We start from the raw sequence: 72,089 nt of genomic DNA, 5'->3' as shown, positions 1-72,089 counted from the left end.
ATGGAAAGCTGGGTAAAGAATCCTCCAGTCGAACATCAAATTATTTTCCATAAGGTAAAGTTGATTAATTGGACTTTTATCCAACAATCAGAATTGTAAATCTGTGCCGTGTGAAAGACCTCCTTAAGAGGACCCAAAAGACAAGCTACCAACTTGGAGGAAATAGGTCCAAATCACATAGCTAATAAAGGACTCCTGTCTGAAGCATGGAAACTCAGTGTTTGACCCCCAAGTAAGCATGCAATCTAGTAAGCAAAAGGAAATAGAAGGAAAAAAAAAAAAAGTAAAAGGCCTGCCACCTTTACCAAAGAGTAGACAGAAGGAAATCACATAAAAAGTTGCCATTGGGGCAATTCAAATGAAAACTGCAGTGAGCTCTCACTGCACACCTATCACAGTGATTCAAACCAAATGCGCCAGAGAGGGAGAGAGAGACCCCACCACCAAATGCAAGGCAGGATGTGGAATGACTGGATCACTCCCGCATCACAGTTGGGAATGGAAAATGATAGAGCTGACTCTTGAAAACAGTTAACAGTTTCTTTTCCTTTTCAAAGCCGTGAGTTACATTCCCGTTAAGATGCAGGATAATATCAATTTCAGGTGTCCAATATAGTGGCTCAACCCTTCCACACAGATTCTTTGAGAACTAGACTTGCTACCGCCATAGGAGCAGGTCATGGCACTATGGCATTTATCTTAGAGAAATCCAAACTTAACGTTTGCTCCAAAGCCTGGACAGGAATGTATCTGTGTCCTTACGAAAGCAGTGGGGCTGCCAAGGGGGTGGAAGGGACTGGAGTGGTTGGATATTGACACTTGACAGGGCTGCTGTAAGTGATAAACTCCTCTTGCTTCCTTGAAGGCCCCTTCCCCTTAATGGTGGTCCTGAGGACGAGGAGAACAGGAATGGCAACGATTTCAATCACTTTCAACCTGCCAAGCATTAGAACACCATCTCTTCTACACTAGTTCACTCTCGTCTTAATCCTCAGTGTCCCAAAGCAGACAGGTGGGGTCTGGTCCAAGAGGGGTTGCAGGCAGTGTCCCTTCCACAGGCCATCTCCCCTCTTGCCCAGAAGCCCAATGACCAGGGCCCAGGCTTTCAACTCATCTAATTTCTGTGCCTTCTCTAGGGACACCAGGGAACTTCTGGGCTCTTTCTCTGCCTTCAAGGAGGCTCTGCGACGCTGGGACTAGTGCTCTCAGCCGACTTGGACCACACGGCCAGGTGTCTCCTCCTGCATGGGCCACCTATTGGCTCGGGTGGCTCAGGTGAGGGCATGTCCTCTCAGAGGGATACATGGAGAACAGAATAGAGGTCCTCTTTCTTGCATTGTTGACCCTAATCTCTCAGTGGTTTCTACCATCGCTTGACTTCCCTGGAATTTCAAGCCCAGGAGAGGGGGGTGGGTCAGCAGCCAAAACTGTGGCTTCACCCTTGTGTCTTTTTTGAATGTTTTCCGCAAACCAGAGGGCTTCCGACAACACCAATTGATAACCGCATATGGTTTCCGTGGGCCAGGCATCCAGGTGCATCTAGCCAGGGACCTGTGTCTCAGGATCTCTCCCAAGGCTGCAGTCAAGATGTCATGTGGGTCTTCAGTCATCTCCAGGCTTGCTGGCGGGAAATCTGCTTGTGTGCTCACTCGGGTGGCTCCTAGCAGCCAGAGGTCCTCCATTGCGGTGAGCAAGAAATATTCATTCCTTGCCACATGGGCCTCTCCGTCATACAGCCCACAAGGAGCAGGCGGCTTCCCTCGAACCCAATGGTGAGGGAGCGAGAGCAAGCCCAAGAGGAGACCAGTGTCTTTGTCTACGAGCCTCAGAAGTGACATGCTATCTCGTGGGCCATATTCGGTCCTTTCGAAGTGAGGCAGGAGTTCCTGACTCGAATCCAGTGGTAGAGTATGGAACACAAAACGATGTGTACCCAAGAAGGGAATCGTTGGAGACCCTGAAAGGCTGCCCTCCATGCTTTGGTGGGACTTTACCTCAGCTAGCCATCACCATAATCCTTGCATCCAAACTAGAACGTGACCTATGAGAAAATTTTGTCAAGCCCTTCTGGGATCCTTACAGCAGCTTGCCTAGAAGTTCCTTGCACAAGGGAAGGGTGCCTGTGTGGCTTAGTCAGGTCAACGTCTGACTCTTGGTTTCGGCTCTGGGCGTGGTCCCATGGTCTGTGAAATCCAGCCCAGCGTCTGGTCGTGCACTGGAGTGGGAAGGCTGCCTAGGAATCTCTCTCTCCCTGCCCCTCCCCCGCTTGCATGTGTGTGTGCCTTCGCTCTTTCTCTCTCTCAGTCATCGTAGTGGTAGGAGTGGTAGTTATTTTCACATCAGTGGGTAATTAGACAACCTTGGCTTGGAATGGGAGCTCTGAAATTCACTAGCTGTGTGATCTTGGGGCAAGTTGTGTCCCCTCTCTGAACCTCAGTAGTATATGACACACGGGGTTATTGGGACAATTAAGTGATCAGTAAAGGACACTTAAAACCCTTCGTTGCTTGGCATAGAATCCCTTCATACAATGAATTCTCAGTAGCAGTAGTATCAGCAATTTGATGGTTTTATTTTTTTGGTCCTTAACATTGAAAAATGCTCTGTCACATGGCTATAGGGAATAGGTAGCATCAGTTCAATAATGGGGTGGATCTCCAGTAAAAGGAGCAATGGGTGTGGCTTAAGGGGTAAGGAAGCACAGGAGCTTTTGTGCTCTGGTTGTGAGTGTTGGTGGCTGCTGGGAAAGGGAATCAGACCTGCAGGGGACCCGAGAACTTGGAGTCTGGCCAGTGCACCCTTGCTCCCTTCTTGGGCTTCTGGGGTTTCAGGGGAGCCTGTGGCCCTTGAGGGTATTTGGAGGCTGTGCCCAGAAGAGCAGGAGCTGGAGCAGGAGCAGGAGCAGGAGCAGGAGCAGGAGGCCTCCCGGAGACAGGCTGGACCTTGGGCCCAGAGTTGGCCAGCTTCTGCCTGAGGCAATGGTTTTCTTCCTTGAGCCTTTGGAACTCCCTCTCTGCCCACAGAACAGCCTTCTGGCTCTCCTCACTTCTGCTCTCCACCAGGAGGCGCTCTCGGTCATGCAAGGAGGAGATTCTCTGCCATTCTCGGTGCAGGTCGTCGGCCATCTTCTTGTAGAGGCCTAAGTTCCAGTGGGCAGCCTCCACCTTCCTGCGCACCTTGGCAAGTTCGTTCTTCACTTGCAGGCAGCGTGCCTTCTCCTCCATCATCTTCCTCTCCAGGTGTTTGAGGTGCTCTTCGCACAGCTTAGGCTCTGCCTCGAGCTTCAGGTGCAGCTTCTGAATCTCACTTTCCAGGAGGCTGTTTCGCTGGTGAAAAGATACTTGCTCAGCTTGGTGGATTGTTGTGTTTCCTGGGAGCTCTTCATTCCCCTGACGTGCCTTCTTCAGTGCCCTGGATGGCTTTCCTTTCTTCAGGGGGCTCCCACGGGGCACGTGATCAGTGGAGGAGGAGCCAGTCTGCACCTGCCTCCTTGAGCCCCCACCTTCCAGATGATCTCTAAGGAGCTCTAGCAGATGCATCACCGTCAGTAGGATCTGGCTGAGGGTGTGGTGTTGGCTCTGGCCCTCAGCGGGGGCCTGCCACGGCACACCTCCGTCAGGAAGCTCTGGCCTGCCTGCCTCCCCTGCCTCTTCCTGCACTCTCAGCCCACAGCTGCCAATGTCCTGAGACAGAGGGTCTGCACTTGCCCGCAGATCAGGGCTGTCCTTGAAGTCTTCTGGCATATTCCTCGCAGGGGGTTCTCCATCGCCCTGGGCTGCTCCACAGATGGGATTTTCATCGGTGAGCTGGTGAGGGCTCTTCTTCAACAGCCTTTGCCGAACTCCCTTCAGCAGTTGCGTAGCGTCTTCCACAGAAAAGTACCCGACATCTTGATTCAGGGCAGCCAGAGCAAGGATCTGTAGCGGGAGAGGACTGGCCTTGTGCTCAGATGATGCGACGGCTCCACGGGCTGGTGCATCCGGGTCGGTCTTCTCCATGTCTTTTCCAGATACTTCATTCTGGGCCCAGTGCCCCTTTCTTCCTCTTAAGCGGAGTCCACACTTCACTGTAATGAACACCACCAACACAGTGCACACGAGGATCTCCCAGCCAAACCCAGAGTCTCGTGGCCCATGTGGCAAACGTTCGATTATCACCAACCCAGAAGCCCACAGCTGCTCCCGGAGAGCCCACAGCGGCTCCAGAACTGTGTGGGGAGACATTGTAATGGCCACCAGCTGGCTTCAGAGAGCCTGGGGGCTTTGTCTCTGATCACCAGTGTCCTCTCGGCCACTAGAAACTGCTTGGAACCCCTACGAGGGTTCCGTCTCCAATGCAAACCAGTGCCTGGCAACAGGAGCTGAAGGGAGTAGGGGTGGGGGAGGTGCACCCGAGTCTCCAACGCAAATCAGTGCCTGGCAACAGGAGCTAACAGTCGTTGGGCAGCGGAGGAGAATCTCTATATTGTGTACCTGAAAAAAATGCAACCCTATGTAGCATTGTCTTGGAATTAAACTTTTAAAACTTATAAAAAAAAGTTAAAATGAAACTAGATATCAAAGGGAGAAAGATAACAAAATCTAAACACGTAGAAAGTAACTTTCTAGATTATCGGAGACAAAAGATAAAATTTCAGTGCACTGAACCGAAGGAAAATAAAAATACAACGTATTAAAATTTGTGGGACACAGCTAAATCAACAGAGAGCTAAATTTATAGCACTCAATGCATACATTAGAAAGGAGGAGGAGCATCTGGGGGGCTCAGTCAGTTAGTCCAACTCTTGATTTTGACTCGGGTCATGGTCAACCTTGGGATAGTGAGGCTGAACCTGCATTGTGCTGGTGCTGGGCATGGTGGCTGCTTAATCATCTCTCTCTCTTTCTGCACCCCTTCCCTGTCTCTGTCTCTGTGTCTATCTCTCTCTCTCTCTCTCTCTCTCTCTAAAAAGAAAAGGAGTCTCAAAACTATTATCTCTCTACTTTAGAACCTAGAAAAAGAGGAGAAACTAAAACTAAAGAAGAAAACCAGAAGAATCCTTCTACCCAATTTCAAGATATTCGTCTACAGTAATCAAAAGTGCGTGGTGTTGGTGAAGAGCTAGACCAATGGAACAGAATAAAGATCGATAAGTGGACCAGAATCAAGGACCCAGAAAGAGAACTACACCCATATGTCGAATGGGGCCTTGACAAAGGTAAAAAGCCGTTCAGTGGAGGAGTGACAGCGTTTTGAATAAATGGTGCTAGAGCAAGTGGACATGCATAGGCAAAGAAGAAGGAGAAGCAGAAGAGGGAGCGGGAGAGGGGAGGAGGAGGTGGAGGACAAGGAGGCCGGGGACCACAATCTAAGTATCAAACCCTATACAAAACTTAACTCAGGGTGCCTGGGTGAGTCAGCCTGTGAGGCAGCCAGCTCTTGATTTCGGCTCTTGTCAAGCTCTCAGCGTCCCGGGACAAAGTCGGGCTCCAAGCTCACTGGCGAGGCTGCTTGAGGATGCTCTTTTCCCTTCTCACTGCAGGCCCCTGCCCGCTCATGCACATGTTCACTCTCCCAGAAAGAAAAAAAAAAAGAATATTTTAAAAAGTAGCTCAAAATTATTCACTGCCTTACATGGAAAATGATAAATCTTATAGGGAAGATGTGGGGAAAAATTTCCAGAATGGAAAGCTGGGTAAAGAATCCTCCAGTCGAACATCAAATTATTTTCCATAAGGTAAAGTTGATTAATTGGACTTTTATCCAACAATCAGAATTGTAAATCTGTGCCGTGTGAAAGACCTCCTTAAGAGGACCCAAAAGACAAGCTACCAACTTGGAGGAAATAGGTCCAAATCACATAGCTAATAAAGGACTCCTGTCTGAAGCATGGAAACTCAGTGTTTGACCCCCAAGTAAGCATGCAATCTAGTAAGCAAAAGGAAATAGAAGGAAAAAAAAAAAAAGTAAAAGGCCTGCCACCTTTACCAAAGAGTAGACAGAAGGAAATCACATAAAAAGTTGCCATTGGGGCAATTCAAATGAAAACTGCAGTGAGCTCTCACTGCACACCTATCACAGTGATTCAAACCAAATGCGCCAGAGAGGGAGAGAGAGACCCCACCACCAAATGCAAGGCAGGATGTGGAATGACTGGATCACTCCCGCATCACAGTTGGGAATGGAAAATGATAGAGCTGACTCTTGAAAACAGTTAACAGTTTCTTTTCCTTTTCAAAGCCGTGAGTTACATTCCCGTTAAGATGCAGTATAATATCAATTTCAGGTGTCCAATATAGTGGCTCAACCCTTCCACACAGATTCTTTGAGAACTAGACTTGCTACCGCCATAGGAGCAGGTCATGGCACTATGGCATTTATCTTAGAGAAATCCAAACTTAACGTTTGCTCCAAAGCCTGGACAGGAATGTATCTGTGTCCTTACGAAAGCAGTGGGGCTGCCAAGGGGGTGGAAGGGACTGGAGTGGTTGGATATTGACACTTGACAGGGCTGCTGTAAGTGATAAACTCCTCTTGCTTCCTTGAAGGCCCCTTCCCCTTAATGGTGGTCCTGAGGACGAGGAGAACAGGAATGGCAACGATTTCAATCACTTTCAACCTGCCAAGCATTAGAACACCATCTCTTCTACACTAGTTCACTCTCGTCTTAATCCTCAGTGTCCCAAAGCAGACAGGTGGGGTCTGGTCCAAGAGGGGTTGCAGGCAGTGTCCCTTCCACAGGCCATCTCCCCTCTTGCCCAGAAGCCCAATGACCAGGGCCCAGGCTTTCAACTCATCTAATTTCTGTGCCTTCTCTAGGGACACCAGGGAACTTCTGGGCTCTTTCTCTGCCTTCAAGGAGGCTCTGCGACGCTGGGACTAGTGCTCTCAGCCGACTTGGACCACACGGCCAGGTGTCTCCTCCTGCATGGGCCACCTATTGGCTCGGGTGGCTCAGGTCAGGGCATGTCCTCTCAGAGGGATACATGGAGAACAGAATAGAGGTCCTCTTTCTTGCATTGTTGACCCTAATCTCTCAGTGGTTTCTACCATCGCTTGACTTCCCTGGAATTTCAAGCCCAGGAGAGGGGGGTGGGTCAGCAGCCAAAACTGTGGCTTCACCCTTGTGTCTTTTTTGAATGTTTTCCGCAAACCAGAGGGCTTCCGACAACACCAATTGATAACCGCATATGGTTTCCGTGGGCCAGGCATCCAGGTGCATCTAGCCAGGGACCTGTGTCTCAGGATCTCTCCCAAGGCTGCAGTCAAGATGTCATGTGGGTCTTCAGTCATCTCCAGGCTTGCTGGCGGGAAATCTGCTTGTGTGCTCACTCGGGTGGCTCCTAGCAGCCAGAGGTCCTCCATTGCGGTGAGCAAGAAATATTCATTCCTTGCCACATGGGCCTCTCCGTCATACAGCCCACAAGGAGCAGGCGGCTTCCCTCGAACCCAATGGTGAGGGAGCGAGAGCAAGCCCAAGAGGAGACCAGTGTCTTTGTCTACGAGCCTCAGAAGTGACATGCTATCTCGTGGGCCATATTCGGTCCTTTCGAAGTGAGGCAGGAGTTCCTGACTCGAATCCAGTGGTAGAGTATGGAACACAAAACGATGTGTACCCAAGAAGGGAATCGTTGGAGACCCTGAAAGGCTGCCCTCCATGCTTTGGTGGGACTTTACCTCAGCTAGCCATCACCATAATCCTTGCATCCAAACTAGAACGTGACCTATGAGAAAATTTTGTCAAGCCCTTCTGGGATCCTTACAGCAGCTTGCCTAGAAGTTCCTTGCACAAGGGAAGGGTGCCTGTGTGGCTTAGTCAGGTCAACGTCTGACTCTTGGTTTCGGCTCTGGGCGTGGTCCCATGGTCTGTGAAATCCAGCCCAGCGTCTGGTCGTGCACTTGAGTGGGAAGGCTGTCTAGGAATCTCTCTCTCCCTGCCCCTCCCCCGCTTGCATGTGTGTGTGCCTTCGCTCTTTCTCTCTCTCAGTCATCGTAGTGGTAGGAGTGGTAGTTATTTTCACATCAGTGGGTAATTAGACAACCTTGGCTTGGAATGGGAGCTCTGAAATTCACTAGCTGTGTGATCTTGGGGCAAGTTGTGTCCCCTCTCTGAACCTCAGTAGTATATGACACACGGGGTTATTGGGACAATTAAGTGATCAGTAAAGGACACTTAAAACCCTTCGTTGCTTGGCATAGAATCCCTTCATACAATGAATTCTCAGTAGCAGTAGTATCAGCAATTTGATGGTTTTATTTTTTTGGTCCTTAACATTGAAAAATGCTCTGTCACATGGCTATAGGGAATAGGTAGCATCAGTTCAATAATGGGGTGGATCTCCAGTAAAAGGAGCAATGGGTGTGGCTTAAGGGGTAAGGAAGCACAGGAGCTTTTGTGCTCTGGTTGTGAGTGTTGGTGGCTGCTGGGAAAGGGAATCAGACCTGCAGGGGACCCGAGAACTTGGAGTCTGGCCAGTGCACCCTTGCTCCCTTCTTGGGCTTCTGGGGTTTCAGGGGAGCCTGTGGCCCTTGAGGGTATTTGGAGGCTGTGCCCAGAAGAGCAGGAGCTGGAGCAGGAGCAGGAGCAGGAGGCCTCCCGGAGACAGGCTGGACCTTGGGCCCAGAGTTGGCCAGCTTCTGCCTGAGGCAATGGTTTTCTTCCTTGAGCCTTTGGAACTCCCTCTCTGCCCACAGAACAGCCTTCTGGCTCTCCTCACTTCTGCTCTCCACCAGGAGGCGCTCTCGGTCATGCAAGGAGGAGATTCTCTGCCATTCTCGGTGCAGGTCGTCGGCCATCTTCTTGTAGAGGCCTAAGTTCCAGTGGGCAGCCTCCACCTTCCTGCGCACCTTGGCAAGTTCGTTCTTCACTTGCAGGCAGCGTGCCTTCTCCTCCATCATCTTCCTCTCCAGGTGTTTGAGGTGCTCTTCGCACAGCTTAGGCTCTGCCTCGAGCTTCAGGTGCAGCTTCTGAATCTCACTTTCCAGGAGGCTGTTTCGCTGGTGAAAAGATACTTGCTCAGCTTGGTGGATTGTTGTGTTTCCTGGGAGCTCTTCCTTCCCCTGACGTGCCTTCTTCAGTGCCCAGGACGGCTTTCCATTTTTCAGGGGGCTCCCACCTGTTGGCACCTGATCAGTGGAGGAGGAGCCAGTCTCCACCTGCCTCCTTGAGCCCCCACCTTCCAGATGATCTCTAAGGAGCTCTAGCAGATGCATCACCGTCAGTAGGATCTGGCTGAGGGTGTGGTGTTGGCTCTGGCCCTCAGCGGGGGCCTGCCACGGCACACCTCCGTCAGGAAGCTCTGGCCTGCCTGCCTCCCCTGCCTCTTCCTGCACTCTCAGCCCACAGCTGCCAATGTCCTGAGAAAGAGGGTCTGCACTTCCCCGCAGATCAGGGCTGTCCTTGAAGTCTTCTGGCATATTCCTCGCAGGGGGTTCTCCATCGCCCTGGGCTGCTCCACAGATGGGATTTTTACCGGTGAGCTGGTGAGGGCTCTTCTTCAACAGCCTTTGCCGAACTCCCTTCAGCAGTTGCGTAGCGTCTTCCACAGAAAAGTACCCGACATCTTGATTCAGGGCAGCCAGAGCAAGGATCTGTAGCGGGAGAGGACTGGCCTTGTGCTCAGATGATGCGACGGCTCCACGGGCTGGTGCATCCGGGTCGGCCTTCTCCATGTCTTTTCCAGATACTTCATTCTGGGCACAGTTCCCCTTTATTCCTCTTAAGCGGAGTCTACACTTTATTGTAATGAACACCACCAACACAGTGTACACGAGGATCTCCCAGTCAAACCCAGAGACTCGTGGCCCATGTGGCAAACGTTCATATATCACCAACCCAGAAGCCCACAGCTGCTCCCAGAGAGCCCACAGCGGCTGCAGAATTGTGTGGGGAGACATTGTAATAGCCACAAGCTGGCTCCAGAGAGCCTGGGGGCTTTGTCTCTGATCACCAGTGTCCTCTCGGCCACTAGAAACTGCTTGGAACCCCTACGAGGGTTCCGTCTCCAATGCAAACCAGTGCCTGGCAACAGGAGCTGAAGGGAGTAGGGGTGGGGGAGGTGCACCCGAGTCTCCAATGCAAATCAGTGCCTGGCAACAGGAGCTAACAGTCTTTGGGGCAGGGGAGGTGAATCTCTATATTGTGTACCTGATAAAAATGCAACCCTATATATCAATGTCTTGGAATTTAATCTTTTATAACTTATAAAAAAAGTTAAAAATGAAACTGATATCAAATGGCGAAAGATAACAAAATCCAAACACTTAGAAAATAACTTTCTAGTTTATCAAAGAAAAAAGATAAAATCTCAATGCACTGAACCAAAGGAAAATGAAAATACGACGTATTAAAATTTGTGGGACACAGCTAAATCAGCAGAGAGCAAAATTTATATCATTCAATGCATACATTAGAAAGGAGGAGGAGCATCTGGGTGGCACATTCAGTTAGTCCACCACTTGATTTTGACTCGGGTCATGGTCAACCTCGGGATTGAGAGACTGAACCTGCATTGTGCTGGTGCTGGGCATGGAGGCTGCTTAATCATCTCTCTCTCTTTCTGCACTCCTTCCCTGTTTCTGTCTCTGTCTCTGTCTCTGTGTCTGTCTCTCTCTCTATCTCTCTAAAAACAAAAGGAGTCTCAAAACTAGAAGTTCTCTACTTTAGAACCTAGAAAAAGAGGAGAAAATAAAACTAAAGAATGAAACCAAAAGAATCCTTCTATGCAATTTCAAGATATACGGCTACAGTAATCAAAAGTGCTTGGCGTTGGTGAAGGGCTAGACTAATAGAACAGAATAAAGATCGATAAGTGGAACAGAATCAAGGACCCAGAAAGAGAACTACACCCATATGTCCAATGGGGCCTTGACAAAGGTAAAGGGCAGTTCAGTGGGGAGTGACAGCATTTTGAATAAATGGTGCTAGAGCAAGTGGACATGCATAGGCAAAGAAGAAGAAGCAGAGGAGTGAGCGGGAGAGGGGAGGAGGAGGTGGAGGACTAGGAGGCCAGGGACCACAATCTAAGTATCAAGCCCTATACAAAACTTAACTCAGGGGGCCTGGGTGAGTCAGCCTGTGAGGCAGCCAGCTCTTGATTTCAGCTCTTGTCAAGATCTCAGGGTCCCGGAACAAGGTCTGGCTCCAAGCTCACTGGCGAGGCTGCTTAAGGATGCCCTTTTCCCTTCTCCCTCCACGCCCCTTCCCCTGCATGCACATGTTCACTCTCCCAGAAAGAACAAATATATATATATTTCAAAAAGTAGCTCAAAATTAATCACTGCCTTACATTGAAAATGAAAAATCTTATAGGCAAAATGTGGGGAAAATTTCCGGAATGGAAAGCTAGATAAAGAATCCTCCAGATGAACATCAAATTATTTTCCATAAAGGTCAGGTTGATTATTGGACATTATCCAACAATCAGAATTGTACATCTGTACCGTGTGAAAGACCTCCTTAAGAAGACCCATATGACAACCTACCAACATGGAGAAAATAGGTGCAAATCACATAGCAGATAAAGGACTCATGTCTGAAGCATGAGTACTCAGAATTTGACCCCCAAATAAGCATGCAATCTAGTTAGCAAAAGGAAATAGATGAAAAAAAAAAATAGGGGCGCCTGGGTGGCTCAGTGGGTTAAAGCCGCTGCCTTCGGCTCGGGTCATGATCCCAGCGTCCTGGGATCGAGCCCCACATCGGGCTCTCTGCTCAGCAGGGAGCCTGCTTCCTCCTCTCTCTCTGCCTGCCTCTCTGCTTACTTGTGGTCTCTGTCTGTCAAATAAATAAATAAAATCTTTAAAAAAAAAAAAAAAAAAAAAAAAGCAAATGGCCCACACCCTTTACCAAAGAGTATACAGCTGGAAATCACATAAATAGTTGCCATTGGGGCAATTCAAATGAAAACTCCAGTGCGTTCTCTCTGCACACCTCTTACAGTGAATCAAAGTAAAGGCGCCAGAGAGGGAAAGAGAGACTCCACTACCAAATGCAAAGCAGGATGTGGAATGACTGGATCACTCCCGCAGAGCAGTTGGGAATGGAAAATGATAGAGCTGACTCTTGAAAACAGTTAACAGTTTCTTTTCCTTTTCAAAGCATTGGGTTAAATTCCCATTAACATGCAAAGTAATAAAAATTCAGGTTTCTGATATATTGGCTCAACCCTTCCACACAGATTCTTTGAAAACTAGACCGCGACCGCCATATGAGCATGTCATGGCACTATGGCATTTATCTTAGAAAAATCAAAACTTACGTTTGCTCCAAAGCCTGTACAGGAATGTATCTGTGTCCTTATGAAAGCAGTGGGGCTGCCAAGGGGGTGGAAGGGACTGGAGTGGTTGGATATTGACACTTGACAGGGCTGTAAGTGATAAACTCTTCTTGCTTCTTTGAAGGCCCCTTCCCCCTAATGGTGGTCCTGAGGACGAGGAGAAAAGGGATGCCAACGATTTCAATAACTTGAAACCTGCCAAGCATTAGAACACCATCTCTCCTACACTAGTTCACTCTCGTCTTAATCCTCAGTGTCCCAAAGCAGACAGGTGGGGTCTGGTCCAAGACGGGTTGCCAGGCAGTGTCCCTTCCACAGGCCATCTCCCCTCTTGCCCAGAAGCCCAATGACCAGATCCCAGGCCTTCAACTCATCTAATTTCTGTGCCTTCTCTAGGGACACCAGGGCACTTTTGGGCTCTTTCTCTGCCTTCAAGGAGGCTCTGCGACGCTGGGTCTAGTGCTCTCAGTCGACTTGGCTACACAGCCAGTTGTCTCCACCTGCATGTGCCACCTATTGGCTTGAGTGGATCAGGTGAGGGCATGTCCTCTCAGATACATGGAGAACAGAATAGAGGTCCTCTTTCTTACATTGTTTACCCTAATCTCTCAGTGGTTTCTACCATCGCTTGACTTCCCTGGAATTTCAAGCGCAGGAGAGGGGGGTGGGTCAGCAGCCAAAACTGTGGCTTCACCCTTGTGTCTTTTTTGAATGTTTTCCGCAAACCAGAGGGCTTCCAAAACCACGAATTGATAACCGCATATGGTTTCTGTCGGCCAGGCATCCAGGTGCATCTAGCCAGGGACCTGTGTCTCAGGATTTCTCACAAGGCTGCAGTCAAGATGTCATCTGGGTCTTCAGTCATCTCCAGGCTGGTTGGGGTGAATCTGCTTGTGAGCTCACTCGGGTGGCTCTTAGCAGCCAGTGGTCCTCCATTGCGGTGAGCAAGAAAAATTCATTCCTTGCCACATGGGCCTCTCCATAATACAGCCCACAAGGAGCTGGTGGCTACCCTCGAAACCGATGGTGATGGAGCGAGAGCTAGTGCAAGAGGAGACCAGTGTCTTTGTATACGAGCCTCAGAAGTAACATCCTGTCTCTTGGGCCATATTCTGTCCTTTCGAAGTGAGGCAGGAGTCCTGACTCTAATCCAGTGGTAGAGTATGAATACAAAACGATGTGTACCCAAGAAGGGAATCGTTGGAGACCCTGAAAGGCTGCCTTCCATGCTTCAGTGGGAGTTTACCTCAGCTAGCCATCACCATATTCTTTGCATCCAAACAAGAACATGAACTATGAGAAAATTTGGTCAAGCCCTTCTGGGATCCTTACAGCACCTTGCCTAGAAGTTCCTTGCACCGGGGTGCCTGTGTGGCTTAGTCATGTCAATGTCTGACTCTTGATTTCAGTTCAGGGCGTGGTCCCATGGTCTGTGAAACCCAGCCCAGTGTCTGGATCTGCACTTGAGTGGGAAGGCTGTCTAGGAATCTCTCTCTCTTCCCCTCCCCCATTGCATGGGCGTGTGTCTTCGCCCTTCATCTCTTCAAAAATTAAGAAGCAGAAGTAGTAGTAGTGCTAGTAGTGCTAATTATTTTCACATCAGTGGATAACTAGACAACCTTTGTTTGGAATGGGAGCTCTGATATTCACTAGCTGTGTGATCTTGGGGCACGTTGTGTCCCCTCTCTGAACCACAGTAGTATATGACACACTCGGTAATTGAGACATATAAGTGATCAGTAAAAGACACTTAAAACCCTTCATTGCTTGGCATAGAATCCCTTCATAAAATCAATTCTCAGTAGCAGGAGTATCAGCAATTTGATATTTTTATTTTTTGGGAGCTTAACATTGAAAAATGCTCTCTCACACGGCTATAGGGAATAGGTAGCATCAGTTCAATAATGGGGTGGATCTCCAGTAAAAGGAGCAATGGGTATGGCTTAAGGGGTAAGGAAGCACAGGAGCTTTTGTGCTCTGGTTCTGAGTGTTGGTGGCTGCTAGAGAAGGGAATCAGACCTGCAGGGGACCCAAGATCTTGGAGTCTGGCCAGTGCACCCTTGCTACCTTCTAGGGTTTCTGGGGTTTCAGGGGAGCCTGGAGCCCTTGAGGGTATTTGGAGGCTGTTCCCAGAAGAGCAGGAGCAGGAGCAGGAGCAGGAGGCACCCTGGAGACAGGCTGGACCTTGGGCCCAGAGTTGGCCAGCTTCTGCCTGAGGCAATGGTTTCCTTCCTTGAGCCTTTGGAACTCCCTCTCTGCCCACAGAACAAACAGCCTTCTGGCTCTCCTCCCTTCTGTTCTCCCCCAGGAGGCTCTCTCGATCATGCAAGGAGGAGATTCTCTGCCATTCTCAGTGCAGGAGGTCGGCTATCTTCTTGTAGAAGCCTAATTTCCAGTGGGCAGCATCCACCTTCCTGCGCACCTTGGCAAGTTTGTTCTTCACTTGCAGGCAGCGTGCCATCTCCTCCGTCATCTTCCTCTCCAGGTGTTTGAGGTGCTCTTCGCACAGCTTAGGCTCTGCCTTGAGCTTCAGGTGCAGCTTCTGAATCTCACTTTCCAGGAGGCTGTTTCGCTGGTGAAAAGATACTTGCTCAGCTTGTTGGATTGTTGTGTTTCCTGGGAGCTCTTCATTCCCTTGACGTGCCTTCTTCAGTGCCCTGAATTGTTGGGAGCCAGGACAGGAGGCCTACTGTAAGAGCTGTAAGGGACTGAATATGATTGGCTGTTCATTTAGGTCCACTCACGCGGGAGGTGCATGAGCACTGCATTCTGATTGGTTAACACTGCCTGCATAAAAACCCATGCGCCTGGGGTTAGAGGAGAAGGAAGAAAAAGCGATTAATAAAAAAGGTTCGCCACTACGTGAGTCTCCGAGTCGTTCTTGCTGGCGAGAGCGACAAGTGGTGCTGAGACCCGGGAATCTCATCGTGAGAGATGCACGGAGTCGGCGACAATCAGGTAAAGAGTGCCCCTATTTCTGTCTAGTGACAGGGAAAGTTCCTCAAGACTAGGACGAGCCTAGAAAGCCTTCCGGTATGGGAAACAAGATGGCCACATATAAAATGCTGGGGCCGCTTTCTGATATCCTTAAAGCAATTGGTACTCCTTTAAAAAATAAAACAGCTCGTTTGTTTTTGAGAGAAGTGGGAAAAACGGCTCCCTGGTTTTTGGAGGAAGGGATATTAAACATCCCTCAGTGGGAGCATTTAGAAAAGACCTTAGACGCGATCCGCGCACTACGCCGGGAACCCTGGCCTTTGGTCTTTAGTGAAAGTTTGTTTGCAATCCCCGCGAGAGCCCATACGCCAGGCGGTGCAACTGGGAGGGGAGATCTTAGAACAAGTGAAAGAGGAATCTTGTAAAGGCTCCTTGAAGGACACTAGCTCTGAGAGTGAAAGCTCAAACGGACACTCAGACAGTGAGGGATCTAGCTCGAGCGATGATGAAAGGGGCAGAGGAGGGAAATCTCCCAAAAGCCAAAAGGTGAGCAAGATGCAAAAGGAGCTTGCAAAAAAGGAGGAAAAGCTAAAGAAGGCTATGGCGCAGCTCAAAATGCAGGGGAAGTTATGGTGCAGCTGAAATTAAAAGCAGAAGAAGGAGCTATGGCGCAGTTACAAACAAAGACGGAAGTGGTAGATAACTTAGATCCTATGCCCACGGGCCCAGCCCCAACAGCGCCACCTTACGAGGGGCCTCCTCCGTATAAACCTTGCTGCACCAAGGCCTGCTATTGTGCGAGCTGCACCGCACGAGTGGCTGCCATAGTAGCCTCTCAGCAGTTTGGGTGGGAACAGGATTCTCATTCAGTCCTCAAATCCCCACTTACTCTAACTCCACCTTTTTTGGCTATAATTATACCTACCAAGACCCGGCGCACGGCGCGTCAGCTCACCTTCTAGATAGGTGGCTGCTCTGCAACGCTGCACAGGCATGTACAGGCTTGGAAAGCCTTCACTTTATTAATGGGTCTACATGGCGTAACTGTACGTACAACTATCACGTAGGCTCTCGATTTGAAACAAATGTTACTTGCAATTGTACCTCAGCTAAGCACATAAGTTACTCACCAACGCCCGTCTGTGTTAGAGCTCCCTTTCTCTTCATAGTTTTTAATGCTTCTACTATTAACAAGTCATCTAGTCTCTCTTGTGAGTCCCAGAATTGTCTGCTATCAGAATGTTGGAACGCCACTCGGCAGTAATAGCCAAGATACCGACGTATATGCCGATGCCAGTACAGGTGAACCCCGACAACCTGCCAGTGCTGCTTCGACATAAACGAGACTTTGGAATAACAGCAGCCATTATTGCAGCTATCGCAGCATCCGCCGCCGCTGCTACTGCTGCCGCGGTAGCCTTGACAACCTTGGTACAGACAGCCGCCACACTCAATAACATCACAGGAATGGTGGCTGAGGCTTTGGCCATGCAAGAACAAATCAATGGACATCTACACGTGGGAATTTTGATTGTAAACCAAAGGGTTGATCTTGTACAGGAACAACTTGATATCCTAGAGTCAATTGTGTCAACAGGATGTATACATAATATGGCGGGACTTTGTGTTACTCCCGTAGCTTACAATAACTTGTCAGTAGCGGCCAATCTGTCTCGACAATTGGGAAGAATGCTTAATGGTACCTGGAACCGTCAATTTCAAAATTTAACTAGGCAATTACGAGCTCAAATTATATCCATAAATTCTACCAAAGTAACTATTGCACCTGTTAGTGAGTGGAAAAAAATGTTACAGCAATCTGTTTCGTTCCTCAAACAGTGGGCCGGACTTGGTGCCATGGCTGTTCTCTTAATCACAGCTAACGTACTAATGTTACATTAGGTGTGTGGCCGTGTCCATCGCAATCAACGACAATAACACCTCAAGGTTCAAGCCATGATGGCTCTTGAAGCTGGTACCTCCCCCCAGATATGGCTAAGTATGCTAGATCGGTAGTCAAAGATGGGTAAGACTGATCCCAAACCATAGCAACCTAAGACAGGGGCTCTTCGACCAGGGAGAGTACCCGATGACGGGTAAGCATGTGTGCTGAGGATCGGCAACCTAAGACAGGCACGATCTCAGCCATTATAAATAAATAAAAAAGGGGGAGATGTCGGGAGCCAGTACAGGAGGCCTACTATAAGAGCTGTAAGGGACTGAATATGATTGGCTGTTCATTTAGGTCCACTCACGCGGGAAGTGCATGAGCACTGCATTCTGATTGGTTAACACTGCCTGCATAAAAACCCATGCGCCCGGGGTTAGAGGAGAAGGAAGAAAAAAGCGATTAATAAAAAAGGTTCGCCACTATGTGAGTCTCCGAGTCGTTCTTGCTGGCAAGAGCGACACTGGATGGCTTTCCTTTTTTCAGGGGGCTCCCACCTGGGGGCACATGATCAGTGGAGAAGGAGCCAGTCTCCACCTGCCTCCTTGAGCCCCCACCTTCCAGATGATCTCTAAGGAGCTCTAGCAGATGCATCAACATCAGTAGGATCAGGCTGAGGGTGTGGTGTTGGCTCTGGCACTCAGCAGGGGCCTGCCACGGCACACATCCGTCAGGAAGTTCTGGCCTGCCTGCTTCCCTTGCCTCTTCCTGCACTCTGTGTCCACAGCTGCCAATGTCCTGAGCCAGAGCGTCTGCACTTCCCTGCAGGTCAGGGCTGTCCTTGAAGTCTTCTGGCATATTCCTCACAGGGGGTTCTCCATCATCCTGCTCCACAGATGGGATTTTCATTGGTGAGCTGCTGAGGGCTCTTCTTCAACAGCATTTGCCGAACTCCCTTCAGCAGTTGTGGAGCGTCTTCCACGGAAAAGTACCCGACATCTTGATTCAGGGCAGCCAGAGCAAGGATCTGTAGCGGGAGAGGACTGGCCTTGTGCTTAGATGATGCGACGGCTCCCCTGGCTGTTGCATCCGGGTCGGCCTTCTCCATGTCTTTTCCAGATACTTCATTCTGGGCACAGTTCCCCTTTATTCCTCTTAAGCGGAGTCCATACTTTATTGTAATGAACACCACCAACACAGTGTACATGAGGATCTCCCAGCCAAACCCAGAGACTCGTGGCCCATGTGGCAAACGTTCATATATCACCAACCCAAAAACCCACAGCTGCTCCCGGAAAGCCCACAGCGGCTCCAGAATTGTGTGGGGAGACCTTGTAATAGCCACAGGCTGGCGCCAGAGAGCCTGGTGGCTTTGTCTCTGATCACCAGTGTCCTCTCGGCCACTAGAAACTGCTTGGAACCCCTACGAGGGTTCCGTCTCCAATGCAAACCAGTGCCTGGCAACAGGAACTGAAGGGAGTAGGGGTGGGTAAGGTGCACCCGAGTATCCAACACAAATCAGTGCCTGGCAACAGGAGCTAACAGTCTTTGGGGCAGGGGAGGTGAATCTCTATATTGTGTACCTGATAAAAATGCAACCCTATATATCAATGTCTTGGAATTTATCTTTTATAACTTATAAAAAAAGTTAAAAATGAAACTGATATCAAATGGCGAAAGATAACAAAATCCAAACACTTAGAAAATAACTTTCTAGTTTATCAAAGAAAAAAGATAAAATCTCAATGCACTGAACCAAAGGAAAATGAAAATACGACGTATTAAAATTTGTGGGACACAGCTAAATCAGCAGAGAGCAAAATTTATATCATTCAATGCATACATTAGAAAGGAGGAGGAGCATCTGGGTGGCACATTCAGTTAGTCCACCACTTGATTTTGACTCGGGTCATGGTCAACCTCGGGATTGAGAGACTGAACCTGCATTGTGCTGGTGCTGGGCATGGAGGCTGCTTAATCATCTCTCTCTCTTTCTGCACTCCTTCCCTGTTTCTGTCTCTGTCTCTGTCTCTGTGTCTGTCTCTCTCTCTACCTCTATCTAAAAACAAAAGGAGTCTCAAAACTAGAAGTTCTCTACTTTAGAACCTAGAAAAAGAGGAGAAAATAAAACTAAAGAATGAAACCAAAAGAATCCTTCTATGCAATTTCAAGATATACGGTTACAGTAATCAAAAGTGTGTGGTGTTGGTGAAGGGCTAGACCAATAGAACAGAATAAAGATCGATAAGTGGAACAGAATCAAGGACCAGAAAGAGAACTACACAGATATGTCCAATGGGGCCTTGACAAAGATAAAGGGCAGTTCAATGGGGAGTGACAGCATTTTGAATAAATGGTGCTAGAGCAAGTGGACATGCATAGGCAAAGAAGAAGAAGGAGAAGCAGAGGAGTGAGCGGGAGATGGGAGGAGGAGGTGGAGGACTAGGAGGCCGGGGACCACAATCTAAGTATCAAGCCCTATACAAAACTTAACTCAGGGTGCCTGGGTGAGTCAGCCTGTGAAGCAGCCAGCTCTTTATTTCAGCTCTTGTCAAGCTCTCAGGGTCCCGGAACAAGGTCTGGCTCCAAGCTCACTGGCGAGGCTGCTTAAGGATGCTCTTTTCCCTTCTCCCTCCACGCCCCTTCCCCTGCATGCACATGTTCACTCTCCCAGAAAGAACAAAAAATATATATATTTCAAAAAGTAGCTCAAAATTAATCACTGCCTTACATTGAAAATGAAAAATCTTATAGGCAAAATGTGGGGAAAATTTCCGGAATGGAAAGCTAGATAAAGAATCCTCCAAATGAACATCAAATTATTTTCCATAAAGGTCAGGTTGATTATTGGACATTATCCAACAATCAGAATTGTACATCTGTACCGTGTGAAAGACCCCCTTAAGAAGACCCATATGACAACCTACCAACTTGGAGAAAATAGGTGCAAATCACATAGCAGATAAAGGACTCCTGTCTGAAGCATGGAAACTCAGAATTTGACCCCCAAATAAGCATGCAATCTAGTTAGCAAAAGGAAATAGATGAAAAAAAAAAAAAAAAAAGCAAATGGCCCACACCCTTTACCAAAGAGTATACAGCTGGAAATCACATAAATAGTTGCCATTGGGGCAATTCAAATGAAAACTCCAGTGCGCTCTCTCTGCACACCTCTTACAGTGAATCAAAGTAAATGCGCCAGAGAGGGAGAGAGAGACTCCACTACCAAATGCAAGGGAGGATGTGGAATGACTGGATTACTCCCGCAGAGCAGTTGGGAATGGAAAATGATAGAGCTGACTCTTGAAAACAGTTAACAGTTTCTCTTCCTTTTCAAAGCATTGGGTTAAATTCCCATTAACATGCAAAGTAATACAAATTTCGGGTTTCTGATATATTGGCTCAACCCTTCCACACAGATTCTTTGAATACTAGACTTGCGACCGCCATATGAGCATGTCATGGCACTATGGCATTTATCTTAGAAAAATCAAAACTTATGTTTGCTCCAAAGCCTGTACAGGAATGTATCTGTGTCCTTATGAAAGCAGTGGGGCTGCCAAGGGGGTGGAAGGGACTGGAGTGGTTGGATATTGACACTTGACAGGGCTGTAAGTGATAAACTCTTCTTGCTTCTTTGAAGGCCCCTTCCCCCTAATGGTGGTCCTGAGGACGAGGAGAAAAGGAATGCCAACGATTTCAATAACTTGAAACCTGCCAAGCATTAGAACACCATCTCTCCTACACTAGTTCACTCTCGTCTTAATCCTCAGTGTCCCAAAGCAGACAGGTGGGGTCTGGTCCAAGACGGGTCCCAGGCAGTGTCCCTTCCACAGGCCATCTCCCCTCTTGCCCAGAAGCCCAATGACCAGATCCCAGGCCTTCAACTCATCTAATTTCTGTGCCTTCTCTAGGGATACCAGGGCACTTTTGGGCTCTTTCTCTGCCTTCAAGGAGGCTCTGCGACGCTGGGTCTAGTGCTCTCAGTCGACTTGGCCACACAGCCAGTTGTCTCCACCTGCATGTGCCACCTATTGGCTTGAGTGGATCAGGTGAGGGCATGTCCTCTCAGATACATGGAGAACAGAATAGAGGTCCTCTTTCTTACATTGTTTACCCTAATCTCTCAGTGGTTTCTACCATCGCTTGACTTCCCTGGAATTTCAACCCCAGGAGAGGGGGGGTGGGTCAGCAGCCAAAACTGTGGCTTCACCCTTGTGTCTTTTTTGAATGTTTTCCACAAACCAGAGGGCTTCCAAAACCACGAATTGATAACCGCATATGGTTTCTGTCGGCCAGGCATCCAGGTGCATCTAGCCAGGGACCTGTGTCTCAGGATCTCTCACAAGGCTGCAGTCAAGATGTCATCTGGGTCTTCAGTCATCTCCAGGCTGGTTGGGGGAGAATCTGCTTGTGAGCTCACTCGGGTGGCTCTTAGCAGACAGCGGTCCTCCATTGCGGTGAGCAAGAAAAATTCATTCCTTGCCACATGGGCCTCTCCATAATACAGCCCACAAGGAGCTGGTGGCTTCCCTCGAAACCGATGGTGAGGGAGCGAGAGCTAGTGCAAGAGAAGACCAGTGTCTTTGTATACGAGCCTCAGAAGTGACATCCTGTCTCTTGGGCCACATTCTGTCCTTTCGAAGTGAGGCAGGCGTCCTGACTCTAATCCAGTGGTAGAGTATGAAACACAAAATGATGTGTACCCAAGAAGGGAATCGTTGGATACCCTGAAAGGCTGCCTTCCATGCTTCGGTGGGAGTTTACCTCAGCTAGCCATCACCATATTCTTTGCATCCAAACTAGAACGTGAACTATGAGAAAATTTTGTCATGCCCGTCTGGGATCCTTACGGCACCTTGCCTAGAAGTTCCTTGCACCGGGGTGCCTGTGTGGCTTAGTCATTTCAATGTCTGACTCTTGATTTCAGTTCAGGGCATGGTCCCATGGTCTGTGAAAACCAGCCCAGTGTCTGGTTCTGCACTTGAGTGGGAAGGCTGTCTAGGAATATCCTTCTCCCTGCCCCTCATCCACTTGCATGTGCGTGTGTCTTCGCCCTTCATCTCTTCAAAAATTAAGAAGTAGAAGTAGTAATAGTGCTAGTAGTGCTAATTATTTTCACATCAGTGGATAATTAGACAACCTTTGTTTGGAGTGGGAGCTCTGATATTCACTAGCTGTGTGATCTTGGGGCAAGTTGTGTCCCCTCTCTGAACCTCTGTATTATATGACGCACTCGGTTATTAGACATATAAGTGATCAGTAAAAGACACTTAAAACCCTTCATTTCTTGGCATAGAATCCCTTCATAAAATCAATTCTCAGTGGCAGTTGTATCAGCAATTTGATATTTTTATTTTTTTGGAGCTTAACATTGAAAAATACTCTCTCACATGGCTATAGGGGATGGCAGCATCAGTTCAATAATGCTGTGGATCTCCAGTAAAAGGAACAATGAGATGGCTTAAGGTGTAAGTAATTACAGGAGCCTTTGTGCCCTGGTTGTGAGTGTTGATGGCTGCTGGGAAAGGGAGACAGACCTGCAGGGGACCTGAGAACTTTGTGTCTGTCCTGTGCACCCTTGCTCCCTTCTTGGGCTTCTGGGGTTTCAGGGGAGCCTGTGGTCCTTGAGGGTATTTGGAGGCTGTTCCAGAAGAGCATGAGCGGGAGCAGGAGGCCACCCAGAGACAGGCTGGACCTTGGGCCCAGAGTTGGCCAGCTTCTGCCTGAGGCAATGGTTCTTCCTTGAGACTTTGGAACTCCCTCTCTGCCAACAGAACAGCATTCTGTGTCTCCTCACTTCTGTTCTCCATCAGGAGGCACTCTTGGTCATGCAAGGAGGAGATGCTCTGCCAGTCTCTGTGTAGGTCATCGGCCATCTTCTTGTAGAGGCCTAAATTCCAGTGGGCAGCATCCACTTTCCTGATCACCTTGGCAAGTTTGTTCTTCACTTACAGGCAGTGTGCCTTCTCCTCCATCATCTTCTTTTCCAGTTGATTGAGGTGCTCTTCACATAGCTTCAGCTCTGCCCCAAGCTTCAGGCACAATTTCTGAATCTCACTATGCAGGAGGGTGTTTCACAGGTGAAAAGATACTTGCTCAGCTTAGTGGATTGTTGTGTTCCTGGGAGCTCTTCATTCCCCTGACGTGCCTTCTTCAGTGCCCGGATGGCTTTCCTTTTTACAGGGGGCTCCCATGTGAGGGCACATGATCAGTGGATGAGGAGGCAGTCTCCACCTGCCTCTTGAGCCCCCACCTTCCAGATGATCTCTAAGGAGCGCTAGCAGATGCATCACCGTCAGTAGGATCTGGCTGAGGGTGTGGTGTTGGCCCTGGCCCTCAGCGGGGGCCTTCCACGGCACACCTCCTTGAGTAATCTCTGGCTTGTCTGCTTCCCCTGCCTCTTCCTGCACTCTCTGTCCACAGTTGCCAGTGTCCTGAACCAGCAGGTCTGGACTTCCCTGAAGATCAGGGTGTCCTTGAATCTCTGGCATTTTCCTTGCAGGGGGTTCTTTATTGTCCTGGAGTGCTCCATAGATGGGATTTTCATCAGTCACCTGTTGAGGGCTCTTTTTCAAAAGCCTTTGCCAAACTCCCTTCAGCAGTTGTGTAGCATCTTCCATGGAAACATACCTGACATTTTGATTCGGGGCAGCCAGAGCAAGAATCTTTAGGGGGAGAGGACTGGCCTTCTGCTCAGGTGATGTGTCAGCTCCACAGGCTTGTGCATCCATGTCGGTGTTCTCCATGTATTTTCCAGATACTTCATTCTGGGCACAATGCCCATTTCTTCCTCTTAATCTGAGTCCACACTTTACTGTAATGAACAATACCACTGCAGTGCAAACCAAGATCTCCCAGCCAAACCCAGAGACTTGTGGCCCATATGGCAAACGTTCGTATATCACCAACCCAGAAGCCCACAGCTGCTCCAGCACAGCCCACAGCTGCGCCAGAACTGTGTGTGGAGACATTGTAATGGCCACCAGCTAGCTCTAGATAGCCTTGTGGCTTTGTCTCTAATCATCAGTGTCCTCTCGGCCACTAGAAACTGCTTGGAACCCCTACGGGGGTTCCGTCTCCAATGCAAACCAGTGCCTGGCAACAGGAGCTGAGGGAGTAGGGGTGGGGGAGGTGCACCTGAGTCTCCAAAGCAAAGCAGTTCAATAGAGAAGTGACAAGTCATTTTTTATTATTATTATATGCTGGTATCACTAAATAACATTGACATTTTTTACATAATATTACCTGGCTTTAATATAATTCCATAGTTTTTTTTATTGACCTGAGAGATATACCTCAGTGGCAGACATTGGATCGCTGTTTACCAAATTCGTTTAGCTTTTATTTTGCCTGGGCATGAACCTACACTACATTTATAAATTTCTCTTGAAATAGTGTGGTCATGGAACTGAATTGCATAAGGACATGCACACAAAAGTAAGGCACAACGTGGAGTGTACAGACCCATTTAAACAAAGAAACCAAAAACTCCAACACTCCTTCAAAATGACCTTTAAGAGCCCTGCACTGAAGGAGGGTGAGACTCTCCCTGGACTAAAACCGTGGTGCCTCCAACATCCTCCACCAGTGACTGGTTTTACCTGAGAGATAAAATACCTTCTAGAATGGAAGCCACTGTACTGAGGTTTAAATTTGTTAGAGCAACTAATGTTAACCAATACTATTTTCCTTCTCAATGTTCTCAGCAAAAAGTTAATTATCTCATCCTGGTGGATTTCTACCTTTCTGAAAAGAAATATGTCAACAGCTGAATTGCTTGATAGGTTTAAACTATTAGGCCATAAGAAATAAAGGCCACAACATGATAATTTTACACTAGGTAGCATAATATCTTACACACAGAATGAAGGAAAGAGTCAGTAAGGAAAGGAATAAACAGATAGTTCATAAATAGATTTTCCCTTCTTTGCTCTACTGTAAGACATAGTTCCTGGAAGTATGTAACCTAAATGAGAAAGTAATCACCTGATTTCTGAAGGTCTATGATTGTATGTAGAACCTCTCTATAGTCCACCTACTTGAGCTTTAGTAGACTGCAGAACAAAACACAACATATTCCTTTCTTGACCCAAATATACATTTGGGCTTGGGGTTAGAAGAAAGGAAAGAGAAGCATGCAAGAGGAAAGTCATCTAAATCAACATTTTTTCATTTTTACTTATAAGTTTTTGGATGATGTGTTTTAGGACATTAGATGCTATGTGGTGTGTTTTCACAGTGCTAAAGAATCAAGAACAAAATCACCTACAATTTATCACTATTATCATCTATTTACTAACAATATAATTACTCATTTATTCATTCACTGAGCAAATATTTATTGAGCACCTACATGTGAGGGGCACTCCAGGTATCCTGTTCCTATAGTACATCTATTTTGATGGGGGCCCAGAATCAATATGGGAAGTAAAGAGAGGAATAATAATAAACAAATAAAATAGCATGATAATTTTAGAGAGTGCTAAGTTCATGAAGAAAATTTTAAAAATTAAAAACACAGCTTATTGTAATAGAATGAGATTCTAAAAGAGTGTCACTGAAGACATGAGTCATGAACACTGCAACTCTTGTCATTTCATTCACTGCTATCCCTCCAGCACTTAGAAAGGGCCCTGGTATGTACTATGAATTAATAAATAATAGTTGAATGAGAATTGTAGGGTAAAGATCCTAAATGCAGAGTCATCCCAGAGTGTTTAAGGAACAGACAGAAAACTACAGGGGCCACAGTGTAATGAGCTGGGTACAACATGGTTTGCCAACTCACAGAGGAAGTCAGGGGCCCTATTATGTGGGGCTTTGTGGGCCATGGTAAGAGATCTGGATCACAGTAAGTAAGTAAGAGGTTCCACACTTTTCTTTGAGTGTAATGGGATGCCAGTAGATGATTATAAGCAGGAGAATGCTTTGATCTTACATTTGTTTTAAAAGGTCTCCAGCTGTTTCCTGGAGGCTGTGTCATAGGGATGGTGGACAAAAGCAGGAGCAAGGAAAGAGAAGTTGTAACTGGGAAGAAGGTGGGGATCTTGGAATAGACAGAGATCTATTTTGGTGGAATAATTCAGAGGGCACCCAGAATGGTGAGGAAAACCTGGGAGAATCCAGTTCAGTTTCATCCCACTCTAATTAAAAAAAAAAAAAAAAAAAAAAAAAAGAAAGAAAGAAAGAAAGAAAAAAAGAAAAAAGAAAAAAAGAAAAGAACATTGAAGTAGCTTAGCCAAATGCCTATGTTTATTCATAATTTTCTCTTTTTCTCCTCTCCCACATTTTGCATTAGAAATTCTTCAAGCTTTACTTCTCAGTCCCATTATCACTGCTTTCTTCTTTCTTTGTTACTGATCTCCTCAGGAAACTGGTGCTCACTTGAAATGATTCCCATGATTGTATACAGTGAGTTTTACACATACATTTTCAACCTCTTGCTGGGTGTTCCCCTGTGGATGTCTTATAACGAACCTAACAAAAACCCTTTATCCTCTCCCACCCTGCTCCTTCTCCTGAATAGTCATCCCTGTCAACCAGACAGAAATCTCACAGTAACTTAATCTTACTCTTCACTCCTCATCTCCCACATCCAACAGTTTTCAAACAGGCTGCTTCAGCTATACCAAAGTCTCCCAAATGGGCCACTGTCATCACGCCCTAGAACATAGCCACCATCCTCCTACTACAGAGAAAGATGGAGGCTTCCTGATGGACGGGGCTCCCCTACAGTGTCTCCAATGTCTCCACCTCACATTCCACATTGCTGCACCTAAGCATTCTGAAAGCCATGTTCTGGCCACTTTTCTGCTTAAAAGTGTCCATCATCTCCTCATCTCCTTCAGAATAAACCCAACATATTACAGCTAGAGAGTTAAGATCCTGTGGGATCAGATGTGCCTACCTCTCCCACCGAACCCTTCCTATCCAGTATATTCATCTGTGAAGTAGACTGTCTTGCCTTGTGAGAGTTTGTGCTAGCTAGTTCCTAAGAGGCCACCATGAGCTCACTCCCACTCTCATGCCTCAGGGAAGGACATCCTTCTTCCCTTCTTACCTGTCAGAGTTCTACTCATTCTACAATGCCTTACATGAGGCCCTTTCCCTCATAATGCAGCCCCAAATACTCCAATTAGAACTTTCCATGTCTTCCTCCACTATCCCAGGGAAATACTTACCTTCATTTCTAATTTTTGCCTGTTTCATAGCCATTCACATTACAATTAGAAAATATATCACCATAAACCCATACTCCAGAAAATTCCCAGAATTGCAGTTCTATATATATTAGGTACTTGAAATGTTAAAAATACATAAGCATCCTGGGATGCCTGGGTGGCTCAGTTGGTTAAGCAGCTGCCTTCAGCTCAGGTCATCATCCCAGCGTCATGGGATCGAGTTCCACATCGGGCTCCTTGTTCCGCAGGGAGCCTGCTTCTCCCTCTGACTCTACCTGCCACTCTGTCTGCCTGTGCTTGCTCTCACTCGCTCTCTCTCTGACAAATAAATAAATGAAATCTTTAAAAAAAATACATAAGCATCCTATAATGTAGACATTTACTATATAAGCCAGATTGATTAACAGAATCAAGATGCTTCCAACTGGTGGCCAAAGAGAATGAATAACTTAGTAATTAACAAAATAATTACCATGGTGGATGATTCCATTTTCTCATAATGCTTGTCCTAAGTGTACACCTTCCTCAGGCCTGTAATGTCTCCAATTTCCAAAAGCCATGACACAAATTCACTGCAATAGAAATTCAGTGAAATAGTTAAAGAGTATTCCCACCCCTGCCTCCCCAAAAAGTCTATTTCTACCATGCTTCCATCAGGCAGCCTTGGAAGGAGCCTCAGATGTAAAAAAACATTTGCAGTGCATTTAAGCTTGCATTTTTTCACATATGGAAAGCCCCAAATTATTTAAATTTTACTCTATCCTACAAAACCCATATCCATTCATTCATGCTTACCTAAACCCTAGTATATAATACCTATTCAACTTACTGAAACCTCTAATAAACAAAAAGGGAAATTTTTAGAGTAGTTTTACCTGGAAAGAGAATACAACATGATCCTAAAGATAGCAAACAGACAAAATAAACATAATAATAATGACTTAATATAAAAGATAGACTGGAATATGGCTTTCCAGGCACAGAAAACCAGTGTGTTTGAACTCTAAGAATGCAAACCCAAAAAAACTGCACACCCTATATGGTAGATGTAATTCTCAATGTGTTCTCTTACCCCACTATCAAGAATCCCATCCCTTGGTTTTGTAACTCAGTCCTAATATAGGTAGTTATATGAATGGATTTTGTATACAAAACTAAAATTCCAAGTCAGTTGACCTCAAAGTATGTAAATTATTCAAGCGAGCTTGACCCAGTCAGTTGAACACTTTGAAGCAGAGTTTTCTCAGGCTGGTGGCGCAAGAGTAAGAGAAAAATTAAAAGCACAAGAAAGATTCAGTGAGCCACTGCTGCCTTTGAAGATAGAGGGGCCATGTACCAAGGAACACAGACAGCTTCTGAGAGTGGTCCTGGCCAACAGCCAGCACAGAAGTAGGACTTATTCTTACAATCACTGGGACTGAATTCTGTCAACAGCTGAATGTGCTATAAGTGAATTTTTTCTCAGACCCTTAAGATAAGGCCAGCCACAGCTAAGCCCTTGATTTTAGCCTTGATTTTGACCTTGTGAGACCCTAAGCAGACAGCCCAGCATTGCTCACATCAACTTCTTTCTGACGTATAGAATTATAAGCTAATGAATAGGTGTTGTTTCAAGGCACTAGGTGTATTGTTATTTATTCTTCAGCAATATAAAATTAATACACACCAATAGTTTTACTACACTGTTTTCAAATTTTAAAGTTATTTAGTGGGCACATGGGTGGCTCAACTGGTTGTTTTTGGCTCAGGCCATGATCTTGGGGTCCTGGGATCAGTAACACCTCCAGCTCTCTGCTCGGCAGGGAGTCTGCTTCTCCCTCTCCCTCTGCCCCTCCCGAGGCTTGTACTTTCTCTCTCTCTCCTCTCAGATAATAAATAAAACATTTAAAAACAAATAAATAAATAAATAAATAAGGTTTTTAATAAATTCATTCTTGTATTTAAATGTCATCTGGGGGTGGGGGTGGAGGGACCTGAGTGGCTTAGTCGCTTAAGCATCTACCTTTGGCTCAGGTCATGTTCCTGGAGTCTGGGAATTGAGCCTCACATTGGGTTCCCTGCTCTTTGGGACATCAGTTTCTCCCTTTGACCCTCCTACTTGTTGTGCTCTCTCTCTCTCTGATTCTCCCTTTCTCTCAAATAAGTAAATAAAATCTTTAAGAAAGAATAAACTGTCATCCAAAAGGAATATTCCAGCACAAAACCACCCATCAGGACTGCCTACCACATCCTTCTGCTGTGGCTGTGAAAGGCCAGAGAGCATGCACAAACCACATCTTTTACGACTTTAGGGTGGAGAGAGGAGCCCCACAGCACAGATAAGTAGGATGATATTTTATAACACAGGGTAGCACCAGCTTGGTACTGTTTTCTTGGCCATGTGGTATCAGTAAGAGAACACTAAATAGAGAAACATTTTAAAATAAAATATGTTATTGTGCTCATGTTATAAAAATATAACATTTGAACTTTTACATAAGTAATGGATACATTTTAGAATAATTTCAACTTTGCACAGGTCAGAGAACCCAAGCTATAGAAGGTGTCAGGAAATTACTTTTCCATTTATTTCAAAACCAAAAGCCACACCTATGGCTAAAGTCAAATAACCGAGGGGCATGGAATTCTAAAAAGGGATATCTAGTCTATAAAGTACATTTTAAGGCAGAAGAAGTTGTTAAAGCCATTCAAAAGAAAGAAAATTTAAAAAGAAGTAAAGCTTCAGTTTTTTCTTCAATAGCACAAAAATAATAATAGCAACTCCAGGGATGCCTGGGTAGCTCAGTTGGTTAAGCATCTGCCTTTGGCTCAGGTCATGATCTCAGGGTCCGGGGATCAAGCACCAAATCGGGCTCTGCACTCAGCATGGAGTCTGCTTGTCTCTTTCCCTCTGCTCCTCTCTCTCTCTCTCTCTCTCTCAAATAAATAAGTAAATTCTTGGGGAAAAAAAAAAAAAAGAGTATCAACTCCACAGTGCTGTCAACAGGATTAAATGAGCTGATAAATGTCAGGAGCTCAGCACAGTGTCTGGCACATTTTGAGCACTTATGAAACGTCAGTGGTTGACAAATGGGTTGAGCTGGTTGGTACATAGCGAAAGCATCATTCTCTGTTCTGATGTCAGCAGATTCCTAAATATGCCAAATTAAAATGAGGAAAAGAACAGGAAAAGAACACACTGTTAGTATTGCTATTAATTAGGAGCATAGGGGAAGGAAAAAGAAGGGGTAAGAAAGGAAGTTATTGGGTGGCTTTATCATGGGACCTACAGAAATCACAAGATCCCATTAACACTCTGCGAAAGGATCCTGATCCAATCAAAAACAATCTCAAACTTGGTCTATAATTAATAACTGGTAACTAAGGTAGTGTGCTGTTATGGAAAAAGCCACAATGAACACAACTAAAATTTACTGAGTCTCTCTTGTGTATCAGGCACTGTGGACAATGCTCACATACCATTGTAATGAACTAGCACTTTGGCCTGTAAGATCGTGTTAGCTCTTTTTTTATTTATTATTTTTATTAACATATAATGTATTATTTGCCCCAGGAGTACAGGTATGTGAATCATCAGGCTTACGCATTTAACAGCACTCATCACAACACAAGCCCTCCCCAATGCCCATCACCCAGCCACCCTCTGCACACTGCACCCCCATGTTAACACTTTAGTTAACAAGACTCCTGCTCCTTTAATTAGGAAAACTTGACCCTGGGTCAGCCCTGGAGCTCTATTTCACTGGAACTTGATTGAGGCAGGGCGTCTGCTGGGTTACCAGGCAACATTGCTCATGACCAAAATGACTCCTGATGGCTAAATGTAATATGAATACATTCTTGGTGAGAAGCTATAGCTTGAAGTGACTCCTATAAACAGGCATGTCCCTCTGAGAACCCTGGAAGTTATGCCCCAGAGGTGGTTCTAAGAAATTGGGTCTTCTTTGCAATATGGGGTTTCTAAGCCAAGGTGGGCTCCCCTCCACTCTTTCTCTCCCACAAGAGCCGTCGGCTGGGGGCCTACCAAGGACAGCAACAGCAGCTTGCTGGCAGCCGAGTGCTCTGCTGTGAGGACCCCAGCCACTGAAGGAGGGACCCCATGCTGCCCTGCAGGCCAGGGTTTCCTGGCTTATATTCTTCTAACTGGGTTGGGAGCCAGTGTGGCCTATGGTTGTTTTATGGTATCTGCATAACTTATCGAGAAGACATTCTGGTAGGCATTACAGGTAAGCACTATAATCATCTTCATGTTTAGAGAGGAAAAAGACATTTAAACTTCCCACATCACTCAACCAGCCAGAGGTAGGACCAGATTTGCATGGAGACAGTCTGACTGCAAAGTGTGGGCTTTGAACTACCACTCCAGTCTCCTACAGAGTTGACATTGGCATTCACTGGTTGTATGAAGGTGGGCATGGTAAACACCGCGACTGCTGGTTTCTGAATCTTTAAAAAATATAAAGATTATAAATGCAAAGTATGCATCTGAGGATTATAAATATATAGAAACAGCCAGCATGGGGCATGGCTTAAGGCAGCCACCCTTCCCTTTGGTCCTGCACACTTAACCCGGCAGGGACTTCCACGTGCAGCTGCCTGCAGACCCCAGAGGACTGACAGGGGGTCTAGGCTCGAAACCCAGGCAACCTCTCCACCTGTTGCTCTGCACCAGGCCCCTTGCAGGACCTTCTTTTTCAGATTCCTCATCGATGGTCCTTCAACCTGAGCCCAGGTGTCAAAGTGCTGATTTGTCTCAGGTTTAGACTCTGTGTCTTACATTCTTTGGTTCTCTGACTTGTAGGCCCTGTACTCACATCCTTGCTAGACTTTGTCCCCCTTCAGTGAACCTGCTGAATGACAGCCCCGCCTGACCCCAGTGTCTGCTTTTCCCTCAGAACACCATACATCTGAAATGGTTGACGTCAGGGACGGAAGGATAGATGTCTAAAATTTTCCATGATTTCGGGCTCTAGGTCCATTCCTTCACCTCACTATCATCCGGGAAATGTTGACAGTAAAAAGATATTCAAAAATGCCCAGAGGAATTTTTTTTTTAAAGAAAATCAAATCATTGAAGGAAGGGTAGTTGACACATGACATAGTGAAAATATGAAAGAAATTCATGCACCCAGACTATGGAGCTTACCTTCCAAGGAAGCATTTAGGGAATGTGGTCAGTTTTCTTTTTCTGTCTTTGGTCAGATTCCCTTGTTTGCACATCATCTTGTAGAGTTTCTCGCCCTATTCAGAGATTGTTACCCAGGTGTCTTGCTCCATTCCTAATTTTAAGCCTATCAAAAAGGAAACCAAGGACAGGTAACAGAAAAAGTCTCCTCACTCACTCTTCCTGCATGAAACCAAAATTTATTGCATATTCAGCATGGGCAGGGGGGTGCAGATACAGAGCACTCTACCACAGGGCACCTGGGTAGCTTGGTTGGGTAAGTGCCTGCCTTGGGCTCAGGTTATGGTCTCAGGGTCCTGGGATGGAGCCCTGAATCAAGCTCCCTGCTTAGCAGGGAGACTGCTTCTCTCTCTCCCTCTGCTCCTCCCCATGTGCATTAGTTTTCTCTCTCTCTCTCTCTCTCTCTCTCACACACACACACACACACACACAAATAAATAAATAAAACCTTAAAAAAAATACCTGAATTTGGACCATAGGGCAAAGAAAGAAAAGGGGTCAAAGGGAAGTTAATGGGTGCCTTTATCATGGGAACTACATAAATCACAAGATTTCTGTGATTTTTAGTTTCAATATTCTAACTACAAAATTTTTTGCTAGAATTTCTATTTTTTACAATGAAGGAGGAATTACCATTTGTCAGTAACAGAATGATTTTTATTAAGAATAGAGCCTGTTAACATAAACAAATTAATAGAACATGCTTGTTTGCTTGCTTTGCTTTCCTCCTTTTTCACTTCCTTCTTTCCCTCCTTCCTTTTTCACTTCAGATTTATCTATATGCATAGCTATTCTGAAAAAAAATAAAGGTTCAACTTGAAACATTTATTTTACCTTTGAAATGATTTGCTATGCTATTTGAATTGATTGCTTGATTCAACAAAACTTAAAGAATCAGCTATTCATAATCTTTGTTTTAAACTTTTCTAACAGGCTCTCCATCCCAGATCAATCAAAGGAGTTAAGTATTTGAAATGCTTTGGTAATTCTCAAACAAATGTGTACTATGAATATTTTAATAGAAGTAGAAGCTTTGCATGTTCTTCAAGGGAAAATTTCTGAAGGTGGAAGAAAGGGTTCTTTGTGTCCTGAAATTTCATCAGCAATGAGATATTGTGCTCTTAAATCTCTGGGAAAAATGAATAAACACTGCTTTTTGTCTTATCAGTTATTTGGTAAAGAAATTAGTAGTAACACAAGGTGAATTGCAGAAATGTGCTTAATTGCAGATAAACTTCACATAACTGAATATTGCCAGATCAAGTATCTTTTGCAAATCTTGCTAAAACATAAAGCAATTTTGAGCCAGTCCTCCTCATATGAACACAGTCCTTATTGGGTTGCATTATATTCAATGGCATTGTAACAATTTTAAAATGTTAATGTATATCCAGAGTGCTTTATTCTATAATTAGGATACTAACATATTTGGTCTAGGAATGTTCAATGTACTGCTAAATATATAACTGTTGAAGGCCCTACGGCACTGCATTGTACTACTGAAGTCTGTCTCTTACAGGAAAACTCCATAGTGATATTTTCAAAATAGCAAGAATAAAGTGCAAAGAAAACTGACATTTTAAAGCAAATGAAATTATTTGTGTAGACTGAACGTTTGCATGCCTTCCAGATTCATATGTTATTCAACATGATGGTATTAGGAGGTAAGGCATGTAGGAGGTGATTAAGTCATGAGGCTAGAGTCCTCGTGAATGGGATTGGGATTAATGGCCTTATAAACAAGACACAGAGAGATCTCTTGCCCCTCTACCATATGAGGACACAGTGAGAAAATGGCCATCTATGAACTGGAAAATTGCTGTCGCAAGTCACTGAATCTGGGACTCCTGGCCTCCAGAAGAGTGAGCTACAAATTTCTGTTGTTTATAAGCCACCCAGTCTGGGGTATTTGTTATAGTGGCCTCGACAGACTAAGATACTATTTAAAAAACACTGCTGGCCACAATATATTATTTTACTAAATATTCAACATTTTTCTTTTCTTTTAGTAATAATATTAGAAGTATTTACAATGTATTTTAGGGGTGCTTTGGTGGCTCATTCAGTTAAGCATCTGCCTTTCGCTCTGGTCATAATCCCAGGGTCTTGGGATGGAGTCCTGCATTGGGCTCTCTGCTCAGTGGGAAGCCTGCTTCTCCCTCTGCCTGCTGTTCCTTCTGCTTGTGCTCTCTCTCTCTCCTTTGTTGTGTTAAATAGATAAAATATTTAAGAAAAGTATTTTATCATGAGTCTTAGATCACATGGGAAATCTAAGTGAACATCATATGACTTTTTCCTTTCTCGCAATTTCTGCCTGTTATTGGCTTTCTTGCTAAGTTAGAATCTTCATAAAGTATAATACTGCCCAATTCATACACCCACCCTTTTGCCATTCTCTTTCTTTCAAAATAGCTTCAAACCATTCATGTTTCTACTCGGGTGTTTTTGCCACACACACAAACGATTTATTTTTTGCTGTGTTATGTATCTTCCATCCCCTGACAACAATGTGTCCACTGCTATGGAAGTCAGCTGGAAAATGATGGGTAAAGTTGAAGAACAAATATTATATCAATATAACCATTCAATTCTTAACAATTCCAGGATCACTGAATTCTTAAAAGTATCTTTGATTTATATGTGGACGCATTCCTGGAAAACTATAAACTCCCAAAATTGAACCAGGAAGAACTTGACAACCTGAATAGACCAATATCTAGTAACGAGATTGAAGCAGTGATCAAAAACCTCCCAAAAAACAAGAGCCCAGAACCTGATGGATTCCCTGGGGAATTCTACCAAACATTCAAAGAAGAAATAACACCTATTCTCCTGAAGCTGTTTAAAAATTGAAGGAGAAGAAAAACTTCCAGACTCTTTCCATGAAGCCAGCATTACCCTGATCCCCAAACCAGGCAAAGACCCCACCAAAAAGGAGAATTTCAGACCAATATCACTGATGAATATGGATACTAAGATTCTCAACAAGATCCTAGCAAACAGGATCCAACAGCACATTCAAAAGATTATCCACCATGACCAGGTGGGATTTATCCCTGGGCTACAAGGATGGTTCAACATTCGCAAATCAATTAATGTGATAGAACAAATTAATATGAGAAGAGAGAAGAACCACATGGTCCTCTCAATTGATGCAGAAAAAGCATTTGACAAAATCCAGCATCCATTCCTGATTAAAACGCTTCAAAGTATAGGGATAAAGGGAACATTCCTGAACTTCATCAAATCTATCTATGAAAGACCCACAGCAAATATCATCCTCAATGGGTAAAAGCTTGCAACCTTCCTGTTGAGATCGGGAACATGACAAGGATGCCGACTCTCACCACTCTTGTTCAACACAGTATTAGAAGTCCTAGCAACAGCAATCAGACAACAAAGAAAAATAAAATGTATCCAAATTGGCAATTAAGAAGTCAAACTCTCTCTCTTCACAGATGACATGATTCTATATATGGAAAACCCAAAAGACTCCACCCCCACACTACTAGAACTCATACAGCAATTCAGCAATGTGACAGGATCCAAAGTCATTGTACAGAAATCAGTAGCTTTCTTATACACTAACAATGAAAATACAGAAAGAGAAATTAGAGAATTGATTCCATTTACAATAGTACCAAGAACCATAAGGTACCTGGGAATAAACCTAACCAAAGAGTAAAGGATCTGTATTCGAGGAACTACAGAACACTCATGAAAGAAATTGAAGACACAAAAAGGTGGAAGACCATTCCATGCTCTTGGATCAGAAGAATAAAAATTGTTAAACTGTCTATACTGCCTAGAGCAATCTATACTTTTAATGCTACTCCGATCAAAATTCCACTGGTATTTTTCAAAGAGCTGGAGCAAATAATCCAAAAATTTGTATGGAATCAGAAGAGACCCCAAATCGCTAAGGAAATGTTGAAAAACAAAAATAAAACAGGGGGCATCACACTACCTGATTTCAAGCTTTACTACAAAGCTGTGATCACCAAGACAGCATGGTACTGGAATAAAAACAGACACATAGACCAGTGGAACAGAATGGATAGCCCAGATATGGACCCTCAACTCTATGGTCAAATAATCTTCGACAAAACAGGAAAAAATATACAGTGGAAAAAAGACCATCTCTTCAATAAATGGTGCTGGGGAAACTGGACAACTATATGTAAAAGAATGAAACTTGACCATTCTCTTACACCATACACAAAGATAAACTCAAAATGGATAAAAGACCTCAACGTGAGACAGGAATCCATCACAATCCTAGAGGAGAACATAGGCAGTAATCTCTTCGATATCAGCCACAGCAACTTCTTTCAAGATATGTCTCCAAAGGCAAAGGAAACAAAAGCAAAAATAAACTTTGGGGACTTCATCAAAATCAAAAGCTCCTTCACAGCAAAGAAAACAGTAAAGAAAACAAAGAGGCAACCCACGGAATGGGAGAAGATATTTGCAAATGACAGTACAGACAAAAGGTTGATATCCAGGATCTATAAAGAACTCCTCAAACTCAACACATACAAAACAGACAATCATATCAAAAAATGGGCAGAAGATATGAACAGACACTTCTCCAATGAAGACATACAAATGGCTATCAGACACATGAAAAAATGTTCATCATCACTAGCCCTCAGGGAGATTCAAATTAAAACCACATTGAGATATCACCTTACACCAGTTAGAATGGCCAAAATTAGCAAGACAGGAAACAACATGTGTTGGAGGGGATGTGGAGAAAGGGGTACCCTCTTACACTGTTGGTGGAGATGCAAGTTGGTGCAGCCTCTTTGGAGAACAATGTGCTTTATATGTGTAAATGAAGAATATAAAAAACAAAATATGTGTTTATATATTAAATGCAGTCAGTACTCAGGAATGGAACATTCTAACTCATAACATTATTATATTACATGAAATCAAACATCTGAACTAATTAACATTCCTTTCCTCTATGTCCAAAAATGTTGTTAAAGTTCCTAAAGTAATAAAAGAAGGACTTTTAAATGAATTTTCATCTCAATAATCAAATATCCAAAGTGTCACTTTCATTTTGTCTTTTTAATATTCTTTTGCAATATTATTCTAGGTTTCAAAAGCAAACAATACTGCCACAGAATATTTCTCAGCTGTTTAATGAACCCCGCAATAAGAATCAGAACAAATGAAGGGAACATACCAAGATTACATTGACCTAATCGTCAATAAATGGAAAGATACAAATGCCAATCCATTATCATTGCTCACAGATGAAAAATACACACTCTGTGAAACCACATCATTCCATATAACTGGCACGAATAGAAACAAAAAAATTTTTTGAGTATGAATTCACATTGTCTTTTACTAGGCCTCACCATAATTTTGGCTACACTGCCATGCTGGATTTGAAATGTCAAGAGGAACTCTTCTATGGCAGTTTTCTGTCTAATAACAACAGGTAGAGAGTAGTGATGTTACTTGTATCCAGCCATTACTGGCATGACAGCCTTCAAAGCAAAGATCCAGAACGAAAAGACATATGACAAAGGCCTGAGTCAGCACCTGCACCAATTTAAAGTGACAATTTTCATTCATCTCCTGGAGAGTCACTAAACAGTAATTGTGGGTAAACAGGAGGTGAGCCACAAAATGGTAAGGGTGGTTTAGAGAAATAATTTTGTCACACTGTGCTATTTTTTGTTTCTTTGGGTTTTCTCAAATGGCCTATTTTATTTGTTGAGTTCTAAGTAGAGGCAGGCATGGTTGGCACTCATTCTCCCAAAATCTTGTCCCCATTATCTTTTCAGCTCCCAAATAACCATACAGTATCTTTGATCAGATTAACTATTCCAAAAACAGATTTTCAAATGATTCTGTATAGTTCAGGGTCTTTAAAAATTCCAAATTATCCAAGAGTCAGAATAGACTTTTATTAGATGTTAGTCTATAATACACACACACAAACACACACACACACACACACATACGTATTCACATATGCCATAATCCCATTAATAATAACAATTTATGATAAAAGATGGAATCAAACTATCAGAAGATTTCCCCCATCAGGAAATAACTCTGTTTTTAAAAGGAATTTTTACCTTTTCTTTCTTACCCTTACATTTTTAATTCATATTCGTATCCTATACAAAGTAGCAGCACCTAGTAATACATGCCAGATAGGTAAAAATGGCTTTAATGCCTTGTTACCTCCTACAAAAAATCACTAAGTGAGAAATCATGATAAATTGGTGGGAGGAAAAGATCAAACTGTATATGTCTACACACCCTCCTCCACAAATGTGTCACCTTACAGGGCCAGTATCACAAACAAGCATCAGTTTTTCAGACGCGGGATCCCCCCTTCCACAATCAGACTGAGATTAGCTGAGTGAAGCCAGCACTGCTGCTTAAAGGATCCCACAATCCCACTAGTGCTACTCCCCTTTTAATCATACTCCAGGTAAAGAAAATAACAAGAACCACACGCAACCTAATTAGTAATAAAATATTGGATTTACTTTAAAACGGATGTAATGTATTCTTCCCATAGAATAACCGAGGAAACACAAGTTCATGTGCCAGGCTGATGCTCTTTACCCTGCATACCGAATGTCCTGGGCCAGTCACCCCTGTAAGCTGGGTCTTCCTTCCTTCCCTTCCTACCTGGATTGTTTGACCCTGGCCTTGCTCTCTCCATACCCTGCTGACTCTTCCTTCAATATTTCTTCAGGCCATTCCTTACTTCAAAAGCCTTTGGTAGCTCACCACTGAACCAAGTGAAAACTTGGAAGCTTGCTTTTGTGCTTCTCCTTAAACTAACCCCATCCTATCAAACAATGCCATTTTCCACTGCATTATTCTGTGGCCCTGCCACCCTTTGTGGCTTTCCTCCTTGTCCTGACATGCCCATCAAGCTACCCAGCTCTTCTCTCTGCCTCAAGAAACACTTTCTTCCCTTTACAGTGTACCCAGATCCTTCATGAAGCCTTGCCTAACCATTACAACCCATGCATTGACTTCCCTTGGATAATAAATTATTAAATTCAGAACTAGGCAAGTCAGGGCACCTGGGTGGCAGTGAGTTAAGCCACTGCCTTTGGTTCACGTCGTGATCTCAGGGTCCTGGAATCGAGCCCCACATCCAGCTCTCTTCTCTGCAGGGAGCCTGCTTCCCTCTCTCTCTTAGTCTTCCTCTCTGCCTACTTGTGATCTCTCTCTGTCAAATAAATAAATAACATCTTAAAAAAAAAAGAACTAGACAAGTCAGCATGAGATTGCATGTGGCCATTGCTTCATGGACAGAATGCGAGACTGTTAACTGACTGTTAACAATCTGCCAAGGCAAGTAACAGGTTAATTTGCTGTACCAATATAATATTTTGAAAGAATAGGTTAGATCACCTAATAATTTAAATTGGAAAGACAGGGGATGTCTGGAGGGCTCAGTTGGTTAAGTGTCTGCCTTTGGCTCAGGTCATGATCCTGGGGTTCTGGGATCCATCCCGACATCAGGCTCCCTGCCCAGCAGGGAGTCTGCTTCTCCTTCTGCCACTTACCCTGCTCATTTTCTCTCTCTCTCCCACTCTCTCTCTCTCTCTCGCTCTCTCGCTTGCTCTCTCAAATAAATAGATAAAATCTTTATAAATAAGTAAATCGAAAGGCTAATGGTTCCTTTTTAAAGTTTATGTGCTAGGCACTTTCTATCACTAATTTTAAAAATCATAAATAATTTTAAACATATGTGTAAACATGAATGTATATATACATACAACAGGCCTCAAAATATATGTTACCAAATTGTATGTTACTAAAATGTATGTTACCAAATTACCACTTATTTCAAAATAAGAATTAGTGATATAAAAATGGCTTCAAAATTTTAATCATAGCACTTTTTTAATAACTTCATTCTAAAAAATAAATTTGAATTCTACTTATCTATTAAGAACAGTAACGTACAGAGCATGGAAGGGGTGTGTGTGTGACTCAATTGGCTAAGCATCTGCCTTCAGCTCAGGTCATGATCCGAGTCCTGGGATCCAGCCCCATTAGCCCACGTCAGGCTCCCTGCTCAGTAGGGAGTCTGTGTCTCCCTCTGACCCTCTCCTCCATGCTCTCTCTCTCCCTCTCTCTTTCTTTAATAAATGAAATCCTAAAACAAACAAACAAAACATGGAAAAGCCTAACAGTACTTTTCCTTTGTAGAAATTTAAAAATATTTTTTAATGAAAGAATAATTTATTAATGCCATATGCAGGAATTTACAAACCTCAATGGATCTAAAATATAATTCTACAGGAAGTGTTGAAAAGGAATGGAATTAAAATTGTCATTCATTAAGTGTAGAATATCCAAACTGAACAGTCTCCAGGCACTGATGTTTTTTCCAAAAAGAGAAAAATCCAAGGGGCATCCCTGAACAAATCACTAATTACTTAGAAGCTATACAGTTTGCAAGTTTCTCACTCTTAATTCTGCATAGTTTTCCATAATGAATGAGGTTTTTCTAAAACCGATACTACTATAACTCTCAGTGGAAATACTGGTATCTTTTCAACAGTGTGAGTTTTAATGAGATGGAAGCTAGCCAAGTACTGTATACTCAAGCTAGGAAACAGAAGAAACTGCCAAAAAATATTATTCAATACATCAAGAAACTGATATCTAAACAAAGTATTTAACCTTAATCCTGATGATCAATGGTGTGAATGCATAAATTTCTAAGAGATATTTTAAAAATCACAATTTACTCACATTATGAATAATCAATGCTAAAAAAAATTACTTTTTGGAATAAATCTTTTCTTCTATCAAATAACATAAGAAGACTTCCTGGCATCTAAAGTCATTTGACATTACTTATGACAAAAAAAAAATTAAAGATTATAACAGATTTATCCTTTTAAAACTAGAAGTAACTCCACTGACCTTTATCCAACTCCTAAGAACACTCCTTTAAATTAATACGATTGAAAATTTAAGTGTATTAGGAAGGAACTAATATATCTTGATAGTCTTTTCAACATTAAAAAGTTATGCTACTTTTTTATTAAGAAAGTATTCAATAGTACTTATACTACAGTATTATGGTTGTTAATGTAATTATGGTTTTTCTATTTTGTTGATGATCAAGTAACAATAAATATATGTTATGTGGATGATAAGACGTGAAGATAAAGATAGCTACAATTCAAAAAATGATTCTACTTAACTGAAAAGAGGATACAAAACTACAGAGGTTCATGTTTTTAAGCATTTTAAATATCTATGCATAGAAAGAAAATGGAGAAATTTTAAAATTCTCATTTACTTTTTATGTGATGAAATTATCTAGTATTTTCAATTTATTTCTCTGTTATTTCCAAATTTTCCCTAATAAGCAAAATTTAATTTAAGAAACTCAATGGGATTAATATCTTTAAATGGCCTAAAATATTTATATTGAAAATGACAGCAGAAATATTTCCTTAAAAAAATCAATTCACACTAGGAGGAGTCAAGGTGGTGGAGAAGTAGCAGGCTGAGATTACCTCAGCTGGCAGGAAATCAGCTAGATAGCTTATCTAAAGATTGAAAACACCTACAAATCCAATGACATATCGAAGAGAAGAAGAACAGCAATTCTAGAAACAGAAAATTAGCCACTTTCTGAAAGATAGGACTGGCGGAGAAGTGAATCCAAAGCGACAGGAAGATAGATCCTGGGGGGAGGGGCCGGCTCCTGGCAAGCAGTGGAGCAATGGAGCACAAAATCAGGACTTATAAAAGTCTGTTCTGCTGAGGGACATCGCTCCAGAAGCTAAACCGTGGTGAAGCCCACATGGGGTCAGCGTGGCCTCAGATCCAGCAGGGTCACAGAAGGATTGGGGGTGTCTGGGTGTCGCAGAACTTACAGGTAATTAGAACGGAAAAGCCAGCTACAGAGACAGAGCTGAGAGTGAGCTCTCAGCTCTGGGTTACCTTGAACCGGTCGCAGGCTCGGGGAGTTTGGAGTGTGGCCGAAGGACAGGCAGACAGGAGTTTTTGGCGCTGTTCTCTAAGGGCGCACTGAGGAGTGGGGCCCCAGGCTCTCGGCTCCTCCAGGCCAGAGACCAGGAGGCTGCCATTTCCATTCCCATTCTCCGGAACTCTATGGAAAGCGCTCAGGGAACAAAAGCTCCAGAAAGCAAACCTGAGCGGATTACTGAGCCCGGCCCTGGGTAAGGGCGGCACAATTCCGCCTGGGGCAAAGACACTTGAGAATCACTACAACAGGCCCCTCCCCCAGAAAATCAACAAGAAATCCAGCCAAGAACAAGTTCACCTACCAGGGAGTGCAGTTTCAATATCAAGGAGAAGAGCAGTATTCCAGAGGAGGAGAAAGCAAAGCGCGGAACTCATGGCTTTCTCCCCATGATTCTTTAGTCTTGCAGTTAATTTAATTTTTTTTCTTTTTCAATTTTTTTCTCTTCTGCTAATTTTTTTTAACTTTTACCCCTTTCTTTTTTAACGTTTTTTAACTAGTTTATCATATATATATATTCTTTTTTATACTTTTTTTTATTTGTTTTCTTTTTTTAATTGTTTCTTTCTTTTTTTTTCTTTATGAACCTCTTTTTATACCCTTTCTCCCCCCTCACAATTTAGGATCTCTTCTGATTTGGTTAAAGCATATTTTCCTGGGGTTGTTGCCACCCTTTTAGTATTTTACTTGCTCCTTCATATACTCTTATCTGGACAAAATGACAAGGAGTATAAATCCACCACAAAAAAAAGAACAAGAAGCAGTACCGAAGGCTAGGGACCTAATCAATACAGACATTGGTAATATGTCAGATCTAGAGTTCAGAAAGACAATTCTCAAGGTTCTAGCCAGGGTCCCAAAAGGCATGGAATATATTAGAGAAACCCTCTCGGAAGATATAAAAGCCCTTTCTGGAGAAATAAAAGAACTAAAATCTAACCAAGTTGAAATAAAAAAAAGCTATTAATGAGGTGCAATAAAAAATGGAGGCTCTCACTGCTAGGATAAATGAGGCAGAAGAAAGAATTAGCAAATAGAAGACCAAATGACAGAGAATAAAGAAGCTGAGCAAAAGAGGGACAAACAGCTACTGGACCACGAGGGGAGAATTCGAGAAATAAGTGACACCATAAGGTGAAACAACATTAGAATAATTGGGATTCCAGAAGAAGAAGAAAGAGAGAGGGGAGCAGAAGGTATACTGGAGAGAATTATTGGAAAGAATTTCCCCAATATGGCAAAGGGAACAAGCATCACAATCCAGGAGGTGCAGAGAATGCCCCTCAAAATCAATAAGAATAGGTCCATACCCTGTCACCTAATAGTAAAATTTACAAGTCTTAGTGACAAGGAGAAAATCCTGAAAGCAGCCCAGGAAAAGAAGTCTGTAACATACAATGGTAAAAATATTCGATTGGCAGCAGACTTATCCACAGAGACCTGGCAGGCCAGAAAGAGCTGGCATGATATTTTCAGAGCACTAAACGAGAAAAACATGCAGCCAAGTATACTATATCCAGCTAGGCTATCATTGAAAATAGAAGGAGAGATAAAAAGCTTCCAGGACAAACGAAAACTGAAAGAATTTGCAAACACCAAACCAGCTCTACAGGAAATACTGAAAGCGGTCCTCTAAGCAAAGAGAGAGCCTACAAGTGGTAGATCAGAAGGGAACAGAGACCATAAATAGTAACAGTCACCTTACAGGCAATACAATGGCACTAAATTCATATCTCTCCATAGTTACCCTGAATGTTAATGGGCTAAATGCCCCAATCAAAAGACACAGGGTATCAGAATGGATTAAAAAAAAAAACCCATCTAAATAATGAATACTGTTATGCTGAAAATAAAAAATAAATTAAATAAATAAATAAAAAATCCATCTATATGTTCTCTACAAGAAACTCATTTTAAACCTGAAGACACCTCCAGATTTAAAGTGAGTGGGTGGAAAAGAATTTACCATGCTAATGGACATCAGAAGAAAGTAGGAGTGGCAGTCCTTATATCAGATCAATTAGATTTTAAGCCAAAGACTATAATAAGAGATGAGGAAGGACACTATATCATACTCAAAGGATCTGTCCAACAAGAAGATCTAACAATTTTAAATATCTATGCCCAAACGTGGGAGCAGCCAACTATATAAACCAATTAATAACAAAATCAAAGAAACACATCAACAATAACACAATAATAGTAGGGGACTTTAACACTCCCCTCACTGAAATGGACAGATCATCCAAGCAAAAGATCAACAAGGAAATAAAGGCCTTAAATGACACACTGGACCAGATGAACATTACAGATATATTCAGAACATTTCCTCCCAAAGCAACAGAATACATATTCTTCTCTGGTGCACATGGAACATTCTCCAGATAGATCACATCCTCGGTCCTAAATCAGGTCTCAACCGGTATCAAAAGATTGAGATCATTCCCTGCATATTTTCAGACCACAATGCTCTGAAGCTAGAACTCAACCACAAGAGGAAATTTGGAAAGAACCCAAATACATGGAGATAAAACAGCATCCTTCTAAAGAATGAATGGGTCAACCAGGAAATTAAAGAAGAATTGAAATAATTCATGGACACAAATGATAATGAAAACACACGGTTCAAAATCTGTGGGACACAACAAAGGCAGTCCTGAGAGAAAAATATATAGCAGTACAAGCCTTTCTCAAGAAACAAGAAAGATCTCAGGTACACAACCTAACCCTACACCTAAAGGAGCTGGAGAAAGAACAAGAAAGAAACCCTAAACCCAGCAGGAGAAGAGAAATCATAAAGATCAGAGCAGAAATCAATGAAATAGAAACAGAAAAAACAATAGAACAAATCAACGAAACTAGGAGCTGGTTCTTTGAAAGAATTAATAAGATTGATAAACCCCTGGCCAGACTTATCAAAAAGAAAAGAGAAAGGACCCAAATAAATAAAATCATGAATGAAAGAGGAGAGATCACAACTAACACCAAAAAAATACAGACAATTATAAGTACACACTATGAGCAACTCTATGCCAACAAATTTGACAATCTGGAAGAAATGGTTGCAATCCTAGAGACATATAAACTACTACAACTGAACCAGGAAGAAATAGAAAACCTGAACAGACCCATAACCAGTAAGGAGATTGAAACAGTCATCAAACATCTCCAAACAAACAAAACCCCAGGGCCAGACAGCTTCCCAGGGGAATTCTACCAAACATTTAAAGAAGAACTAATTCCTATTCTCCTGAAACTGTTTCAAAAAATAGAAATGGAAGGAGAACTTCCAAACTCATTTTATGAGGCCAGCATCACCTTGATCCCAAAAGCAGACAAGGATCCCATCAAAAAAGAGAGCTATAGACCAATATCCTTGATGAACACAGATGCAAAAATACTCAACAAAATACTAGCCAATAGGATCCAACAGTACATTAAAAGGATTATTCACCACGACCAAGTAGGATTTATTCCAGGGCTGCAAGGTTGGTTCAATATCCACAAATCAATCAATGTGATACAACACATTAGTAAAAGGAATGATAAGAACCATATGATACCCTCAACAGATGCTGAAAAAGCATTTGACAAAGTACAGCATCCCTTCCTGATCAAAACTCTTCAAAGTGTAGGCATAGAGGGCACATACCTCAATATTATCAAAGCCATCTATGAAAAACCCACCGCAAATATCATTCTCAATGGAGAAAAACTGAAAGCTTTTTCCGCTAAGGTCAGGAACACGGCAAGCATGTCCATTTTCACCCCTGCTGTTCAACATAGTACTAGAAGTCCTAGTCTCAGCAATCAGACAACAAAAGGAAGTTAAAGGCATCCAAATCAGCAAAGAAGAAGTCAAATTATCCCTCTTCGCAGATGACATGATACTCTATATGGAAAACCCAAAAGACTCCACACCAAAACTGCTAAAACTTGTACAGGAACCCAGTAAAGTGTCAGGATATAACATCAATGCACAGAAATCAGTTGCATTTCTCAACACCAACAACAAGACAGAATAAAGAGAAATTAAGGATTCAATTCCATTTTCAGTTGCACCCAAAACCATAAGATACCTAGGAATAAACCTAGCCAAAGAGGCAAAGAATCTATACTCAGAAAACTAAAGTACTCATGAAAGAAATTGAGGAAGACACAAAGAAATGGAAAAATGTTCCATGCTCCTGGATTGGAAGAATAAATATTGTGAAAATGTCTTTGCTACCTAAAGCAATCTACACATTTAATGCAATTCCTATCAAAGTACCATCCATCTTCTTCAAAGAAATGGAACAAATAATGCTAAAATTTATATGGAACCAGAAAAGATCTCAAATAGCCAAAGGAATATTGAAAAAGAAAGCCAACGTTGGTGGCATCACAATTCCGGACTTCAAGCTCTATTACAAAGCTGTCATCATCAAGACAGCATGGTACTGGCACAAAAACAGACACATAGATCAATGGAACAGAATAGAGAGCCCAGAAATAGACCCTCAACTCTATGGTCAACTAATCTTTGACAAAGCAGGAGAGAATGTCCAATGGAAAAAAGACAACCTCTTCAATAAATGGTGTTGGGAAAACTGGACAGCCACATGCAGAAAAATGAAATTGGACCATTTCCTTACACCACACACGAAAATAGACTCAAAATGGATGAAGGACCTCAATGTGAGAAAGGAATCCATCAAAATTCTTGAGGAGAACGCAGGCAGAAACCTCTTCGACCTCAGCCACAGCAACATCTTTCTAGGAACGTCGCCAAAGGCAAGGGAAGCAAGGGCAAAAATGAACTATTGGGATTTCATCAAGATCAAAAGCTTTTGCACAACAAAGGAAACAGTTAACAAAACCAAAAGACAACTGACAGAATGGGAGAAGATATTTGCAAATGACATATCAGATAAAGGACTAGTGTCCAAAATCTATAAAGAACTTATCAAACTCAACACCCAAAGAACAAATAATCCAATCAAGAAATGGGCAGAGGACATGAACAGACATTTCTGCAAAGAAGACATCCAGATGGCCAACAGACATATGAAAAAGTGTTTCCATATCACTCAGCATCAGGGAAATACAAATCAAAACCACAATGAGATATCACTTCACACCAGTCAGAATGGCTAAAATTAACAAGTCAGGAAATGACAGATGCTGATGAGGATGTGGTGAAAGGTGAACCCTCCTACACTGTTGGTGTGAATGCAAGCTGGTGCAACCACTCTGGAAAAAAGCATGGAGGTTCCTCAAAATGTTGAAAATAGAACTGCCCTATGACCCAGCAATTGCACTACTGGGTATTTACCCTAAAGATACAAACATAGTGATCCGAAGGGGCATGTGCATCCGAATATTTATAGCAGCAATGTCTACAATAGCCAAATTATGGAAAGAACCTAGCTGTCCATCAACAGATGAATGTATAAAGAAGATGTGGTATAGATACACAATGGAGTACAATGCAGCCATCAAAAGAAATGAAATCTTGCCATTTGCGATGATGTGGATAGAACTAGAGGGTATCATGCTTACCAAAATAAGTCAATCGGAGGAAGACAACTATCATATGATTGATCTCCTTGATATGAGGAAGTGGAGATGCAACATGGAGGGTTTGGAGGGTAGGAAAATAATAAAAATAAAAAATAAAATGAAATAAATGAATGAAATAAATGAAACGAGATGGGATCAGGAGGGAGACAAACCATAAGAGACCCTTAATCTCACAAAACAAACTAAGGGTTGCCAGGGGGAGGGGGGTAGGGAGAGATTGGTGTAGTTATGGACATTGGGGAGGGTATGTGCTATGGAGCCAACATAAATCTGAAGCTTTGGTTTCAGCCTTCAGGACTGCAATTCTTTCTTTTCCCATAGATTTGGAACTTTAGAATAGTTGGAGTGTAACCATGCTGCAGCCTTCAAGAGGTAGCCCACCTGAGAATGAAGTCAGACTCGTGCATGGCAAAGCTAGAGATGGTGAGACAGAAATCTAGTCTTCATAACATCCTTTGACCTCAAGTCAACTGGTAATGGAAGCTAGTTCAATCCCTGCTGTTTTCAGTACTAGGAGCCAATAGAACTTTTTGTTTAAGCAAATTTAACTGGGTGTTCATGTTACATAGAGTACAAAGATTCCTAACTGTTATAAATTATGGATTTTTTTTCTTAGTATCTTTCTGTATTTTCCATTTTTCTATGATATACATATTAGTTATAAACAGAATCCCTCAACCATGACCCACAAGGATTACAAAATTGTTTTTAATTCTCCAAAATAGTATTACCAAATTCTTTCCCTTGTTTTTGGTGTTGAAATTTTAGTCTTTTAATGTTATATATGAATCTTATTTTGCAGATAAGGAATATATTTCCTTAAAGAAATACTTATTCTTAAGTCTTGTTCAAGCTATTTTGGTAATAGACAATACCCAAAATGGGTTTAGAATAATCTTCTTATTTTCTCTGAAGCTAACATATTTTAAAAAAACTTAGTTTTCCTTAGCTATGTCAATGTGTTGTGGGCTACATTTATCATTCCATGTAGATTTCCATCCCAGACTAAGAGAACTATGACACATATTTTTCTTTTGAAATAACTCTTTATAAGTGATTGGTATGCATATTTTTAATATGTGTTACTATATTTAACATAAACCTTCACAGAATAATTTTGATGAATATTTGCTGATAAACAGTTTGAGATCCTGATCTTCTCTAGTTAAAATTTTCTGGAATTAGAGAAGTTGAAACACAGGGGTAGTATAGAGGAGAGAGCTGTGTGTCATCTTTAAATAAGAGGAGTCAGAACTCTGCAAGGAAATCTGGAAAAAATAAATTATGTATTGTCCTAGTACTTTCAGGCTACTATAATAAACTTCCATAGACTGGGTGCCTTATAAAAAACAGAATTTACTTCTCATCCTTTTGGAAGCTGGGAAATCCAAGATCAAGGTGCTAGCAGATCTGGTGAGGATCTGCTTCCTAGTTTGTAGACAGCTCTCTTGGCTCTGTGTTCTCACATGATGGAAGGGGCCAGATAGTGAGTACTGATTCCATTTATGTGGACTCCACCCTCATGATCTAAGCACCTCCCAACACCCTGAATTCAAATGCCAGCACATTGGGAATTAGATCTTAACATATGAATTTGGGGGAGAACACACACATTCAATATATAGTATGTTATGTTTCAGGAATCTGTTTTAGGCACAAAATGTATATAGATGAAAAATGTCTTTCCACACTCAAGGACCTTAGCTATTTAATAAGTGTTGACAATTTGCATGATTCTACTTAGCTCACTTATGTGGGAGAAGAGTTAAGGCTTTTGGTGAAAAGCAAGAAAAACTGTCTCTGAATGGAAAATGATAACTTTTGGAAGGATCTGACATGGTTCACTAAATAAAACAGCTGCTAAAGAACTAGGCTGGAAAGGATAGGAAGATGGTATGCTCTGGGCATCCCATAGCAGGGACTAATCTATAATTTTGATAAACCAGCTCCATAATTTTTCCCTCTCTTTGTCTCTCTCCTAAAAATGTAAAGTCCTAGGAAATAAATAGTCAAGCTAAGAAGGACAAATCATTTTGTCTTGATAAATTCATCAATTCTTCTTTTACCAGAATAATGGTGATAATAGATGCTAGGCAGCAAAAACCATAATATTTACCACCTTCAGTTAGGCTTTGGCAGTGGATATAAAACTTGGCTACTCAAAGCTCCCATTCATGAGATGGATAGTTCATGTTTTAGGGTAACTCCTTATGGATATCTCCTATCTTGTGAAATAATTCTGTAAAGTACTCAGCACAATATTGGTCATATATTAAGCCATCAATAAATGACGGCAGTTACTAAAGCTTAAGTAACTTAAGCTTTAGTAACATTCCAAAATTATGGCTTTTATATTTCCTTAAAATATTTCAGGATGTTGTCCTGGAAAAAGGCCACTCCTTTAGAATACAGTGGCATGACATGAGGATAGTGGCATGACAATCACTCTACTAGTACATTTTGGAATCAGTCTGGAAATCTGGAAATCAGGAGGAAAATTGACTTTTGACCTGGAATGAGACCTGAACAAGAAGTAGAGCAAATGGGCTCTGGTGACAAGATGGCGGGGAAGTAGGAGGAGGCGCCCTTTCAACATGTACCCTAAAGTTCTTTCTTCCAAAGAACTCTGATCACCCACGAAATCAGCCTGAGATCAGAATTATACATGACTGGATCTCTACAGGAGTAGAAGACGCCAGTGGACAGGTAAAGTGGAGTGGGAACGTTGGAATGATATTAGAAGATAAACAAAAGGGGGAGGGAGCCATTAGAAAGTAATATCACAATACGAGAGTGCCCTGCATCTGGGGACCAGCATTAACTTGGAGTCTGGTAGAAAGCACTCAAAAAGAGTAAAGGATCATGCCAGGGGTGGGGTAATTGTAGGAATCGGGGCGGTTAGGTGATCAAGTTCTTGAACCTAGGTGAGGTTCGGTGGGGTGAGGTTTGGAGCCGAAGGCTAAGAAAGAATTCTTAAGACGCCTTTGGTGCAAAAAGGTGGTTTACTAGAGCACGGGGACAGGACCCGTGGGCAGACGGAGATGCTGTGCCGGGCATGTAAGGAGTGGCTGGTTATACACAGGAGTTGGGTAGTTGAGGACAAAGGGGTGTTCAGAAGGGCTATTGAGGTAAAGAAGACTGTCGTGATATTGAAGTCCTGTTTACTATCAAGCCAAGGCCACTTTCCCTCTAATGATGCACTAACATAAAGACAATTGGGAGTCTCCTGGTGGTATGTCACATTCCTGCTATCAAGCATCCTTGTTAGTGAGATTTAGGTTTAGAAGAAATTTAACTTTATTTACTTTTCCTTCTACCTCAGCCTCCTTCAGTTTTTATGGAGGGGAGGGTGACATTAGGGTTTGAGGAACTGAGTTATGTGCCTTTGTAAATTAGGTTATTTACAAGATAACTTCTTTGTTGTATATCTCAAGGACATTTGTAAACCAAGGGAGACTCCTGCCTTGCAGGATTGTGATCTCTGCAAGTTAACTATTTATTTTTCTTTTAGGGCAGTCAGGGGTGCCTGAGGAATGTCACACATATTACTGAGGGGAGTGGGTGGACAGGGGGTGCAAGGTGCCAGCTTTTGCTTTGTCCTCAGCCAGCCTCTTGCTCCCTCATCATAGGGAGAGGGGCTTAAGTCCCCAGACCCAGGACAACCATCCCTGGCGCAGAGCCAGAGAGAGTGTGGCAGAGAAACCAGGTCTTGGTCCCTGAGCCACCAGCGCGCCTGAGAGCATATGGGGTCTGGCTCCCATGAGGGGCTGGGAGCCTTGCTGGCCTGATGAAGTTCTAGAACCTAGGTGAGGTTCGGTGGGCTAAGGTCTATAGCTGATGACCAAGAAAGAATTCTTTTTTTTTTTTTAAGATTTTATTTATTTATTTGACAGAGATCACAAGTAGGCAGAGAGGCAGACAGAGAGAGAGGAGGAAGCAGGCTCCCTGCTGAGCAGAGAGCCCAATGCAGGGCTTCATCCCAGGACTCTGGGATTATTACCTGAGCTGAAGGCAGAGGCTTTAACCCACTGAGCCACCCAGGCACCCCAAGAAAGAATTCTTGAGACATCTTTGGTGCAAAATGGTGGTTTATTAAATCACGGGGACAGGACCCGTGGGCAGGAAGAGCTGCTGCCCAGGGTTGTGAAGGATGGCAGGTTATGTACCTTGTGGTTGGGGGAAGGTAAGGGGAAGGAAGGTTTCAATGGAGTTTTCATGTGCTAAAGAGGACCTACAAGGTGTCTGATACCAGAGGCCTTAAGGCTTGATCAATGTTCTTTTGACAAGCCATTCACATTTCTGCTATCAAGCGTCTTTGTTAGTGAGATTTGGGTTTAGAAGAAATTTAACTTTTTTTAGGGCTTGAGGAACTGAGTTATCTGCCTCTGGAAATTTGTGCTATTGATAAGGTAACTTCTTTGTTAGTAGATCTCTAGGACATTTGTAAACCAAGAGAGACTCTGTCTTGCAGGATTGTGATCTCTGCAAGTTAACTCTTTGTTTTTTATTGATGAGGGAGAACGAGGCTGGCTGAAGACAAAGCAAAAGCTGGCGCCTTGCACCCCCCTCTCCATCCACTCCCCCTCAGTCGTATGTGTAGCATTCCTCAGGCAGCCCTGACTGCCATGAACAATAAGCAAATAGTTAACTTGCAGGGATCACAATCCTGCAGGACAGGAGTCTCCCTTGGCTTGCAAATGTCCTAAATCTCACTAACAAAGACGATTGATAGCAGGATTGTGACATCCCACCAAAAAGTCTCCCAACTATCTTAATGATAATGGCTGGTCTACAGACAACATTGATCAAGCCACAAGGGCAAGGCCTCTGGTAGGCCTCAGACATCCTGGCACCCCATAGGCCCTCTTTAGCATATGAAAACTCCATTGAAACCTCCCTCCCTCACCTTCCCCCAACCACAGGGTACATAACCTGCCATCCCTCACAACCCAGGGCAGCAGCTCTTCCTGCCCACGGGTCATGTCCCCGTGCTTTAATAAACCACCATTTTGCACCAAAGATGTCTCAAGAATTCTTTCTTGGTCATTGGCTCCAGAACTCAGCCCACTGAACCTCACCTAGGTTCTAGAACTTCATTGCTACCACTATAGGTAAATCAATTTTTAATCCCCCTTTATCTTAGGAAAGTTGAGTCCTTTAACAAAGATCTTAGGATACATCCAGGAAGAATCAAAACAACCTTCCTCGCCCACACTGAGAATTTATAACCACTCTCCCATCTTTTTCTTCCATCAGTGTTTCTGTGTTTTTGTGTTTGTCCTGATAGTATATAAATCTTACACTTGGGGTTCTTTTTGACGAGGTTCTCCATTTACTTGCATATATATATACATTTTTTTCTCTTGTCATATACTTTTATCAGTCTTTTTGTTTGTCTGTTTTTGTTTGTATACTTCAAGAAGTAGAGCAAATGCTGAAGAACTAACCTTGCCGGTCTTTAGAGTTTGGGCCTAGATGTGTATTCTGGTGGTCCAGGTATAGGATTCAGGGTTTAAGGAAGCATACCTGTCCTCATCTACCATTTGTGGCAAATGACCTTTTGGTTCTGATGTGTAACTCTGTTGTAATAGAGTTAGACATCTATGCAGTTGCCATGGCCTCATCTTTCTGCCCCTTGACTTCAGGTCATGTGACTTGTTCTGACCAATGTAATGTTCAATGTTAAAGAGAGAAGCCTTGAAATACGCTTGTACTTTAAGGCTTCTTATTCTTCGGCCATTCTCATGAGAATAGAATGAAACACATGGCCCCAGAAGAGACACATGGAACAGAGCCACCCATGCTGAATCTCAGATACATTACTGAGAAACAGATGCTTATTGTAAAGATGCTTACTGTAAAGTTACAGAATTTTAGGGTAGCTGGTGAGCAGAATTATTGTGGCATCAGCTGACAGATAGGTTATTTTAAAATTCTTAATACATAGTTGGGAGATGAATGATTAGAGGATGTGCAATGACCTCTAGCACAGATCACTAGGAACCCCAAAACTGGCAATGAATTGAAATCTGACAGATGTATTTTCAGACATTATTGTTATAAAACCTCTGTACTTCACTGAAATGATGTTCATCATTTTATAATGTAGAGTTCTCAAAAAATATGACAATATTATTAAAGAGGTTCTCTTTTCAAAATAATGCAGCTCCATCAATAAATGAAAAAATAAGAAAATTTCAAGGTGAACTTAATTAGCATTCTTTTAAGTGCCCATGAAAATTAGAAAAGAATAATGACATTTGAAAGCTATTTTCAATTTTATGAAGTTAATTGTTTCATGTCTGAACAGAGGAAGGGACAAAGCAAAAGATCTACTCAACAGAGTATGTAGAAGGCAAGTTCTAGTTTTAATGCTTACTAAACAGAAGAAATGGATTAACAATTAAGTAAATGACATTAAGCAATAAAATTTTTTTTACTATTATAAGATAGTTATAATATGCCTTCATTTTATCATACTGGTGTATTTCGTTTATTCTTTTGTAAAGATGTCATGCAAACTTTGGTTTTTGTTTTGTTTTAAAGGTTTTATTTATTTATTTTTTTTATTTGATAGAGATCAGAAGTAGGCAGAGAGGTAGGCAGAGAGGAGGAAGCAGGCTCCCTGCTGAGCAGACAGCCCAGCATGGGATTTGATCCCAGGACCCTGGGATCATGACTTGAACAGAAAGCAAAGGCTTTTACCCACTGAGCCACCCAGGCACCCTGCAAACTTTAGAAATAAAAAGTTATTTTCAAGGAGTGTTTTTTTTTTTCTCTAGACTTTTGTATAGGTGATTTGTAAAAGATCACAGTGTTAGTCAGAGTGTTCCCTTCCCAGAAGCAGAGTTTTTAGAAGATCAAAGTATGTTCAACTAATCCATAAGACAAAGGTAAAGCCTTTGGGCCAGAAGCTATTTCTGCTATAGATGAAGTGAAAAAAAATCTCAATTTGTTAAGTAACCCAAGTAAATATTAAAGTCCCATCTATTAGGAAAAATATAAAAGTAAAGTTGAGTATGAGTAATGGGAGTGGCTACTCCCTTTTTCAGTTACTTTTTTCTGTAAGTGAACTACCCCAAAATTAGCGTCCTGCAACAAGAATCATTTATTGTTATGATCTCTCATAGATCTGAGGATAGACTGGACTCAGTTAAGTATTTTTCACTGTGGATGTCTCCTATAGTAAAGGCAGAGAGTGGCTGGACTAGAGATATCCTGATGGCTTCATAGCTCAAATGTCTGATGCATGGGCTGGGCACAGTCAAAAAGCAAACCCATAGGCATGGGTTTCAACCTCTATTTCCTCCATCCCTGTTCTCCCAAGTAACATTATAACCAATATTGGCAACTGCTTGTTTTGCAAACCTCCAGAGTGGTCATTCTATTTTAAGTCAATAAGTATATACATATATAGGAGACTGGGAAGGTGGTGGAGTAGGAGGAACCTAAGCTTGCCTTGTCCAACAGACACAACAAGATAACACTCACATCAGTTTAATAACCCAGAAAACTACCCAAAGACTGGCAAGGAGAGGCCACCATGAAGAAGGTAGGAAAGGTGGAGAGGTGATTTGAAGCCTAAACAGGCCATGGCTACTTGTGGAGAGGAAGGAGCCAGGGGTGCTGAGAAGGTGAGAAACAGACTGTCACACAGAGGAAACTTCTAAGGTAAGACAAACCCCATAACATTTGGCTTTGAAGGTGAGAGGAGACACATTTCACTAGTTCTTAACAACAAGCAACCTCAAAGCTTGGCCTGGTTAGTACCTGGATAGAATTCTAAACGTCATTAAGCTCAGCTCTAGGAGAGCCCTGAGAATGTTAGGAAGTTGAGTCCCCAGCCTTAAAGAGATAGCATGTCAAGCAACCTTAGCAGATAGAACATAGAACCAGCAGTTTGAAAAATCACCAGGGAAAGACTGGAAGAAAATTGATTTACTCATCACATGGCATGTCCTAGAGATACAAGAATCTCAGAAAGACTCCTCCAGGAACAAAGAAACTGATAGGCACCATGCTCCTCTCCCTCTCCTCCTCCCTGTCCCCAGCTCCTAGCATAAACACACTGCCATCTGCAGAAACCAGATCAATGCCCCCACTCCCTACTTAACTTGTTTGGACCAAGCTCTGTCTCCATCACTTCAGTAGATACACTGTTCCCAGTCACACTTGTCTCAGTCCTGGTGCTGCCAGTTCACGCCCCTAGAAGACCAGTGCAAATCTTTACAGTAACACAAACGCTGCCTTTTGTGGGATCCTCTTTCCTGGAAGTGACAGCCCATGCACTCTCGGCACTTCTGCTAGGTCATCCCAGTCCTGAAGCAGTGGCTCCATGTCTCACTTAGCAAGTAAATGGGCATGTACCTTGTTAAAACCCACTCTACATCAGCTATGGACCAAACACTACTCACTATAGGCAAGAAAGCCACTGCAGCCAAAAGGACTGAAGAAAAAAGTGTCCAGAACAAAACAAGACACACACAACACACATAGGAGTCACTCCTTGAAGTGCCAGGTCCTAGGGAACAGAAAACATGGCACTGAAGGGTGTTATAAGACTTCTTAGTCATAAGACCACTACTTGCAAGAGCAAAGGATATAGCTGATGTTCCTAGTATTAAAAAACAAAACAAAACAAAACAAAAAAACAGACACAAGTAGTTAGAAAAAATGAGACAGAAAAATATGTCCCAAATGAAAGAACAGGACAAAATCACAGTAAGAAATCTAAATAAAATAAAGATACATAATATGCCTGAGAGAACTTTAAGTGATGGTCAAAAAGATAATTGACTTAAGAGTGGAGGACCTCAGTGAGACCTTTAATAGAAAACATACAAAAGAACCAATCAAAGATGAGGAAATCAGTAATGGATATTAAAAATAAACTAGGGGAAATAAATAGTAGACAAGAGAAAGCAGAACAGATCAGCGACCTGGAGAACAGAGTAATGGAAAACAATGAAGTGGGGTGACAGAGAGAAAAGAATAACCAAAAAAGAAGAAGAAGAAGAAGAAGAAGAAGAAGAAGAAGAAGAAGAAGAAGAAGAAAAGAAAGAAAGAAAGAAAGAAAGAAAGAAAGAAAGAAAGAAAGAAAGAAAAAGAAAGATAAAATAGACTAAGGGAATTTAGTGATACATTCAGCATAATAACATTCATATTATAGGGATCCCAAAAGAACAGAGAGGAAAGTGGGCAGAAAAATTGTTTGAAGAAATAATAGCTGAAAACCCCCTGAGTCTGGGGTGGGAACAAATATCCAGATCCAGGGAGCACAGAGAAACCCACTGAAATCAACCCAAGGAGGTCTACACCAAGACATATATTAATTAAAATGGCAAAAGGAGAATTTTAAAAGCAGCAAGAGAAAAGAAAACAGTTACATACAAGGAAATCCCATAAGGTTATCAGCTGATTTTTTCAACAGAAACTTTGCTGGCCAAATGGGAGTGTCATGATATATTAAATGTGCTAACAAAAACTCTGCAAACAAGGATACTCTATACATCAGGGCTATCCTTCAGAATAAAAGGGGAGATAAAAAGTTTCACAGACAAAAAATAAATTAGAGGAATTCATCACCACCAAAGAAATCCTACAAGAAAAAAAAAAAAAAGGTATCAGGAACTCTGAATGGAAAGGAAAGGCCATAAGAAGGAGTAAGAAAAGTAAGAAAGCAAAAAGTGTTAAAATTAAGTATAATTACAAAAATCAGTCAAGACATTCACAAAATTAAAAGATGTAAAGTAAGACACCATATACATAAAACTTGGGAAGGAGATGAGAAAAAATGGGTTCAAACATAAGCAACTATCTACTTAATATGGACTGCTATATGCTGATGTTATATACAAATCTAATAATAACCACAAATAAAAAACTGGTAATAGATATGCAAAAAATAGGGTAAGGAATTTCAATTGGGGTGGAGTTTTTTGGATTTTTCCACATAAAGTGCCATGTCATCTGTGAAGAGTAAGAGTTTTACCTTTTCCTTGAAAATTTGAATTATTTTTATTTCCTTTTGTTGTCTGACCGCTGAGGCTAGGACTTCTAGTACTATGTTGAACAACAGTGGTTGAGAGTGGGCATCCACGGTTGTGTCCCTGACCTTACGGGAAAAGCTCTCAGTTTTTCCCCATTGAGAATAATATTTGCTGTGGGCTTTTGGTAGATAGCTTTTATGATATTGAAGTATGTTACCTCTATCCCTACACTGGGGAGAATTTTAATGCAGAAAGAATGGCGTATTTAGTCAAATACTTCTTCTGCATCAATTGAGAGGATCCTATGTTTCTTGTCTTTAGTTTTATTAAAGTTATATGCTATGTTTGATTTGCAAATGTTGAAACAGCCTTGCAGTCCAGGAATAAACTCCACTTGGTCATGGTGAATAATCCTTTTTTTTTTTTTAAAGATTTTATTTATTTATCAGAGAGAGGGGGAGAGAGCGAGCACAGGCAGACAGAATGGTAGGCAGAGGCAGAGGGAGAAGCAGGCTCCCTGCCGAGCAAGGAGCCCGATGTGGGACTCGATCCCAGGACGCTGGGATCATGACCTGAGCTGAAGGCAGCTGCTTAACCAACTGAGCCACCGAGGTGTCCCGTGAATAATCCTTTTAATGTATCTGTTGGACCTTACTAATACCTTGGTGATAATTTTGGCACCCATGCTCATCAGGGATGTTGGTCTATAATTCTTTTTTTTTTTTTTTTTTGGTGAGTTCTTTGGATTTAGGATCAAGGTAATGTTGGCCTCATAGAAAGAGTTTGGAAGTTTTCTTTCTGTTTCTGTTTTTTGGAACAGGTTCAGAAGAGTAGGTATTAGTTTTTCTTTAAATGTTTGGCAAAATATCCCTGGAAAGCCATCCAGACCTGGACTCAGGTGTTGGGAGATTTTTTTATCACTGCTTCAATTTCCTTGCTGGTGAGGGTTTGTTCAGGTTTTATGTTTCTTCCTCTTCGAGTTCTGGTAGTGTATAAGTCTCCAGGATGTATCCATATCTCCCAGGTTGCTTAATTTGTTGGCACACAGTAACTCAAAATATGTTCTTATAATTGTTTGTATTTCCTTGCTGTTGATCGTGATCTCTCTTCTTTCATTTTTCAATTTATTAAAATTTTCAATTTATTAATTTGGGTCTTTTCTCTTTTCTCTTAAATCTGGTTAGGGGTTTATCAATCCTATTAATTCCTTCAAGGAACCAGCTTCAACTTTTATTTATATGTTCTACTCTTCTTTCGGTTTCTGTTTCATTGATTTCTGCTCTAATCTTTATTATTTCTCTTCTGCTTGGTTTAAGCTTTATTTATTGTTTTTTTTTTCTCCAGTTTCTTTTTTTTTTTTAAGATTTTATTTATTTATTTGACAGAGAGAAATCACAAGTAGTCGGAGAGGCAGGCAGAGAGAGAGAGGGAAGCAGGCTCCCTGCTGAGCAGAGAGCCCGATGTGGGACTCGATCCCAGGACCCTCAGATCATGACCTGAGCCGAAGGCAGCGGCTTAACACACTGAGCCACCCAGGCGCCCCTCTCCAGTTTCTTTAGGTATAAGGTTAGATTGTGTATTTGAGACTTATCTAATTTTTTGAGAAAGGCTTGGATGGTTATATATTTCCCCCTTAGGACCACCTTTCCCGTGTCCCAAAGGTTGTGAACAGTTGTGTTTTCATTTTCATTTGTTTTCATAAATTTTTAAAATTCTTCTTTAATTTCCTGGTTGACCCATTCATTCTTTAGTAAGATGCTTTTTACCTTCCAAGTGTTTAAGTTTTTTCCAAATTTCCTCTTGTGATTGAGTTCAAGTTCTAAATGATTGTAGTATGAAAATTACTGGGAATAATCGTAATCTTTTGGTACCCATTGAGACCTTATTTGTGACCCAGTATGTGGTCTGTTCTGTAAAATGTTCCATGTGCACTCAAGAAGAATGTGTTTTCTGTTGTTTTAGGATTGAATGCTCTGTATATATCCGTGAAGTCCACCTGGTCCAGTGTGTCATTGTCATTCAAAGCCCTTATTTCCTTGTTGATCTTCTGCTTAGATGATTGTCCATTGCTGAGTGGGTTGTTGAAGTCCCCTATTATTATTATGTAATTATCAATCTGTTGCTTTAATTTACTTATTCATTGGTTTATGTAATTAGCTGTTTCCAAATTAGGAGTATAAATATTTATAATTTTTAGATCTTCTTGTTGGATAGATCCTAAACATGATATACTGTCCTTCCTCATCTTCTGTTATCATCTTTGGTTTAAAACCTAATCTGTCTGATATAAGGATTCCTATTTCAGCTTTCTTTTAATGCTCATTAGCATGATAAATGGTTCTCCACCCCCTCACTTTCAATCTTGTGGTGTTTTTAGGTCTAAAATGAGTCTCTTGTACACAGAATATGGATGGTTCTTGTTTTTTTATTCAATCTGATATCCTCTGTCTTTTTTTTATTATTATTATTTCTTTTCAGCGTAACAGAATTCATTGTTTTTGCAACACACCTATTGCTTCATGCAATCCTCTGTCTTTTGATTGGAGCATTTAGCCTACTTATGTTCAGAGTAACTACTGACAGAAATGAATTTAGTGCCCTTGTATTACCTGTAAAGTCCCTGTAAATTATCTCTGTTTCTTTCTGGTCTATGCTACTTTTGGGCTCTCTCTTCACTTACAGGATCCTCTTTAATATTTCTTGCAGGGCTGGTTTAGTGATCACAATTGTTTTAGTTTCTCTTTGTCCTGGAAACTCTTTATCTCTCCTTCCATTCTGAATGACAGCCTTGATAGATGAAATATTCTTGGCTGCATGTTTTTCTCATTTAGTACTCTAAATATATCATGATAGCCCTTGCTGTTCTACCAGGTCTCTGTGGATAGGTCTGTTGCCAGTCAAATGTTTCCACTATTGTAGTTTAAGGAGCTCCTGCCTTGAGCTTCTTTTAGGATTTTCTCTTTATCTCTGTAATTTGCAAGCTTCACTATTATATGGCAGGGTGTTCATCTATTTTTATTGATTTCAGGGGACATTCTGTTTACTTCTTGAACTTAAATGTCTATTTCCTTCCCCATATTAGGGAAGTTCACAGCTATGATTTGCTCAAATATACCTTCTGTCTCTCTCTCTCTTTCTTCTTCCTCTGGGGCCCCAATAATTCTAATATTGTTTCACTTTATGGCATCACTGATTTCTCAAATCCTTCCCTTATGGTACATTAATTGTTTTTCTCTCTCTTCCTCAGCTGCCTTCCTTTCAACTGTTTTGTCTCCTATGTCACTTACTCTCTCTTCTGCCTTATTTATCCTAGCTATTAGAGCAGCCATTTTAGACTGCATCTCAGTTACAGCACTTTTAAATTTCTGCCTGATTAGATTTTATTTCTGCACTAAGAGATTCTCTAAAGTCTTTTTTTTTTAAGAGAGCTAGTAACTTTATAACCAATATCTTTAATAAGATTAAAGACTCATGCCAAAACCCCAATTCTATATACTATTTTCCCCAGCACAAGAGTTTTTCAGTTTTGAGGGATCTATTAATTTGGTATTCCCCTGAGGATCCTTCTGGTCTTCTGGGTAAGAGGGCTGTTGCACTGATCTTCAGGTGTCTTTGCCTAGGTGGAATTGCACCATTCCTTGCCAGGGGCCAGGCTCAATGTAAACTCATATAGATTACTCTATTTGTCTTTTACTGCTGCTTTATAGGGTGAACAAACAACAAAAAAATGGTGCCACCCCAATCTCCAGCCCTAGAGCTGAAGGATCATGTCCCCCACTCGTCAGTGCACCTTCAGGGAAAGACAGTCAGACCCTTTCATATGCTTCAAACTCCCCAGACTCCTGCTGTGTGTACCAACATCAATCCTCCCAGGGGAAGGAGAGGTGCCTCAAAAAAGCCTGTTTGGGGAGGCTTTGCCTTATTTTTTTCTGATCCATGCCACTCCTCCTGGAAAAGGATCCAGCTCTCATAGCAGTTGTTCTTTTTTGGGTCCCTGCTTGGAGAGTGGTCTCCTGATTGGGGTTCACACATAGCTTTATTTATTGCAACACATAGTTTATTGCAACACATAGCTGAGAAGCCACTTTGGAGCTCGCTAATTATAGCTGGCTTCTCTGCTCCAACACTTGGGCACTCTGCTGCATTCAGGCATCCCCCTTCTTTCTTTGACCCTGGGGATCCTGGGACCACACTGCTTAAGAGTCTGCCCTGCTTTACCGCCTGAGCATATTTCAGCCAGCGATGTCCCTCATGGAAGCCGACTTCTAAAAGTTCTGATTCTATGTACTACTGCTATATCACTTTCCAGCGGCCTGCTTACAGAGGATCCCTCCCGACTGTGGTTTATATATCCCCTCAAAATCATGTCTCTTCACCTTCTTCCTTTGAAAATAGTAGTCTTTTTTCTATTTGTAGTATTGTAGCAATTCTTTCCTTAGATCTCAGGTTGAATTTTCAGATATTCTGAATGATTTGTTAGATATCTAGGTAAATTCAAGAGACCAGATGAAACACAGTTCCCCTACTTTCACATCATCTACAGGATTCTTCCAGACAAAGTAGACTTTACAAACAAAGACTGTAACAAGTTACAAAGAAGGACACTATATATGGTATATGGTATATATGGTATATAACCATATATACATATATATGGTATATAACCATAAAGGAAACAATTCAACAAGAAGATATAACTATTATAAGTATTTATGCACCCACCAATAGAGCCTTCAAATACATAAAGCAACTAATAACATACATAAAGGAAGTAATCAATACTAATACAAAATAACATGGGACTTTAACACCCTACTTACATCAATGGATAGACCATTCAAATAGAAAATCAATGAGGAAACAATGGCTTTGAATCACACATTTGACCAGATGTACCTAATTGGTATATTCAGAATATTCCATCCTAAAATAGCACAATATACATTCTTTTCAAGTACACATCAAATATTCTCCAGAATATATCATGCATTAGACCATAAAACAAGTCTCCACAAATTAAAAAGGACTGAAATCATACCATGCATCTTTTCTGACCACAGCGCTATGAACCTAGAAATCAACTGTAAGAAAAACTCTGGAAAGCACACACATACAGCTTGGTTAAATAACATACAACTAAACAAGGAAAGGTCAACCAAGAAATCAAAGAGAAAGTTTAAAAATACATGAATATGAATGAAAATGAAACACAATAGCCTGGAAACTTTTGGAAGCAGCAAAAGCTATTCTAAAAGGGAATTTTAAAGCAAATTTAGAGGCCTACCTCAAGAAGTGAGAAAAATTTCAAATAATTAACCTAACCTTAAACCTAACAGAGCTGGGAGGGGGACCAAAACCAGCAGAAGGAATTATATAAAAAAAGATTGAAAGCAGAGATTGAAAAAAATATTGAAGCAGAGATAAATGAAATGGAACTTCAAAATGAACAAAAAAACATTTAAAGATATAAACGAAATCAGTAGCTGATTCTTGGAGAACATTTAAAAAAACTGATAAACTACTAGTCAAACCCATTGGAATGAGAGAAAGAGAAAGAGAAAGAGAGAAATAGGACTCAAAATCAGAAATGAAAGAGTAGAAATAACAATCAACACCACAGGAAAACAAAGCCATGATAATATTATGAAAAATTATATGCCAACAAATTGGACAAGAAATGAATAAATTCTTAGAAGTGGATAAATGCTAGAAGAAATGGATAAATTCTTAGAAAAATATTACCTCCCATAACTGAATCAAGAAGAAATTAAAAAAAAATTATCAGACTGATTATGAACAATGAAATTGAATCAGTAATTAGGAAAATAAAAATTAAAAAAAAGACCTCCCCCAAACAAAAGTCTAGGACCAGATGACATCATAGGTGAGTTTTACCAAACACTTAACTTTTCTTTTCAAACTTTTACAAAAAAATAGAAGAGAATAGAAAGTCTCCAAATTTTTTCTATGAGGCCAGCATTACCCTGATACAAAAACCAGGTGAAGACACTACAAAAGAATAGAACTACAGGCCAATATCTCTGATGAACATAGATGCAAAAATCCTCAACAAAACATTAGCAAAACAAATCCAACAACTTATGAAAAAAAAATCATTCACCATGATCATGTTGGATTTATTCCTGGTATGCAAGAGTTGCCCAATATAAGGGGTGTGCCTGGGTGGCTCAGTCATTAAGTGTTTGCCTTTGGCTCAGGTCATGATCCCAGGGCTCTGGGAATAATGAAATTGTTTCATTGGCTTGAGCCCCAAACCAGGCTCCCTGTAGGAAGCCTGCTTCTTCCTCTTCCAGTCCCCCTGCTTGTGTTCCTGCTCTCACTCTCTCTCTCTCTGTCAAATAAATAAATGAAATCTTAAAAAAAAAGATTGTCCAATATTTGCAAATCAATCGACATGATACATCACATCAATAAGAGAAGGGTAAGAACCATATAGTCATTTTGACAAATGATAAAAATGCCTTTGACCCAGTACTATACTAATTCATGATAAAAACCCTCAACAAAGTAGGTTTAGAGGGAACATCCCTCAACATAATAAAAGCTTTATATGAAAAACCCACAACTAATGTCATACTCAATGGTGAGAAAAATGAGAGCTTTTCCCTTAAGGTCAAGAATAAGACAAAGATATTCACTCTGAGCACTTTTATTCAACATGGTACTGGAAATCCTAGCCATAGCAACCACACAATGAAAAGAATTAAAAGTCATCCAAATTGGTAAGAGAGAAGTAAAACTTTTATCATTTGCAGATGACATGATAATATACTGAAAACCCTGGAGACTGCCAAAAAGCTACTACAACCAATAAATGGATTCATTAAGGTTGCAGGATACAAAATCAGTGTACAGAAATCTGTTGCCTTTCTATTCACTTATAATGAAGTAGCAGAAAAAAAAATTAAGAAAACAATTCCATTTACAATTATACTAAAAATAATAAAACACTAACAAATAAACTTCCCTAAGAAGTAAAAGACCTGTACTCTGAAAACTATGAAACATCACTGAAAGAAATTAAAGATGAAACAAACAGTGGAAAGATATTCCATGCTTATGGATTGCAATTTTGTTAAAATGTTCATACTACCCAAAGCAATCTACACATTTAAAATACCAACAGCATTTTTCACAGAACTAGAACAAATCCTCTTAAAATTTGTATGAAATCACAAAAGACGCTGAAAAGCCAGAGATGTCTTGAAAGAGAAGTACAAAACTAAAGGTATCATAATTCCAGATATCAAGATACAGTACAAAGATGCAGTTATCAAAACAATATAGTACTGGCACAAAAATAGACACACAGATCTATAGAACAGAACAGACACCTCAGAAATAAATCCATGGTTATGTGGTTAATTAAACTTTGGTAAAGGAGACAAGAATTCACAATGGAGAAAAGATAGGTTTTTCTATAAATGGTGTTGAAAAAGGAGGACAGCTAGTTGCAAAAGAATGGAACTGGATTATTCTCTCACATCATACAAAAAAACCAAAAAACTATAAATAAATAAATAATCTCAAAATGGAGTGAAGACCTAAATAAATAATCTCAAAATGGAGTGAAGACCTAAATCTGAGACCTGAAGCCATAAAAATCCTTGAAGAGAGCACAGTCAGCAATTTCTCTGACATTGTCCATAGCAACATTTTCCTAGGTAAGTCTCCTGAGGCAAGAGAAACAAAAGCAAAAGTAAACTATTGGCACTATATAAAAACAAAAAGTTTCTGCATAGCAAAAGAAAGAATCAACAAAACAGAGACAATCTACTGAATGGGAAAAGACATTCACAAATGATATATCCAATAAAGGAATAGTATCCAAAATACATAAAAAAAACTTATACAACTCAATGCCAACCCCCCCCAAAAAACCCTAATGATCTAATTAAATGGATTAAAAATGGGCAGAAGCCATGAGCAGACATTTCTCCAAAGAAGACATACAGATAGATTAGTCATAGGAAGAAGATGGAAGGCACATCATGTCATCCTGGAATTTGATTTTCTGAAAAATATTTTTACAATATGTACAGTATATTATTCACATAGAAGATCATAAATATGTAATTTATATATGGTTATGCATGTTGAAACAATTTGAAGGATGGAGTGAATTATTTAAAAAGCAAGGCATGGGGCACCTGATTGGCTCAGTCAGTTAAGTGGCTGACTCTTGATTTTGGCTCAGGTCATGATCTCATGGTCCTGGGAGCCATATGCACATCAGCCTCCATACTCAGCAAGTGCCTTTTTCTGCCCTTCCCCTCCACCTCACTAGAGTACACTCTCTCTTTCTAAAATAAATAAATAAATCTTAAGGGAAAAAAAAAACTAAGCAAAAAGTAAGATCCCTATTTCTTTGGTGTCATATAGGAATTCTTTTATGGTTAAATTAATAATCTTAGGGCTATGCCTAGGGCATATGATATATTCTGAGCTTATTAAATGAATGAATAAATAAATGAATAATATTTGGTTACTGAATATACAAGAAAACTTGGGTCGCCATAACAACACAGTCTTTCCCTGTAAGTAGATATTTATAGGCAAGTCATATTCTAATTAAGAGCTTGCATGGGGAGCACATAATTATGACAGGAAAAGGCCATTATTGTTGTTACTATCCCTAAGGTACAACAGCCAAATTTAATAATTTTCAGAGTGACATACTTGCCACAGGAGAGAGAAAAATTAGGTCTATGTGCTGGTGGACCCAGTCAACCACTGGCTTGACTTCTAGTCCTTTGGCTATTCCATCCCTTCACTATGTGAATTGGACAAATTATAAACTACTGGATTAAGACTTTTGCTTCATAACTTTTATATTCCAGCCAGCTCTCCCTCATTCAGATTTTTTACAGGCTTTCCATTTCTTTTGTTTTTACTTTTTTTTTCTTGACCCCATGTTTTGTTATTCATAATTTCAACTTTCTACTTAGATAATTCTCAGTGCAAGAATATTTATTTTCTATGTCTTTATAATTTCATTTTGTTATTAAATCTTTCAGTTATAGACAATCAATTTTGTATGGTATGAGAAAGGATGTACACTTTTTCCTAAACTGTCTTAAATGAATAAATATTGATTTCTGCTATATATTCTTAATCTTTTGTACATTCAACCATCTCCAGAAAGGATGGAGGGGGGAAAAAAAGGCTGAGAGATAACTTATTTTTATGAGCTAAGGATAACATTGTATGGAAGTGATTGCATCATTATTGTGTTATTGAGAAGTTGAAAAAGTTGGTTGACACCTCCTCTGGCTCTAATTTGTCTATGTAAAGTAGCTTAATTAACTCTATTGCTGACTTTTTGTTTTTACTAATTAATTATTTCTATATATAATTCATGTTCAATGCAAACATTCAAGGAAGTCTGAATGTTTTAATGCCCAGTCAGGTTGCATGAGTAAGAGTTAACTTTCTGTTACTCAGTTTTCTGTCTTAAGGTCATATTTCATATTAGATTTCATATTGTGAAATCCCAAGAATAAAACCCTTATAAGTTTTCCTAATTTGAGTTTGGTTGATTAGAAATGACACTGGAAATTGGTCTTTGTGGGACTATAGAAAAATCTATCACTGAATAAAAATAGCAATGGTGAAGGAACAACAACAACAAAAAAAACCCCACAGACCATCATTTCGTTTGATGAAATGTTTTGATCAGAGACTCACAGACTTAACCCTATATTCTGTGACCCACACCACAAAGTAATAGTTCAGTGTTCCATAATTCAGTGCTCACAAGTTTAAAGTATATAACTACCATGAATAGTGAGAATTGATTATGCTCTCCAATATTATTACTATAGGGTCTCCATTTCCACGGCACTATTTGTGGTTGCCTATAAACACTTTTTCTGGTGTTCTTGTCCTCTCCTCTTCATCTAGACACCTAGATTCAACCATTAAACATAGCCAACATGTGAAATAATAGAAAATATATATATTGGCCTCTGGCCCTGGTTCCTGACAGAGAGTTCCTGAAACTGTTGTAATTTCCCAAGTGATAAGGGCACTAGGAGCCTTTGTTCTTATATTTGGTCTTTGACACTGGTTCCTTAAACAGAGCTCCTAAATCCTTTGGAATTTTCTGGCTCCTGGATGAGGACTGGTTACCAGGAAGATGCTTGTTTTTTTCCCAAGGAACAGAAGAGGGGCTAGAAATTGAGTTTACAATTAATCATACCTATGTGATGAAGTCTCCATAAAAATCCCAAAGGTATGGGATTCACGGAGCTTCCAGATTGGTGTACACAACCACATATTGGGAGATTACTTAACTCCACAGGGATAGAAGCTCTTGTGCTTAGGACCCTTCCAGACCTTGTCTGATGGAGCTCTTCATCTGGCTGCTTATCTACATCCTTAATCATATACTGTATTTATAATAAACACAATAAATGCAAGTAAGAGTTTTCTTAAGTTCAGTGAGTTTTTCTAGGAAATAATTGAACTCAAGGGGGGAGGGGAAATCATGGGACACTGATTTGTAGTTAAGTTATGGGTAACCTGGGGACCTATTACTTGACAAGTTGAAGTTGGGTGTAGTCTTGTGGAAATGACCCCTTAACTTGTGGGGTCTGCATTAATTCCAACTAGTATTAAAATTGAATTAAACTTTAGGATACCCAACAGGCATTTCAGAAAATTGCTTTATTTGGGAAACACACACACACACACCTGGTATCAGAAGTGCTGTCAGTACAGTAGTAGAGTAATGAGAGAGAAGCAGCACACAGAAGGAGTTTTGTTTTATCCTCCACACTCTGTAATTACCAGGGAGTGAGTCTCTCTCTCTCTGGACCCCCAACCCTAGTGTACCTGAGGTATTATTCTTCTTGTTAACACACCGTGTGTACACCTCTCTCTCAACATTTATCACAGCAATCTATTTGTTGATTTGTCTGTTTTCCCCATCCATTTTTAAGCTGTTTAGATGGAAGTTCCATCTATATATATATATAATCAGATAAAATAGTTTTAACAGATAAAATAGTTTTAACATATTAGATATGTTAAGATATCAGATAAAATAGTTTTAACATATTAAATTAAGTTTGTCTCCTTAAATATTTTAATAATTCCTCTACCCCCTTTCTTTTTAGTTTGAGCTATCTATAATAAAATTTTGCTGAACAAAAATAAATTGCAACTTCATCCAAATGGAATAATAATTAGAAATTTGGAACAAGTTATCTGAATTAATGTGCTTCTACTGTGTTCAGAATTAATTCTAGAATATTAGAACCAGAAGAAATCCTAACTTATTTACACATGTGCTTATTAGGCTCTTCCAGTTTAGCTAAGAAGATAGGAAGGATAAAGATCTAAAACAGCTATCTGGGGCCAGAAAGGAAGGTCATGTGAGGAGAGTGCCATGTCCAGCCTCTGACAGCAGCTCTGTGATTAAACAACTCCTATCTAGTTCTCATGAACAGGCATACATTGCTGCCAGAGCTGGAACTACTGTTATAGAGTCACTGCTCTAGTGGCTACCTATTCCCAGCTTGTCGTGAGCCACTATTTCTATCATTACTCTCTCTGCCTACTTTATGCTCCTGCCTAGAAGAGCAAATGCTGATGTTCTCAGGTTCTAAAACCTCAAACCAAACCAAATTTCACAAGACCAGGTCTCTTCAGATAGCTACTCTCCCTCCTGCTGCATGGAGATCTTGTGCATGCCCACCTATTAAAATGCTGGTCACCCTGTAAATTAGTTGCCTTTTGGACAAGCACTTCCTTGATGAGTTATAATGGTGAGAAGGTATGCTCTAGCTTCTTAGAGGTCCTAAGAGTGTGGAATGAGTTCAAGTTACACCACTGGGAGCTCCTCTTTCATTGAATAGAGGCAGAAAGTGAAACCTAAAAAGTTAGATGATCACTGCAAGAAGGGTTCCATTCAAAGCCTACCCTGAAGCACACCATCTCCCCATAATAGGAAACTCTCTCTTTGTCTCAGTCCTTTTGACCTATCCAAATGTTTGGAGTAAGCCTGCAAGGGCTGAATTAACAGATACATTACGTTTATGGAATGTGTAAACATACTGCCAATGTAAGTTTTGTTAGAATTATTTAGGCTTAAAAATTAAGGGTGGTTATGGTTTCTGGATTGGTATGTAAGGACATTAGAGGGTCACCACTTTATCTTAACAACAGATACAAAGCTAAACAAACTGAAAAATCAATACTTTTTGGGGGGGATCTTTAAGAGGATTAAGGTCATGGGGCAAACTATTTTCAACAAAATTGGACCGATAGAGAATTCCAGTATACTGGAGTAGAAACCTCCCCAGGAACCAGGAATAGGGTCAGAAAATCTGAGCTGTATTGATAAATTGCTGGAGGCTAGGCCTGTACAAATCTGAGAATTAAAGGCTTTAGGGGAAACCAGTCATAGGGGACTGCCACACTTTTGTGACTCTACCGTCAGGAGCTTGACTGGTGCTCACAGGAAATAGCTCAGTAAATTCCCTTCATGTTTCTGGCAGGGAGAGGGGAAAGGAGTCATTTGTAAATATGCCAGAGCACTCTACTCTTCTTAACATGGTCTATCTTCAAGAGAAACTAGTTAACCTGCTAGAAAACCTGCTGGGATTTTCTCTGAGCCTATTTGACCTAAGGAGGAAAATACCCAACTTCAACCTTTGTGGAGTTAAAACAACAACAACAACAACAAAACAAAAAACAGAAATAGTTGTGAAGTTCACAGTCTAGAGGCATAGGAACACTCAAAGACTGAGACCTAACCATAGCACTTTAGAATGCTTCCCTCTCACTAGAACTACGATTACATTACCAAAGGCCTACTTACTGTTGTTCATTTCCCCTAGAACATCATACCCAATAATCAAGAGAAAATTACAAAGCATATTAAAAGGCAATAAACAGAGTTTGAAGAGAAAAAGCAAGCACCAGAATTGGCCATGACAAGGATGTTGGAATTTTCAGAGAGGGAATTTAAAACAATGAAGATAGGACATCAGGAGAAGACAGCAGAGTAGGAAGTTCCTAACCTCATTCTTCATCCCCTGGATACAACTAGAAAATACCAACATCAGTGTAAATTATCCAGAAAATGACCTGAAGACTAGCAAAAGAGACTCCCCACAGCTAAATGTAGAGACAAGCCCACATTCAAGACAATAGGAAGGCCAGAGACATAGTCGGGAGCCAAATGGACCTGTGAGACTGTCTGCATGAGAGAGAGATGTTGTGGGCTCAGTGAGGGGAGAGGAACAGACCCCCCGCACCAGGCATCCCAGGCATGGGAGATCCAGACTGGGAAAACAAATCAGCATAATATTTGGCTTTGAAAACCAGAGTGGGCAAACAATCAGTTCCACCTGGAACTTTAAAAACCAGGAACTTGGTTCTAGGAGAGCTGGAGATAGCACAACAAGCACCACTCCTGTGATACAGCACAGAAGTAGCAGTTTGAAAAATGCCTAGAGCACACAGGAAGATTGATTAATTGATTGATTGATTGATTGATTTCTTAATCTCAGAGTATGTGCTGGAGGGCAAGGATTTTTGGGAGACTTCACCAAGAACAAAACAGCTGGCAGGTACCATTTTGCTCCCCTGGACCCCAGCCTAAATACAGGGACACCTGAGGGAACTAGCACAGCATTAATACTCTAGAACTAGCTTGCAAACAGTATGCCTTGTCCCCACACAGTTCTGTGAAACCGTACCTTCTATCCTAACCTGAATCCCCAGCATTTTTCCCAGGCAGCTTCAGGTCCTGTCCAGCATCAGGCCAGCTCTAATCTTGCTGGCACCATGTGTCCTGCCCCCACATTCTGCAGATCTGCTCCTACCAAGAGACCCTTGGAGCAAAGCCCATCAAAAGCAGTGTTTCAAGCCCAGCACTGTGCAAGCAGCCCAAGAGCAGCCAGCACCACTCCAGAGTGATTTAGTTCTGGGAAGAGGAGAAGATAACCACACACACCAGTTCCACTGTGGACCCAGCAATGAGCTAGGGGGCAGACAGCTGGTATGACCGCAGGCCCCATCCACCAATGAAAACTTCTCAAGAGAAA

At 41.9% G+C, this 72,089-nt stretch overlaps 1 protein-coding gene and 2 long non-coding RNA genes across 3 annotated transcripts in view; 1 reads left to right on the top strand and 2 right to left on the bottom strand.

Annotated features, from left to right (window-relative positions):
• LOC116575089 overlaps positions 1-585 on the bottom strand; it is a 4,018-nt gene extending 3,433 nt beyond the window's left edge. Inside the window, exon 1 of the mRNA XM_032316214.1 lies at positions 1-585. This exon is cut by the window's left edge and continues 290 nt beyond it. The gene's annotated coding sequence lies outside the window, so the exon portion shown is untranslated.
• Positions 586-23,040: 22,455 nt separating this feature from the next.
• LOC116575091 lies at positions 23,041-38,382 on the top strand. The gene is made up of 3 exons (XR_004279603.1): positions 23,041-23,156; positions 24,956-24,961; positions 38,372-38,382. It is a non-coding gene; the product is annotated as an uncharacterized LOC116575091 (long non-coding RNA).
• On the bottom strand, positions 27,743-34,961 carry LOC116575090. The gene is made up of 3 exons (XR_004279602.1): positions 34,834-34,961; positions 32,413-32,557; positions 27,743-27,838 (listed from the first exon to the last, which is right to left on the bottom strand). It is a non-coding gene; the product is annotated as an uncharacterized LOC116575090 (long non-coding RNA).
• Positions 38,383-72,089: the final 33,707 nt, after the last annotated feature.

This window comes from Mustela erminea, chromosome 16 (assembly GCF_009829155.1).
Source record: "Mustela erminea isolate mMusErm1 chromosome 16, mMusErm1.Pri, whole genome shotgun sequence".
In the NCBI taxonomy this organism is placed as follows: domain Eukaryota; kingdom Metazoa; phylum Chordata; class Mammalia; order Carnivora; family Mustelidae; genus Mustela; species Mustela erminea.
This window is presented reverse-complemented; position numbering and strand designations above follow the sequence as displayed.